Consider the following 70,573-nt stretch of genomic DNA (forward strand, 5'->3'; position numbering starts at 1 on the left):
TTAATATAATTTATCAAATTTTATTGAAAGGATTAAACAATCTACTTACTATAATTACTATTACTAATCTAATTATTAATTAGATACATAACCTACGTACTCTAATTTATCAACTTGATATAATTGATCAAATATAATTAAATAGATTAAATAATCTACTTACTCTAATTACTGTTACTAATCTAAGTATTAATTACCTACATAATCTAAGTACTTACTATAACTGATCTCGCACTGCTGCTCCTCCTCTCCTGAGCTCTTTGCCTAAGCTTTGATGCTTACCTCTGCTGCTTCTTGCCTCTGCTCCTGGCCTGAAGCTCTGTTGCTCGTCTCTGCTCCTCCTTGTCTCTGTTGCTCCTCCTCACTCTCACTTTATAGCGGGTAACACGCGACGCAATTAGCATAAAATCCAGCACCACCTAAACCGACCGCGCTGAAAGCACCAATAACATCAAAGTGACCCACCAACGTGACGTGACGCGATAACGAGACGACACAGTACGACCGTAAGGTAATCCCGACCATATTCGACACACCAGGTGCCGAATATGACATTATAGACCATTTTCGTCACCTCGTGTGTCGAAAATGATGGAGACATGCCGAAAATGGTGGAACCAACCTATAGTTGGCACCTTATGTACCGAAAAACGGTTTTTGATAAATAAAATACCAAATATGTATGCCAGAATTCTAAATACGATGACATATTATCTATTTTTATAAATATGATCATGCATGTTATCTACTTTTGAATTTTTACCCTATCACGGCAGACAGATTGAGGACGACATCACTACTGCTTCAACCCAATTTGCACTTCATTTGTATGCCTGGCGAGCTGTTCATGCATGCCTTGTCGGATCTGATAAAGCTCAGCTACGACACCCAATAAGCGAAACAAATTAATCAGTCAAATTACATACAGGACAACCTACCCACACGCCAACAGCAAGTGCATCATTTACCTGCACTTCTCGAGAGAGAGAAAAATCTTACCCACGTCTGCGTATCTGCCACTTTGGGATTTGCATTCAGATCACTCGAGCTAACCAAATCAAGCATCAAATTCTCAACAGCAACCAAAAACATCATCCAGACCGGCTTTCATCTCCAAACCTTACGCTGTTCCATATGTCCAGTAGACAAACTTAAGGTGGGGATCATTGGAACCAAATGATGAAGCATGCCAACAAAAGCAGAGGAGAAATCGTTTTCCTCAACGAGGCAACCGGTGAAGCTTCGGAATACTGGAATCTATGTGATTGCTCTCTGCAGAGAAAAATCAACACAGAGTGATAAGTAAGAACTAAGAAAAAGTATACATCTGTACAACTTGATCTTGTGCTGCAAAATTTACAACATGTACAAAGTCACAGGAAGCTCACTTTTGTAGGCTTGATAGTGCACCACAGAAGATTGCATTATCAGGAACGGAAGTCGTGTTGCTGCTGTCCTCTGGGTTAACAACACTGATGTACACTTCTTGCCCCAGGTACCAGCTATCAAGATTCTGCACACGCAGATTCCATATGCCTGCATTGTCCAGAAACACAAGAACAGCCGTCCAAGCTCCAGGGAATACCTGCAATCATGTTGATAAATTCCTGATGAAAGGCATGTCAAGTAGTCAAATTAAAGGCTGTACCACATTGTAATGATGGCTCAACAAGTGGATTGTACCAAAAAAAATTAGAAAGTATTTCTCGACTGCAGCCGTACTTTATATCCAAACGTAAGTTTAGATTTGTCCCAAAAGGAGAATTTAAGTCATGATAGAACAATCATGCAGCTGCCTGAAATCAATGTAATGATTTACTACGAGCATTTGCAGTCTACCAGTATCTGTGAACTTATGAGGTTTCCTATGGCATGGAAATTGCTAAAACAAAGGAATTGGTTAGCTATCATTTGGCCTTAACCTTATTTGAAATAGGAAAGCATGTACCACTGCATTTACTCTAACCACTACGGGATATATACTTTCTTCAGTCAGACGCACAAAAAAATTAATATTCTCACAGATTAGCTGCTATCTGACATTCCCATGAATCTCCGAACAAATATTGGAGCAACTACAAACAGTTGACCTGTGGTAAGTTGTTCAATATGCACCTAATACTTAAGCAGGTTTACTGATCACTAACGTTGATAAGAGCATTAGCACTATTTTTGGCCAAATTACTGAATTCAAAACTAGCATTAGCATATCCTCCATGATTTCCCTCAAGTTTCTCTACTTTGTACCAATCATACTGTAACAGTATTTCTCAGCTGTGGGCAGACCATACAGAACCAGATGAGGACATGTGGCAATTAAGCTAGACAACCATAAAGACATCGGGACATCCATTTTCAGCACCTGGATTGTGGAGCGTGCAACACCATCCCATTTGTTATATGTGCCGCGACTGTTCTCAGTCCACAATCCATAGTCCATCCTGACAACAAACAACCATAAGTAAACAGCATAAATCTAAATAACAAAGATGGACAGTGCGGCGTGAGATTTACCCAACAACAAAGAATGCATAGCCATCCAAGTGGTAGCTCTGTAGAGTTGTGGCGTTGTTTTGGAATATAATCTCGATGAAGCCTTTATAGGTGCCATTTATAATGGATGTGTCGACTTTTGGTAATCTATTCATCGGATGATTAGGAAAATCCAATTTGTACACTCCCGGGACATTAAATAATTGTGCAAGAAGCAAGGGAGTCGATGGAGCAATGTAAGAAATTCCATTCAGAGTCGAACTCAGTTTCCCATTTATGAACTCAGGTGGTCTACTCTGCAACAGATACACCTCTGTCACGGTAATGTCACCATAATGGAATGAACCCTGTGGATTGGGACGGGCACCACTAGCTGTAACATTCCATCTGTAACAGAACAACAATTGGAGTATGCATTGTGTGAACAATCCCATATGCAGAGTCAGGAATAGGAATGATGCAAAATCTGTCGGGGTACCTGATAGATCTTGCTTGATTTATGGAGAATGCCGTGTCATACTGATCATTTGGGGGATCTGGCAGAGGGCCAAAGGCTGGACCCTGGGAGTTGGAATAATGGAGAATGGCAACCCCAGTCAACTTATCCACCACGGTGGCATCAACAAAGCGAGCACTTGCGACCACGTAGTAGTCAGTGCTAGCATTCTGATCCATAGTGACCAAGAATGAGTAGGACTGGCCAACATGGATATCCATGTTGGTGTAGTTCTGCTGCGAGGTGTAGGAGCCTTCAGTCTCCACAAGAAGCAGGTTGTGGTTTTGGATCCTGAAATTTAAGCTTGTCGATACACCAACATTGTGTACCCGAAGCCTGTAAGTCTTCCCTGAAATGGCAAGACGGTACTACTGATTCCATCCTGTCTCCATGCAGGCTAGCAAATTAAAATTCAAATTTCAAATGCCAAAGCAAACCTGGCTCGACATTGATCCTCTCGTAGGTGATCCCTGGCGGAACAACGGTTTCATTGTAGCGGTATGGCCCCAATCCGTTGATGACGACGCCGTCGGGTGGCCCGAGAGGGGTGCCGCCGTCGAGTGCCCTCCTGAGCTCCTTGTGTCCCCGGTTATACCAGTCGCCGATGAAGAGTGTGATGTCACCGTCGGGGAACGGGAATGGGATCGGGATGACGTCGCGGTTGTTTATGGCGATGGCGCCGTACCCTCCCGCGGCGCGGTGCAGGGGCGTGGAGGGGAAGTAGAAGAAGCTGCCGACCTGGTCCTTGACCTGGAACTGGTAAGTCCAGTTCCATCCGGCGGGGATGGCGCAGTTGGTGCCGAGCACGCCGTCCTGCCACGCGCTCTTGCGCTGCTGCACGCCGTTCCAGGTGAGCAGCAGCGGCTCGTCCAGCGCGTTGCGGACGTTCACCACCACGTTCCAGTTGGTCGTCACGTTCAGCACCGGGCCCGGGAACTGCCCATTGATGCCAATCACCTGCAGCCATTACCGTTGCTTCAGTCAGTGTCGCTATCACTGTTGCGAGGGGAAGGGGGAGAGGAGGGAGCACGAACCTTCTGCTTGACGCCGAGGGGCTGGGCGGAGAAGTAGGAGACCTCCCAGTCGTAGTACGCGTAGGGGTCCCCCGCCCGCGCCGCCGCAACCAATAGGAGAAGCAAGGACAGCAGCAGCAGCGCCGGACGCGGCGGCATTGGCGACCGGCGCTCCGTCGATCTCGTCCTCGGATTTCGAATCGCAGTCAGCCGGAGCCAGGCCGATCGAATCGATTCGATTTGAAGCGGAACCCAATGCAAGCAAGGCCCAGCGAAGCCTCCGCACTAGTGAAGTGGAGGATCAGGGAGAGCGAGTGGCAAGCAGAGCCAGAGCAGAGGGAAGTGAAGGGAAGCGGAGCTGACAGGCGAAAGTGGAGAGGACAGAGGAGGGGAGGCGGCGGAAAAGAAGCCGACAGGTCGGCCTCCTTTGCCCGCACCCCGCCCCCGCTCCACACCACTCTGGAAAGAACGGCTTCTTACTTGGGCTCGGCCAAACTGATTAGGGGCCGGCCCACTTGTTGAAGCCCATTCAAGCGAAATTTTTATTTTTTATTTCGAAAATTAAAAAATATAAATCTAGACGTCTGTTTGGAAAATTTTAAAAAAAAACTATTGTCGCCCATTAAAAAATAAAAAAATCTATATGAGTTACGTAAAGACAAAAAGATACTAAACCTCAATTAAAAAATTATATCTTCTAGCAAGATATTCACCGAGCAAAGAAATCCTAAGGAAGCTATTCAGGAATAGCTCAAACGGTTTTTCCGTGGGGAAGGGCAACAGGTGACAGCAACGTCGCTTCCAATGAATGGCACCTTAGAAAATAAAGATGTCGTCGGACGGGTTAAAAAATTAGAAAAATAATACGTTTTATTGCGCTTAAAGTTCAAAACACTATCAAAATAGACATGAAATATTCTAAAATAAGATATGTTATAGAGGATTCTATAATCAATTGCTCCAACAAAATTCAACTCAAACAATTACTTTTATAATGAAAAAAAAAGATAAATTTTATTGTACACAAGCAAACGGTGTTCAATGAATTTTTTTTCTCAATGTACATATCATATTTTTATCTGAAATTTTTTTGAGAGCAAGATCATAGTGCTCTCTACAACGTATATTTTTTTCAGAATTTTTTTTACTATTTCGATAGTGTTTTAAATTTTGAGAGCAATAGAACATAATGGTTTTTTATTTATTTTTTTTACTTGTCACCCGTTGGAAGGGCAATTTCTTTATTTTTTAAAGGTGTCACCCTTATAATAGCAATAATAACATATTTTACAATTTATTCAAATGTACATCTAGTTTTGTAATTTTTTAATTTTCAAAATATATTTAAAAAAAACTGACGTCAGCATGTAATCGGACTCGGAAGGAAGTGACTCTCATATGGTTTCGGATGGATTTTCTATTTTCAGGTTAAATTTTATAGACGTGTTAATTTAATAACAATATATGTCTATGTATTTTAAATGTATTTTTATAGAAACCGTCTATGTACCTCTGTCCCCTCCCCCCCCCCCCCCCAAGCACCCATTTTACTCCCTGAAGGATCGAGAGAGTGGTCTAGGAGTGAATATACGTTGTTTCAAAAAAACAAATCAGAAATGCGGAAGCAGGTCAAATATTCCGATCTTGAATCAGATGTTCTGACTAAGACCGGAAGTTCTGGTTCAAATGACCGGAAGTTCTGGTTCAAATGACCGGAAGTTCTGGTTCAAATGATGGGAACTTTCGATTTACTGAAAATAAACCTAACTAGATCTATACGCAATGATGAGATATGCAACTACTCAATTTAAAGTAGGGCTAGCAATCACGAAGCATAAAGCAAGATAACAATCGAATTACTCGAAATAACATAAGAGGTTAGAAATAACCAATGGAGGGGAGACTCAACGAATTTGTTTCCCAAAGTTCAGATCCTTGAGGGGATCCTACGTCTCCGTTGAGGGACACAAAGTCAGGTCTCTTTCAACCATTTACCTCATGAGGTTGCATCAAGCACTCCTCGACTCCACTTGGTATTCCTTCCCTTTCGAAGACGAAATCTGGTCTTCACAAACTTCTAACAGCGCACCACAATCGACTGGGGCTCGTGAGTGACTCTTAGTCATCTAGAAGACCTCAATCTCCAAGAGTAATGAATGCACATGAAGCAAGGCTTGGAGATGGACTCAAGTGCTCAAAGATCGACTCAATTTTACTTTCACTCGATCTCTCACTCAAATCCCTTTCACAAGGTGAATCACAAAGCTAGGGACATGAGAGGTGCTCTTTGGGGCTCTGGAGATGTTTTTCTTGTGCAAGGAACCACCAGCCCGAAATGAGAGAGTGAGGGGGGTATAAATAGGGAATCCCCAAAAACTAGGCGTTATGCTCAAATTCGGCCCACATTGGAACTTCCGATATCCCTTATTGGAACTTCCGATGTGTACAAAATACCAGAATATCGGAACTTCCCATTCAACCAATCGAAACTTTCGATTCAATACGTAGCACTAACCGAGAAACCTAGGTTTGAGAAAATTGAACAGTCCGACCACATCAGAATTTCCGATTCAATAAATAAAAACCTGAGAGCCTCAGATTCCTAAAATTCAGACATTCAGACCAGATCGAAACTTCCAATCTACCAATCAGAACTCCGGATCTACCAATCGGAACTTCCAATTCGACCAGAGAAGAGAACCCGAGAGCTCTAAATTCCTAAAAATCAGACATTCCGACTCAATCGGAACTTTTGATCTACCAATCAGAACTTCTGATATGACAGAGTCTTTTTAGCTCGGTGTTAGTGTTGTAACTTGTGTATCTCACCTAGCTACGAGATATGAGCACTTTGAGCACTGAGTCATGACTAAGAAACATCGCGATACATCCCTCTTGATAGTATGGCGTTTTCCTAAACCCAATTATAAATAAAAGAGTACATCACAGAATATTCACGTGTCGTCTTCTTTCTTCATTTTTTAGGGTTGCCAATGTCATTACCTTTACATTATTGGGACTTTCACCTGTTCACATGCTCAATTGAATGCATTAGTCTCTTAATCACTTGTCGTCAATCATCAAAATCCACAGCGGGGACCTAGATGCACTTTCACTCCCTCGATAACATCTGGACATATCACAATCATAGAATATTATGAAATGTACATAGGCAATATAACACGGACATACCACAATCATAGATCACTAAAATAGAACTCATTATCAAATGTAAAAAATACAATTACATCACATAGAGTTCAAGAATGTACATCACATAGTTCAAACCCAGACAATACATAGCACATGCAGGACAATGGGACTCCCCTTTCTTATTTATGTAACACTGTACTTTACGACTAAGCATAAAACAGTTAAAAATTCAAATTTTTGATAGAGTTTCCTCTAAAAGTGAAATTTTTGGTAGAGTTTCCTCTAAAAGTGCGATATAAATAACAATACAATCGATAATCACAGGCAAGATATATAGGATATAAACGACATATAAAATTCTCATGATGCAACTAAAATATACATCTTACTATAGCATATACAAGTTTACTTCTTCAAACAAAACTTATTACAACACCGACAAGTATCAAAAACATTGTTTTAAAGACGAATTGGGTTATTAACATTGTGTCGAGGTAGTGCATGCAGCTACTAGTTCCATGCCCAAAATGCACATCAATAGCCTAAGCGTACCTGAAAAGGAGTTAATAGGGGTGAGATAAGCTCAGCAAGTAACAACTATAAATATAAACATATCTCACCTGGTGAAAGAGTATTTTAGAAACAACCATTTTTCGCACCACGAAAAGCCAAAACATATGAATTTTAAGAGAACAATCTTGATTCACTCGTCAACAGAACAACAACAACAACAATCTCCAATACGGTCTCCCATATATCATGGCACTAAACCTTCCAGGATTCTGTATTTTTCAAATATTATATAAATGTATGAATGATATGATGCAACTCCATTTGAGAGTTTTGCACTTGACGATGCCAACCTCTCATGCAACTCCATGTACCGGTATGAGTCACACACAATGGCAGTGACCAGCCTTTATCATCATATGAAGTGCATAAATGCAAATGTATGCATGTGAATTGACGTCAATTCTTATATTTTTCTTTTGATGACTTATGATAAAAATACACTATAACTGATTCATGATGCCAACGACATAATCCAAATCTAAAAGAATGGCATGGATTTAATTCATCAAATGCAACATCATCCATGATTTGAATGAATTAGAAAATGTCATATACTTCAATTTTATTTGCAAAAGAAGTAAGACATGAATATAAACACAGCACTAAATTTCACCCCCATGTTACTTGCCTCTTACTAAAGGCGATGAAGAAACCTTGCTTAGGTATGCTCGGAAGTACTACCACCTGCACAAGTATAATTTTAACACCAAAACATATCAATAACGTATATAGTACAAGAACGCTCTTCCTACGCCCAAAAACATTGCATATACGTCGTTAATTCAAAATATGCCGAATAGAAATACTCGTAAAGAATAAACCAATGTGACATCTCCACTTCAAGGTCCAAACTAGATTTCTCTTACTGATTAGTCCTTGTTTAATTTAAAAGAAAAGATGAATTACTTCAGATGTCACATCTTCATCTCAACAACAGCTATTGTAAATGAATTCGATTATCAATCACATGTCTGACGAGAATTGATTTGATTCATTTCAACCACAAATGTCTAGGGATTACTTAGGAATCACCTTTGAAGGATTGATGATGAATCCGACGAAGTCAGAAAATTTCCAACCTTTCCCCTATTTCTTCCCTTTCTCCTTCTCTTCTGTTCTTCTTCTCACTTGCTTCCACTCAAGTCATCCTTCACGGCTGCACAACAGCAGCACCACCACCACCAACCATAGCAGCTTGTTCCTCTCCCTTCGTCTACATGCTCCCTAGGCAGTAGAGGCTCAGTAGGTTGGCGGGGAGTCGAGTCGGCTCGAGATTGAGGGCTTGCCACGGGTCACAAGGTGTCCGAAACTGAGATATGAGGGCAGAGATTGAGGGCTTGCCACGGGTCACAATGATCGGGTTGAGGGCCAATTCATCCACGGTCTTTATCCTCTCTTTTTTAATCAACGGTCTAGGTTTATTGGGCTTGCCACGGGTCACAAGGTGTCTGAAATTGACATTTATATAGCAAAATGGGTACGTCTCAACGAGATCTACACAACTGCGGTCTCCAATCATTTATATGAGCAATGGATTTAAAAGTTAATTATTTGGCCAACTCTCTCTTTTTGTCTCTTTTTCTTTGAATATTTGGTATTAAAATGTATTACTTGATCAGCTAAGAAAAGGGCAAGCCGTCATCGGATTTCACATAGTTTTTTAGTTGAAAGTTGAGTTGTTGGAAGTTTGAAATTCTGTCGGTAGAGAAAAAAATATAAGTAATGAGTATGTGTAAATCGAGATTGAAATAGCAACGATGACTTATCAACCTTTGAATCTTGATCCCTCATATCTGTGATGATTTTCATGTAGCGGGTAACGTAAAAGCCACATGTGTTGCTCGGTGGTTGCTGGTAGCACTGGAAAGCAAAGAAGGGATGATGTAGTTTGGTTGATCCTTTCATCTATGCATCAACCTTTCTGACCGACATATCTCTTGAAAACTCCACGTGCATGCAACAATAATATAAATTAAATTTCTTGAATTGAAAAGAATCTCAAATGAACTAAGTATAGTTAGAAATAACTCACATGTTGATAACTTTTTGCAATCTAGAATAGTCACGTATTTGCATCTTTATGGAATCAATATACCACACTTTATTGATTTTAGGAATTATGACCACTAAACCCAATGACAACCCAGGTTATAGGGAAAAATGAAGTAGCCTTGGTGCTGAAATGTGACAATTCATTTGCAAGGAAGTTAATGGTAAATTATTCATCTGATTCAATGCTTTTTAGGGTGAGAATAGCAGGAGGTCGATGTTTTGCCACTACACACAATCAACAGGGTGTCATAGTTTGAATCATTCTTATGGCACTCTTTGTGCCAATGAAGCAATTTGGTCTTTTTTTGTTGGCAAACAAACGCTTCAAATGAGGAATTACAAGAAGATACTATATCACATTTGCAAGAGGTCCTTTGTTCCTACGGCTATCACCCCCATCATTCTGGCACTTGTATCGAGGGGTTCCACAAACCTTACACTCATGCAAGTCTACATACTCTCCATGATAAATAATATAGTATTGCTTGCAAGCATGAATTCTTTCCACTTTCAATCTCAAAGGATAAATTATCTTCTTTGCCTCATACGTGGATGTGGACATCAGATTCCTGTTGGAAAGCAATACTACTAACAAACGTAATAATATTGTGAAACTCTTATCAAACCAGCAATTGCTTACCTTCAATTTCAAAAGGAGTACCACATACAACAACGTGTATTGCTCCTCACAACCCAGATATAATGGTTCCTTGGACTACCACATAAATTCTTAAAATCTAGCTAACTCTCTATCATTATATTCATCATTCCCCATGGCATTATAGACCATCTGCTCCAAATTATAAAGAATATCATCAACTCAGTCCATAAAGTCATCAACAATATCTTCAATGTCCCTGCTAGGAATAACTTGATGCACATCACACTCAGGAACACCTTCTTCATGCATATCATCATCAAGGTCATTCACATCTTCTTCTTCATACTTGATCCAACATGTATAGTTTTATGTGAATCCTTGCATAATCAAGTGTGCGTGTATATTATGTGCCTTTGAAAAAAATTCTCATTTTTGCAGTCAATCTATGGACAAGTCATAAATTTCTTATTCTTGTTTAGCATATCTGTCTCGGCAGCACGCATGAATCCAAATATGTCATTCAGAAACTCATCACAAACATGATTATCTAGGTACATTCCCAAAATATAACAGTTATTGAATACTCAATCTAGAGAATTATTTTAAATGCAAAATTTTGAAGCAATGATTCTGACCTATAAAAAGGCAACCAATTGAAGAATTATCAAATTTGCATAATTCTCTTTCTAAACTAAACAGATCTGTGAAAAACGAGGGCCAAGAAAAATCCTAATTACACAATCGCTAGATACATATATAAAAAATCTTGAACAGAAGCTCAAAAATTCAAATCATATTTCACACCAAACAACATATTATAATGTGCAATGTCCCAGAGAAAACAAAGTAGCCTTGTCTAACCTAATTAATTACCGTCGTAATATACCAATTTAGAGCTAAAGAATATAGATATTAACCTCTTGGGATTCCATCCGATGCTGCAGAGTAAGCTCCAAAGAAATCGCCCCACAGATAAAGCTCGAACCCACTATCTGAAGACTCACGCGCACTTATGTCTGAAAAACTCATGCCAAAGAGCACTATCTTAAGAACAATAATTAAGGGTCACATACTATTATTAGAATGAATCATCTATATATTATCATTCCTAAAGACAGTCTTTACGTACAAACGATTTGTCATTGTCATTTGTCTGTGTCTATCAGAGAGACACAAATGGATTTTAGAAGAAATCGTCGGTGTCAATATTACAGAAGGGTTTTCCTAAAAACCATTTGTGTCTATCAGAGACATAGAAGGATTTATAAAAATCTTGACATACCTAGATAGCGATCATATTATAGACACATGTGTCGTCTTAGCAAACGACTATGAGTATTTTATCAGTAACAGGTCCTCAGAAATCATCTATAATTCTGTGATAGTGAGGTTGTGGCCATTCTCCACCACCTAGCGTTGCGCCCGTAGGTGGCGCAGAAGGCGGCCGCGCAAGTCCATTGGAGGTGCTCCACCGAGGGGGAGCTTGGCCTCGGCTGCATTGAGTTTTGCCTACGTGTCGTGTTCTTGGACTCCTTCGAGGAGGAGTCCGAGCCGGAGTCAGAGGACAAGGGAACAGGGAGCGATCTGGAGTTCAATAAGGCATCCTGGGAGCGTGGCGGACCAGACGGCGGTCACTGGCCGTACGAGCACGACCAAGTCATCGTAGGCGACAACGGCGATGGCGCTGCTGGTGGAGTCCAGTTGTCAGCGCGCCCATACAACGGCGCCGTCGCATGGGAGGGAGGGTCGAGCGATGGAATGTTTTTTCTGTTAGGTTTCGAGGTGCGCTTTGACGGCCCTGACCTCGCCAACCAGCACGACCTGACGTAGCGGGATGTGCACCGGCTCGTGCGCCTCATGCTGAACTCGGGGACGTGGAGGGCGACGACACGTACCAGCGGGCGCTGTCTGGTGATGCACCCTTGTCTCGGGTCTCGCGCACCCAGCCATACTCCCAATCCCACTGGACCCACCCACCTGCTTGTGCCTTAGCCGCTGCTCCATTCGTTCGTCACCGTTCGTCGCTGTTCGTTCGTCCATCCGTCTGTTTGTTGTCGTCCATCGCCCCTACCTGTCCGTTCGTCACCATTTGTCGTCTGTCCATTCAGCCTCCGCTCGCCGAAGGAGACCACGACGACAGGGGGCGCATCAGGGATGGATAAAGTGACCTCGTCGGCCACGAGGAGTGCCAAGGCGGAGCCGAGGCTGTGCCTGACGACTAGATTGTTGAGCTCCTCGCCCCTGTACTCCTCCATGAGGCGCTGGACCTCGTCCATCACCTCAGTTGAGAGGCTCTTTGTCTTCTCCCCTTCTGTCTTGTACAGGATCAAGAACCTCAACGCCACCTTGGGCTTCCGCACCCCTGTCTGGGCCGTTGCTGCTCTCGCCGTCGAGGGGCACCAGCGAGGTGCAAAGGTTCTCGGCCCACCCGAGGCAGGTGGCCGTGCCGCGCAACACAATGGCGATGTCTCGGTGGCCCATGCAGGTGACCTCCCGCTCGGACTCGCATACGGCCTCCTTCTGCTGGGAGCTCGGCCTCCGTTCCCGCTGAGTGTTGCTCTGTTTGCTCGTGAAGAGGAAAGTGGAGTTGGGAGGCAACCAACCACACCAACGGATGCTTAGCCGTCCCTTCCCTGTGTATATATATGTAAACATTGTTCATCAATTATAATAATGATTCCACTCTCTAATTCTCTACTCAATCTATTGTCCCTCTACATTTTCTATCGTAATACGTTATCAGCACCTTTGTTCTCCACTGAGGAACAACAGCAGAAAAAGGCCAATTGGGCACACAGGAAGCACCAACAGAGAGGCACGAAGGCCTCTCCTAGATCACGGTAAGGATGGATTCATCATTTTCGACTACCAGAGATGTTCTTCACTGCTTGATGGCCATGGAGGCAGCAATCCTCCATCACATCTCGCCTCATGGCCGCACCCAAAGCAGTGGTCGTACACGTGCTCGTCGATGCACCCGTGCACATGGTTGTCGCCATTTTGGCCGCAACCGCGGACCTTCAAGGGCTCCACCTGCTCCCGCAGACACTCCTGCATCCGTCCTTGTCGTCGGACCACTGCCCATAATGGCAGTGCGCAGAGGCATTGTACCATACTTCAATGGCCCGATGACGATGGTGTCCTCCTCAGAGGAGGAGGATCTGGAGGAGCGCATATGGATGTACTCCCTTGAGTACACCATGCTTACCCCTCCACGGGACGACGCCACGCGCTCCACTCCAGTGCACGCCATCCAGCCTTCATCAACACCCACAGGTGCCTTCACTGAGACGGCGGGACCGGCTCCGGAGCCCTCCAATGCGACGATCGCCAGCTACAACTGGATCTTCCAGGTTTGCCACTGCAGGAGCCTTCCTGAAGCAATGGCGAACTGCAGTCTCGCTTCTCCTTCCTGAGACATCGACCTCAACATGTTGGTCGGGTCATCCTTCCTTGCACTGGCCTTCATTGACTCCATCTTTGTGGTCAAGGAGGCTCTCTCTGATGAGTCTTCAACCTCATCCTCCATGGACGTCGCGTTGTCGACCTTAGCCAGAGGCACGATGGCAACGCGACGCGGCTCCCTGACCTCGACTGTAGGGTCCACCATGGCTTCCCCTACTACCGTGGCCCGCCGCATCCTCCAACGATTTGCCATAGCGGTGGCCAATCATCGTCTGGGCCTCCGCCCAGGGTCGTGGGCCCCTACTGCCTCCGGCCTCCCCTCCGATAGTGCCTAAGTAAGCCCGGGTGCACGCGTGTTCTTGGAGAAGGGGTTTCATGGCTCCTTTCATGCGCGCGAAAGAGAGGGGAAGGGGGCAGCGCACCCCTTCACTGGCGTCGTCACCGGCACTAGCGCCTTGTCTTGTTGGATCCGGTGGTCCGACCTCCGACCTCGCCAGCTTGCTGGCTCCCCAATAGTGGCCAGACACATAACAAGGTGGCTTGGCCTCCACCTCAGTCGACTCAGCTCTGACCCATCATCGACGGCTTGGCTCCGACCAGTCAACAGAGGTGGCGACAGATTCAATGAGGGCGGCTGGCAGCTGGTTAGGGTTGCAACCCTAACCGTTGGTCTCTCTCTACTTTATATGCAGCATGGGGGGAGGAGCCCATCTGGGCCTTGGGCCAAAAGGCTTAACAGGTTAGAGCCCAAGTTTTCTCATCCCACAGACCGAGAACTCCAGTGGACTGGCAATTATTCAATAAACCCCTTCAGTTTCTGCATATTTATAGCTAAGTATGATATTTACTATTTACAATACTGTAAAATTATGTTATAGCCCCTATATTTAACTATAATTATGTTCAATATTGTTTTATATTGTAAATATATGTTTTAAATCCTGTTTTATCTAGAAATTTGTTATGTCCCATGTGTTTGCCCTTGTGCATTCCCTATGACATACTATTATGTTTACAACTTTGTTTTTGCAATTGAAATTCTATTTCTTGCAAAAATACTTATTAATGTAAATTAGTGATTACCTCTTCCACTTGATATAACATAATGTTCCAAAACTTCTGCATATTGGACATACACTAGGTAGTACTCTAATACCACTGTGGGATCTACACTATGTCAAATACATAGTGACTATCCTTAAAGTGTGTACCCAATATCAAATTTGGAACCATGGTCTACACATTTTCAGGTGATTACTTTAATTCATATCTCATATTGATCATACACAAGGTAGTACCTATGTACTACTACAGGATCTACACTATGTTTTTCACATAGTGACAATCCTCGACATGTGTACCCAATTTGAGTATAAATTAAAGAAGGTCTACACCAATTTTTGGTGATTACCTTCAAAGTATTAACACAATATTTGCATAACACAAGGTAGTGGAATTCAAGGCATCTACTATATAGTTACAGATTATGCCCCCACCACTGAAAGGTCTGCACCATTTCGGTGACTACCCTCAATGTGTTACCAACATAATTTGAGGTCTACACTATGTAATTCAAGTCTCAACTTAACTTTACAATTTTTGTATTATTACAACATTACCATGATTCTTTAATTTACCCTAAATGTAAATTCATTCAATCATTGGTCAATTTGTATGACAAAATGTCCAACATCGAGTTCGACAGACTCGAGTTAGATGGCAAAAACTATCTAACATGGGTCATGGATATAAAGATAAGTCTATCATCCCGCAGACTCATAACGGGGATTAATCCTGCTCAAGAGGGAGATCCGCCACTTCAGGATCAAATCAAGTATGGGGCTTTATACTACATAAGGCATCATCTTTATCTAGATTTAAAATCTGAATACTTGATAGATGAAAATCCACATGATCTATGGAACTTGCTCAAAGAGCAATATGAACAGTAAAAGACAGTCATACTGCCTAAAGCACAATTCGAGTGGTCCAACATTCGCCTCCAAGACTTTAAGTCTATTGGAGAATATAACCATGTTGTTCACAAGATCTGCTCTAGGTTGTTATTTTGTGACAAAGCTCCCTCAAATACGGAGAAAATTGAGAAAACTTTATCTACAATGCTTCCTGCCCATAGGGTATTGCAACAATAATACCTAGGAACTACCGGTACTATTCTGAATTAATTCACACTTTACTTCAGGTCGAAAAGCACGATAAACTTCTTTTGGAGAACCATCACCAGCGCCCTATAGGCACTGCCCCCTTACCTAAAGTTAACTATAATATCCAGAATACCAAGAAGTTCGATGGCAACAAACGCCACCTAAAGAACTTCAAAGGCAAGAAAAATGGCAACAAAAAGCAGAAATTCCATAGAAACAACAAGGGGAAGGAAATTTTCAAGAACAACAAATACAAATCTGATATTTGTCGTAAATGTGGCTGTTACAGCCACACAACTAAGAAATGCCGCACCCAAAACACTTGGTTGATCTCTACCTTAAGTTCGTCGAACAAAGCCGACCAACTCAAGGAGAAAAATATGAAACTTATTTCAATCTTCAATCTGACACCACTAGGATGCAAGTTATTCCCAAAGTGTTCATTCAGAACCGAACAACGATATCACTCTACAGCAGCAAGAGGACCTTGAGAGCACAGACAACATGCTCGTGGAATTTGCTTCTAATGACTTATTTAGAGACCTCAATTAAGCTCCCAATTAATTAGATATTGTTATATCTATGTCCTACATAGTGTTGTAATAGGTTGTTGTCATCTTATACTATATTGTATAATCTGATAATGTATCAGTATATTGATACTCAATAAAGTTATATGTATGCTATATATCTATGAAGAATTTCACTTTAAATTCTTTATTTCTATATATAGATGTCTACGGGGGATAATCTGATAGAAGAGGAAATGTGCTTAGTAGATAGTTGTACCACTAACTCTATACAAAGGGAGACTAAATATTTCTAAATTCTTAAAAAGAGTGAGGGAAATGTTTTGCCAATCGCAGGATGCGATGCTATGATTGTTGGCTCTGGCCGTGCCATAATCACTCTCCCTGTGGGTACTTAAATTACAATCGACGATGCACTATTGTATCCCGATTCAACACGTACCCTACTAAATTATAGAGATATCCGTCAAAATAGTTTCCATATCGAAACCCATGATGACAACAAAGAGGAATATCTTCTCATTACCAAAAATAACATATATGCGAAACAAATATTAGAGAAAATTCCCTCTTTATCTTCAAGATTGTACTATACATACATCAAACACATATCACATGTTGCATATAAGGTAATTTTTCAAAATATTGATACATTCCAAATATGGCATAATCACCTTGGTCATCTCGGTGTCAAGATGATGCAAAAAATTATCAGCAATTAAATTGGTCATGGCATGAATATTGCCAGATTCCCACAATCTTCGAATTTTGTGTGCACTGTATGTGCCATAGGGAAATCGATTTTAAGACCCTCTTATCTTAAAATCCGAACTAAACCACTCAGATTCCTTGAACATATTCAAGGCGATATATGTGGTCCTATCTAACCATTAACTGGATCATTTAGGTACTTTATGGCTTTCATTGACACAACTACACAATGGTCACATGTGTGCCTTTTGTCCACATGAAACCATACTTTTGCCAAAATAATTGCTCAAATTATTAAATTACGAGCACATTATCCAACATAGGATGCAATCCTTTCGAATGGACAATACGGCTGAATTCACCTCACGTGCCTTCAATGATTTTTGTTTGGCCCTAGGAATTCAAGTCTAGCACTCAATATCATGCGTCCATACTCAAAATGGTTTGGCCGAATCTGTCATCAAGAGAGTCAAGCTCATTGCAAAACCATTATTACATAATTGCAACCTACCAACTTCATGTTGGGGTCATGCAGTATTACACGCTGCTGACTTAATTCAATTGTGACCAACTGCATATCGCACAGCTTCCCCGCTGCGGTTAGTACGTGAAAATCCTCCTAGCATTTCCCATCTGTGAAAGTTTGGTTGCCTTGTATACGTATCAATATCACCACTGCAGCGTATATCAATGGGCTCACATAGGAAATTGGGGGTCTACGTGGGGTATAACTCTACGTCAATTATAACATACCCTTGAGCCCCTCACAGTAGACCTATACACAACCCGGTACGCTGACTACATATTTGATGAGTATTTCCCGGCATTAGGGGAGATTTCAAGTACTAGAAAGAATACCAGGAAATCAATTAGAATGCCATAGACATTTCCTCCTCAGATTCACGTACTCAGGAATATGAACTTCAAGTTCAGATAATCATAAATTTTTAACATATTACAAATAACCTGTCAGATGCATTTACTGACAATAAATGTGTCACTAAATCCTATATTCCTACTAGGAATATGTTGAAAAGGTGTGGACGTACCAAACAAAATCACTCAACTCCCAAATCAAAATAAGAAGGGGAGAAGTACGGTCACAAAAGATAAAGCTTATTGCAAGCTACCGCGGAAACAGAGAAATTCCTCCTCCAAAACAGTAAATGCAAATCAACATCAAGTTGAACAACGCCCAAAGCCTATGGATACTATACATCCAGTGAATGTTTAACATCCACATCCCAACTCAACTGTGCACACAAATACTGATGCTAGGACATTGGAACACCCAGACTCAATCATAATGGGAAATCACAATAAGTCAGAAAGGGTAGATAAAATTTCCATCAATTATACTGATTCTAGAGAATCCTTTGACAAAAAGACTACAATTGTCGACACATACTTCTCCTCAAAGATTGCAAATGACCTTCTCAAAGATCCAGATCCCAAGACCATGGCAGAATGCCGCAAGCGCTCGGAATGGACACAATAGAAGGATGCAATCCAGGTAGAATTGTGCTCGCTCTCCAAAATAGAGGTATTCATATAAGTAATACCTACTCCTCGTAACATTTTCCCTATGGGATACAAGTGGGTTTTTCGTCCACAAACGAAATGAAAACAACAAGGTGATGAGATATAGAACGAGGCTTGTATCATAAGGGTTCACGCAAAGACCCATCATTGATTTCAATGAGACTTATTCTCTAGTAATGAATAGAATCACGTTCCGATATCTAATTTCATTGGCAGTTCAAAATCATCTATCTATGTAGTTGATGGATGTAGTGACCGCATACCTATATGGGTCACTTGATTCGAACATATATATGAAAGTCTCCGAAGGATTAGACATTCCGAATTCAAACACAAACAGCAATATGTATTATGTAAAGCTTAAAAAGTCACTATATGGCTTAAAGCAGTCGGGAAAATATGGTACAACCGACTAAAAGAGTTCCTTTTACAAAAAGGGTACTCCAACAATGATAATTTCCCATGTGTCTTCATAAAGAAGTCCTCAACAGGATTTTGTATTATCTTTTTCTACGTTGATGATCTGAATATTGTCGGAAAAATGGAAGATATAAAGGAAGCACGCAATCATCTAAAGACAGAATTTGAAATGAAGGATTTGTGTAAAACTAAATTTTGCTTGGTATACAACTCAAGCGTCTTCCTTCAGGAATTCTAGTACACCAAGCCGCATATACCTAGAAAGTATTGGAGAAATTCAATATGAACAAATCATATCCATCCAAGACTCCCATGGTTATTCGATCTCTTGATATGGAGAAATATCCATTTAGATCATGGGAGGAAGGAGAAGAGATACTGGGACCCGAGGTTCCTTATCTCAATGTCATTGTAATGCTTATGTATCTTGCAAATTGCACCAGACCTAATATCGCATTTGCAGTGAACTTACTAGCTAGGCATAGCGCTGCTCCAACTAAACGTCATTGGGCGGGAGTCAAGAATATCTTTTGATATCTCTAAAGAACCATAGTCTCGGTCCTTTCTTTCGAAGAAAACAAGATATGAATATGATTGGATACACTGACGCTGGATATTTATCAGATCCCCACAATATCAGATCACAGATAGACTTCATGTTCTTACACGGTAGAACAGCCATAGGGACCGATTCACTCTACATAGATTGACTGAACGAGATAGTTACCTTTCAGAAAATTCGAACGAAAGATATAGGTCTATCTATGCTTCATTCTTCTAAAGGTGGGAGAAAGTGGGCAAGACTACTTCCACGACTACATTTTCGCTTAAGGGGGAAAGGACAAAGATAGAGGGAAAGAGACTAAGGGAAAGGCGGTAATGATTCCTCTGGCATTACGACCTTTACCACAACGGTGCCGTCCATGGATCAATTTATTTCTTTTCATGGAAGTCTTCAAAACAAACTCTAGTGGCTACATCCACAAATCATTCTGAAACAATTGAATTATATGAAGCATCACGTGAATGCGTATGACTTCGCAGAATGATAAACCACATACAACTATCATGTGGTATTAGTTTCATTGAATCACCAATAATTATCTATAAAGATAATTCTGCATGCATTGCTCAAATGTAAACAGATTATATAAAAAACAATATAACCAAATATATTGCTTCTAAAATATTCTATCCTCATGAATTACAAAATAATGGGGAAATAGAAATCTTGCAAATTAAATCATGTGATAATCTCGCTGATTTATTCACTAAGTCCTTACCAACTTCTACGTTCCAAAAATATGTTCATAAAATTGGTATGCGATGACTACGAGATTTGCAAGATTCAGTGGGAGTTGATCCCTGAATAATAACATGTTTATATTATATTACACTCTTTTTCTTTATGAGTTTTTCCTATAAGATTTCTCATATAAGGTTTTCAATAAGACAATATCTACTTTATTCCTCCTATCTTTTTAAGTGGTTTTCAGAGGTTTTAATACGATCCAAATATCATAATTATTGCTCTAAGCTCACCAATGAGTTTTTCCCTTTTAGGTTTCTCATATGAGCTTACAATGAGGCAATATTTTATATATGTCATATCATTTTCTCCTTATATTTTCTCATTGAATTTTGAAAGAGTTTTAATAGTATATCAACATATCAAACATATTTTTTCTCCTCATATTTTTCCTACAGAGTTTTTAGAGAAGTTCTAATAAGATATTTACAACTATAATAATTGATCAAAGGGAGTGTTATGAACCAACATCCAGGATGCAACACATGTGATCAATTAATAATCTAACAGCCATTAGCAGTTATTGAATAGAAGGACACCCGTTGGGAAGCAACCAACCACACCAACAGATGTTTAGCCATCCCTTCCCTATGTATATATATGTAAGCACTGTTCATGAATTATAATAATGACTTCACTCTCTGATTCTCTACTCGATCTATTGTCTCTCCACATTTTCTATCGTAATACCTCCAACTCGGATGCGCACCGGATGGTAGTGCGCGGGCCACGGAAGAAGCAGCCACATCTTTAATTCTTGTTCATCTGAAAAAACTTTAATTCTTGTTTCTTTTTGTTTTCATAGATGTAGGTTACGTTGTTTAATAGCTATTTTTTTTAACCAGATTTTAGGGTTTGATCAATCTTGTACAAACCATATTCAAGTTCAATAATGCATCAGAAGCGTGCACTGCACTTGTGGTGAAAAAATAACATATTTCCTAGATTTCAGCTGACTAAAATCTCAAAAACTTACAGCTGACGTTGATAGTTGGCAGGACAGGGGTTCAAGAAGGGGGCTTCAAGATTCGCCGATGTCGTTCCCCAGGTTTAGAGGACGCCTAGGACAGTCAATCAGACCAACAATGGTGGTGGACACAGGACAACGGGTGCACTACTAGTCGCGGGAAGCAGAAGAACACCAGATGGAAAGGGTTAGGGCAGGGACGATGGAAATGCCAAGTTAGTGTGGCAATAGGCGGTAGATATGGAGCTGACGTTGATTGTTTGTGGGTTAGGTGTTCGAGGAGGGGTCTTCGGAACTTGCCGGTGTCATTTCCTAGGCTTAGAGGATGCTTAGGACAGTCAACTAGACCGATGGTGGTGACGGACACAAGATAGCACAGCAACATAATCACTACTGGTCACAGAAAACAAAAGAACACTCGATGGAAATGGTTAGAGCAAGGACGACAGAAATGCCTAGTGTGGCAACATGTAGTACGTGGAACCAGCAGTAGAGAGGAGATAGGCAGGGTGTGGTTCAAAGTCGCAGAGAAGAGCAAGTGGGAGGACGAAGACGTGCGCAGAAGAAGACACGTGCAGAAGGAAGAAGCAGCATAGTAATTGCTAGAAATGGTTGTCTGTAATTTAGTGACTGTTCAATCACCTGAAAAATAATTATGCGCTTGACATCTAACTCAACTCTCTGAGTTGGTCACTCCATCGAAGGAAGAAGCAGAACAGGTGAAGCAAAACAACATTGTATCTCTATCACATCAGCTGTGTTGAAACTACCCATATTTCATATGCTATGCATAACAAGAAAATGTTCCAGTCCAACAGGCAAGATATACAAATTATGCAAGACAAGGACAAGCGAGTATTTCTGGGGGAAAATTTTGGAACCAGGAAACTAGCAGTTTAAATACTGTAATCTAATACTAAAACAACAATACAATTCACACCAGCTTCCGTGAAGAAAAAAAATCCCACATCCAAGCACCTATAGCAGCTCATCAACTGATCAATTTGGAGACACTGATCCTTTAAGTCTGGATCACTTGATAAGAGCCTCCATAGCTTCAAAGAAGAGAGGAACCATCTCCCTGTTTGGAGTTTTGACTGCACACTTTACACCAGGAACACTAACCGCGGCAGTAAGCTCTATAAGGAAGGGAATTCCGCGGGGAATCTTTGCAGAGAGATACAGAACATCCATGTTTGCATTTCTTCGCTTGGCTATAAAGAACACATTCGATGCTGCAAGGTGTTCAACAATAGCATCTATGCTGTTGATGACAGAGCTGGGGTATTCTTTTGTAAACTCATTGTCATCAGGTAAAGATTTCCAGGCCTGCAAACAGACAAAATCGCTTCAAACTTCAGATAAAGGAACCGAAAATGGGCAAGTTGAGTGACTTGAATCAAGTCAATCAGCTACTACTGAGAATAACATGCTACCACACCCCTTCACTGAACCCCCGCCCCCAAAGGAGATTTTAGCTTTTTTACCTCAAGAAAACTTGTTCGCTCCATTTTTCCATCTTCACCGAAGAAGACATGCAGTGAAAACTTGTCATTGAAGTACCACACTGGCTGCTGATTATTTTTAACGGCAACCTGAAGTAGAGAGTTTGGTGCACCCGGGGAGACATTCTGGAACATAACCATAGGTAGAAGTGTCCTGGCTGAGGCCCCCGGTTGCAGCGGAGGAACCTTATTCACAGAAAGAAATCAAGCTCAGTCCATGAAACTTAGACCTAAAGCGTTTTTTGTGTTATTTACAGAAGATACTCATTGTGGCACCTGAAGTGGTTCACCAGCTGCAAGACCAAAGGTGTTCTTGTTAAACTGAATCATAAATCCATCTAAGACTCCCTGGGTGCCATTCTCAAAAGATATATCATAATATATCTGGCCATCACGGCGCGCTAGTTGTGCGCTAATCTGCAGTCCTTGGCCGTTGGTTGAAGGCAGTAAGACAGGTAGTGGAGGGCTGAAAAAGAAACGAACATAGAAATCAATATGGTCAAATACCTGTTCAAGTCAAATAAAATGAATAAGTACCGAAGCAGAGCTTGGATAAAAAAACCATAAAAAGCTTTACTAACCCTGTAGGTGCTGTAGGTTCATCGACAGGAACAATCGCATTATCCATACCCATCAAATCACCTAGAAGGTCTGGCATTGGAGCAGGAGCTGATGGGGATGCAGCTACCGGCTGCTTCACTGGTACATGAGAAGAAGTGCCAGCACTAGAGGAAGGGGATGCCCCATCAACTCCCTGAGATGGTGACTCTGAATACCCTGTTTCAGCTGTATCAGCAAACTCCTCATCATCAGCTCTAGGAGCAGCCTTGACACGGCTGACAAATGATTCTGGAGGCTTGTGATAAACTGATGAAAGGGTAGAAATGTTTGCTAGCAGCTCATCAAGTAGTGATGAGTCAAGCAGGTTGGAGTCATCGCTGATCACAGGTTTCTCCGCCAGAACAACATCTTTTGCAGCCTGCAGAAAGCCAAATATATTTCAGTGGTTAGGTGGATATCTAACCGAACTATGGATAAAAAAGCGCAAACATGGAATACCTCAGGATCAGTAGAAAGGAGTCGCCAGTATATGTAAGCTCGATCCCGCAAATCCGGATTGTCCGTTTCAACTGTTGCGTTATTGAGAACAGCCTACACAAAACAGTTATGCAAATTAAGCACTGAACTGTGATATTTATAAGACATTGAACAGGATTGTTCATCACAATATTAAGGGACTAAATCATTTAGAAGCAAAGCATTCATTCTTGTCGGACGAAGCATCTACTCATTTTCATATAAGACTATTCCAACAATCAATGTTGCAGCAAAGATCAACATTATTCTCAGTGCTCTCAAGACTTTGATACATCACCCATGAAAACCCACGATACCAAGTAAGTAAATATTCGAAGACACCTTAAACCAAGTATAAGGCTGTCATGTACTCAACAATCTTTAAAAATATCGCATACACGAATAAACACATAAGCAGCTGAAAATAGCAACCTGTATCATCTGTTGCGGCCCCTCAGTTGGCTTCTTAAGAAACAATTTAACAGTAGCCGTTAGCAGCTGCAGTTGAACTAACGCCGGTTCTTCTGGGAATGTTTCCAAGAAGCTCTCGAGAAGTTCATCAGCGTTGTCAATTCTTTCAGCATATTCTCCAATTATCCAAATCATTGATGCCTACAAAAAGTAAGTCACGTAAGTGCACAAAAACAAGTTTCCTTTAAAGATACATTCAGTTAAAGATGTTCATCGACTAAGACCTTAGCCTCTGGCTCATCTAAAGTGTCCAGACTTTCACAAAGCGTCGCGATGATAGACTCATACCTGTAAATATTCGTCAAGAAAATAGTTAATTATACACAACATTTATTCGGTAAAACAAAAAGGGAGTTCTAATAGTTTGATAGTTCCAAAATATAGAAATCAATCAATGCAGAAGTACTCACGTGTTAGGGTAGCGTCTGAAGATGTCCTTGATAACAATTATAGCTTCCTGCACAACATAATTAACTTTTATCTTTATCAGCTCAAGCAAAACGCTGATGCACCTTTCAGCAGCTCTCTCCAATTTAATTGCACATCTTCCAATAGCACGAACAGCTTTCCGCACAAAGTCAACATCAACCTCTGTTGCATACTCTTTGAACTCCAATAGTACCTAGAACAAAATATGTCAGCGTCTGAAGGGGAAATTGCAGAGAAGAAATCACCTAGTACCAACAGCACTCTAATAAGAGAAATATATTCAATAAATTTAACAATCGCAGATAATTTTGTCGATTTCTGAACTTCTGTTATGTATGAGGCCAGAAAACAATAAAAGGAAACTGTAGCTGAAAATAATCTGACTTCAATCAACATGAGCTAGAAGCAACAACAACATACAAGGGAAAAGATGATTCTGTACCTGATCTATGTTTCGATCTGAGGAAAGCTTTATCATAATCTCCAACTTTTCCATCTTAACATATATAGGGTCGTTGTACTTGCAAAAGAAGACCTAGAGCCAAACATACTATTGAGTTAAAGAAAAACACTGTGACATGATTGATGAATAAGAACAGCTCAAAAATGTCACCTTAATTTCATGAGCAAGTATTGTAGGCCTCTTTTGAACAATCAAATTAATGTTCCTCAAGGCTACATACTGAATCTCAGGCTCTGCAGACAAAAGAGTAACAAGAGGGGGCGCCATTTTCTTACAGAGATTCCGGACTACATCCGTGCTAGTAATGAGCTCCATTTGTAGAAGGATTATCTAATAAAAAAATAAAAAGATAGCATCAACAAAAGCTCCCATCTAGTACAGAACAGCAAAACCAATAGGCTAGGCACTTTACCAAAAGAGCCAGCAAAACTATTTTTGGAAATGAAAACAAACAAGAAATGATGCTTTGGAGTTTGGTTAGTAGCTAAATGACACCATCAACTCGTCTAATGATGGTGTAGCAGTAGTCCTATTCACTTAAAAAGTCAAGAAACATTAAAATCAATTCAGGGCTAGAATTCATTGGTTCCTACGGTTTACCATGATATAAATTCAAGATGAAAGAAGAAACAAGTCTTCCATCCCTGCTACCATGCAGTGAAGACTGGAAAGTACCTCTATACGGGCCTTACTGATCAGTAGTCATAGTGAACTACAGTTACTGCATAAGAACATCTACAGCATTCCAGTACATGCAAATCAGGCAATAATGTACCTTGACAGCAGAAAGAACAACAGCACAATTTGCATGTTGGAGACGGGGTGTAACTCGTTCCACTATATTTTCTGCTTCCCTGGCATCTGCTGCTTTGTACCTTGACAAAGAATCCAGAATGAAGACTTGGCCCCACCTGCAAATTTATCAAAATATTAAAGCGCCTGCTTTAGTAAACTACCAAGAAATTCAAAACCCGGTGTAGCGAGAAGTGCAACATACTCCGTGCATTCATTCAAAGCTGTCAGAAGCTTCGACAGTGTATGACTGTTAATCTCAAAGATTGGCCGAACGCTACTGTCTTGAATCTCCGCCAGAGCAGCAACAGCATTTGCAACGACCATAGGATTATTGTCAGATATTAAGTCCTTAAGAGCCTCTAGAAATCCTCTGTCCTCCACTAGCTCAGCATTTATATCATAAAGCTTAGCGACACAAATAGCTGCAGTTTTCCGCACATACGGATCATCATCCTGTGAGAACAATTTAAGGCCCACATATATGGTTATTTAGATGGAAGATGGTCAGCTTAATTTAACAATGTTATAGAAGCAAGAAGAAAGACCTTGAGGCATCTTTGAAGTGGATCACAGAGATACTCTGTGATTTTGTCGACACGGATACAACCCATTGTCCTAACAGCTAAAGCACGAATCAATGGATTTGGGTCTTGTGAATCCTGCAGAAGTTTCAAGTCATCAATAATCTGATTAGATGATATTTCTAGGTTTTATTTTTAATCATACAGTAATCTTCTTTTCTTGCACAAATGTTTATTGCAAGTATGGTTATACTTTCTTACCTTAACAAATGTGTTCACGGCAAGTATGGCAAGATCAGGTTGACTTTTAGCATAGTTGATGAGATATAAATATACTAGCTTCTTCAGCTCCAAGTTCTCAGTCTGCATGCAGTTCACGACATCAGTAAACAATGATGAGACATCTTTTCCAACAGTCATAGCAGCGATCACTTTCTTGACAGCATCCTTTCTCTTGTCCTGCAAGCAATGTTTCGAATAGAAGCTCGGACATCAGAAATTGCAGAAATAAAGCTTAATTACTGAAAATCCAAACGCCAAAGTAAACAAGAAACTTAAATGGCATGAAACGGCATAGAATCCTAAATTTGTAACATTAATTTCAATATCACCTAACTAGCGGTACTTCATCCGATTAAAAGCGTGCATGGTCAAACTACCATGCTAAACTCACATTAAACCAAGGGTACATAAATTACAACCATTACGGAAGCATAACATTTATGATTTATCTTGCACCGCCTGATTTTTTTATTGAGGAATGCACTGCCTGATTTGTGACACAGCAGCATGTGCTCTGTGCTTATGTCCTGCATATATTTTCTCTTTCTTTTAGCCGTAAACGTCATTTACGGCATATGTGCAAAACGTATCAGAAAAAAACTATAAACAACTTTTTGCATCACCAATGGGTATAAAGGGCATTTTAAATTCACTAAACACAAAAGGAAAATGGTGAAGCATGTATTTGCTTGGAACATGGAAAAGTGGAGAGATCAACCAAGCACGCCTTACTGTATCACTATTTGACACACACACAATCAAACATAAAGTGAAAACATTTACTAAGCAACAAGAACATTCACAGTTTAAAACGTAAAAATATATTGGACGCAATCAGAACATGCGAAGGAGTTTGCTGATGATTTGTATGTAGGGAGAACAAAGAATGTGTCTGGACATGGTAGGGGTAAAGCACTGCACTGAACCCATGCGCATACATTTCGCAACTTCTACACTAATCGAATGCAGTTAATGATCAACAGATTAACCTCCCGCTAATTCATCTAGGCATACAATGAACCATCAGATGGTTCATACCAGTTCCTACTTAGTCCTTACAGTCAAAGCTTCAGATGGATCAGAGTTGAATTCATTCATATCGTTCCAACTGAAACCCAATCCCGTCCAAACAGGCCTAACACTGCTAGAGTAGCCCAGCTCCGCACCAAATTCTGCAAATTCTAGCTCATTCATCCCGAACATAACCCCGAAATGAGCACTTCCGGCGCAAAATCCCATCCCACGAACACGAGCAAACCCCACAAGAAAAGAAATCCGGACCCGCAGATCTAGAAGCGGCCGCGCCCGGAGCCCCACCGCACCCGCGCCCAGATCTGGATCCGCACGCAGGAGCAATTCAGCAGGCCCGGCGAGTCACAGAACGAGAACAAGGTAGGAGAGGGACAGCGAGGATGGGGACCTTGTACTGGGAGTTGAGCTCCTCCTTGAGCTCGGGGATCTCCCCCTTCTTGGTGGTGGAGAAGTACTTGGAGTCGTGCCCGCTCATCTCGTCCGCCCCGCCGAGCCTACCCTGCCGACGACGCTCGTCGCCTGCTCCGGCCGCGCCGGTGGTCGCGGTGTGGGGGGCGTGATCTCGCTCGCGGTGGCGGTGGGTGGGGGGAGGACGAAGGCTGGAAAGGGAGGCTTGGGGATTTGACGACGAGACGACGGTGGAGATCTGATCGGCTGCTGCGCTAAAATCATTTCGTGTTTTTCGACTTTTACTAACTCCACCGAACGGAATTTCCGCACTAAATTCCTAAGAATCCGTTTACAATACAAGAAATTCATCCATTTTCTCGTGTGATTTTGAAAAGAGTCCGACGTTCGTTTCTGAAGGCTTATCGAGTTTACATGGAATTTCGTTGTAGTATTAGCGTAAATTATTAAGTTTTGTATTTATAATTTTCAAAGTATAAAATGCCCACGAGTAAAAGTAGGTAATAAAAAACTTTGATAGAAAGAAAATACGCCATAAAGTAGCAATCAACCAAAAATGTGTGTGTGGGGTGAGTGAGGGTAAGGAAGCGCAAATTTTCGAACTCATTTGGCGTATCTTCCGCTCTTCTTCATACATAAACACTCCGAGTAACTAAGTTATGTATCTAAAAAGAGAGGTTATATATTTCACGTAGGTACATACAATCATGTTTCGCCTATCCCGCCATCCTCGGCTTAGCCCATCAATAGCCTAACTCCTAACAGGCTATGCCTCAATCATCCCTTGGCATAACCGCCGCAAACGCTATTGAGCACCTACATCAATTACAAAGTAAAAATAAATAAATTGATCTAGTTGTAGAAAAAAATATCCAACTTAAGCGGAAAAAAAAATCTAGATGCAGATACTAAATTAACTGCATTGAGATTTACTCGTCATCATCCTCCTCGTCGGTGATAGCCACACTGTCACCTCCACTCCCCAATCACGATGGAGAACAGGGAACATAGAGTTGGCGACAACATGCGACAAGGGGATGGAGGAGCACTAGAGAGAGAGGGAGCAGGAAAAGGGTCACATGGAGAATGAAGGTGATGACAGCGGTGGTGGTGCAAAATCAGTTGAAGCGGCAAGAGAACCAACAAAAGCCTCTCGACGTGAGTAGGAAAGAGATTGGCAGAGAGTTGGCTGGTGTCACTTATGCGACATACATAATCCCTGCCCAAAGAGGCCCTCAAAACTAACTCTAGTCATTATAAAAAAAGTAAAATCACACAACCAAGAGCATAATAAGGTTTTTCAAAAAAGTTGGACCGGGTCGAGATATCAATCAAACAAATGGTTTGATTGGGCTGTCTAGAGCTCGAAATCCAATGGTTGGGCCGGCGTTTTTGACACCTTGAGGCTTCTGTTTCCTGGGTTGCCATCATTTATTCTCTGGCCCACAATCTCGAGCGTGGTCCGATGGGCCTGCTTTCTCCCCTCCCGGTTCATCCATCAAATTGTTCGGTTGTTTCAGTCTCGGCACGGCACTTTCGCGAGGGATTTTTTTAAAATAATATTATTTTATTGAAAAAATGTAAAACTAATACCTAAAATTCAATATTTGCAGTGACTGTCGGCACTTCGGGTCTTGTGTCCAGTAGATGTATTTAAAGAAAAATTTATAACTTTTTCATATGATATCATATTGATATAATATTTATATGAAAATAGTACCTATCGACGATATCTACAATTTTGTAATTAAATTTTTTTCCATTTTAATCTATTTAGCTGCCAAAAATGGTTATACATTTTAGGTCTGAATTTTCTAGCCATTTTTAGGTACCTAAACAGATTAAAATAGAAATTTTCAATTACAAAGTTGTAGATATCATCTATAGCTACAATTTTAATAAAAAAAAATCATCTCCATCTGAGATCATATAAAAAAATTATGAATTTTTTTAATATCATCTGCGGGATAAGGACCTGCCGACAGGCCCTAGGGCCTACTGACACATAGCATGTCGACACTCTGCATGTCGATAGGTACTTATTTCTGCAAATATCGGATTTATGGTATTATTTTTGCAATTTTTTAATAAAATAATATTATTTAAAAAAAAAACTCTTTGTTAGGGTCAGGTTGTTGTTTTTGCTTGCTTATTAATTACTACTTACTCCGTTGAGAAATAGTAGGCATATTTCTTTTGGGCTCAATCTTCGAAGTTAAATTTTGACTAAGATTTTATCACAAAATATATCATTTATAGCTATAAAATCTATATAGTGTGAAATCATTTTGAATTGTAAGCCTAGCTGTATAATTTTTATGCACTAGATATTCTTATAGTTTGATTAAATGTTAGACAAAGTAGACAAAGTTTGACTTTTACAAAAAGAAATATGTCTATTATTTCTGAACAAATAGAGTAGTACACACTGGATTAATCACATATAATCACTCAAAAAGGGAGCAGTTAGAATTAGACCCCGTTTGGTTGGGCTTCAATCCGGCTTCTCACCCCCAAAAGTTGGAAGTACAACCAAACGGGTCGCTTTTGAAAGTTGCTTCTCAAAAGTTAGGGTGTCCCAAAAGCCAAAATTGAAATGCAATGGAGAAGCAAGCCTAGGTGGGTTTTTTGGCTTCTACGGGTTGCGTTTACTAGAGTCGGCCTTAAGTTTTTTTAAATTACCCGTGATTACCATTATATAAAAACGCTAGTGTCGGTGTAATAGATAAGGGGTGCCCCACGAGGTGGGCACTACACCGCCAAATGTTAACCGACATTAGATATTTTTAAGACCACAACCTCATCGTGCGACCAGGGCGGGGCTTGTGCAACCAGCCCTCTGGTCGCAAATGGAAACCATGCGACCAGCCCTTACTAGTCGCAAGGCAAGTACTCACTTAACCAGTCATGTCACATTTAATGTTAACCACTCAAGCGCTTTTCCATATCCAGGAACTCCCTTTTGGCGAACAAGGTCGTGTGCAGTGACACGTCCTGCAGTATTTAATGTTGTGGGATGGCCTCACAAACGAGTGTGACGGTGTTTGGTGGATGGGACAGGGCGTGCAGGACGACCAGAGCAGGACATGCTTAACTATCCGTCGCTGTAATAGGCTAGTGGTAGTTGGTTTCGTCAGGTATAGGTCTGCCATAGAGTTTGGCATGATTTGTTTGTATGTACATCTTTTTCCCTAGTATATAAAAGGGGAGGACCCGGCTTATAAAGGGATGGAGAAAACACTGGAACAAGTTCACCCAGTCCTTAAAAAAATACACAAGACATAGGGCTATTATCCCACAGAAGGTCTAAACCTAGATAAATCCCTATGTTCTTGAGTTCGTTCAATACACACCCATAAGAAATGTAGATCAACGTGTTTGTCGTCTGGTATACCCCAGATTCATTATCAGGGATTGTTCCCTGATAGTTGACGCGCCAGGTAGGGGCGTATTTTTCATGTTTTTTCTTCATTTTTAGATACTATGGTTAGGATACCCATATCTTGATCCATAAGGGCCGCGGAGTTCCATTTCGAGGACCCTAACCATCGTGAGGTTTTTGTCATGGGGTACAACCCAGACGAGCTCGGTGTGCTCCAAATATGGGACCGAGCCGAAGTTCGAGGATTCCGAGACTGAACGTAAAATTTGCATGCAGACCCATGCAGACAGGGGCATCAGAGACACTCATGTCGCGGGAATCAGAGGTGAGCCACAGGCTGTAGGCCAAGAGGGAAACCAGCTCGGCGCCAAGCATGGAGGTGGTCCTATATTGCCCCTATATTGCCCCAGCAACTGCAGTAACGTGGAGGAGCGTCCGCCCGAGGTTGAGACCTTAGCGGTGGCGTCTTCAAGGCCATCGCACCACACGCGAAACACGAGCGCCGAGGCTCACCCCCTCACGATGTCTTACCATCGGCTCTCTCCCCGATTGCATGCAGCTGCCTATCGATGAGCGACTCCCCGTTACGGGACGAGGTGCAACGCTTTCTCAGCCTAGCTGGGGAGGTGCGCTGGCCAGACAAGTTCTGGCTAATCCTAGCCGAAAAATACGATAGCTCGACTAACCTAGAGAAGTTCCTACAGATCTACACCACCATGGTGCAGGCCACGGGAGGCGACGAGAAGGTCATGGTGGACTATTTTCCAACTGCCCTGGCCGGTTTAGCATGGTCCTGGCTTATGAACCTTCCCTGCAGGTCAGTTCACTCCTAGGAAGACTTGTGCGATCAATTTGTCGCCAACTTTCAGGGATCCTATGCTCGACTAGGGGTCGAGGATGACCTATATCAAGTCAGGCAGCGACATGGCGAGCCGCTACAAGACTACATCTTGTACTTCATCGAATGTCGGAATACCATTCCAAACATCACGGGTGAGTCCATGATCATAGAGTTCCAAAGGGGGGTTAGGGACCAAAAGATGGTCAAAAAGCTAGCTACCAAGGAAGTCTAGAGCACCACCGAGCTCTTCAAGCTTGAGGACAAGTGCGCGCAGCCGCTAAGGCCCAAGAGTGTCAGGTCAGCGCGAAGCCACAACCGACCTCTGACCAGCCCGCCTCTTCCAAGGGAGCAGGTCGGAAGGAGAAGAAGAAGAACAAGCTCAAGGCTGAACCACCCGACGTCATGGCGGTCGAGCAGGCTGACCAACCATGCCGACGCTTCGAGAGAAAGAACGAAAAGAAAGACAAATGCTACTACCGGATCCACCGTACCAATGCACATGACCTAACCGAATGCAAGGTCATGCGGGACATCTTCGACAATGATCTTGGGGTCGCAAACCCAAGCGCGACGACGACAGTGAGACGGGGCTAATCCCGACAAATCAGCTTTGGGTTTCCAGCAGGCCAAGTACATGGTCCATCATATCTTTGGGGGCGCCGCTACGTATTTCTCTAATAGGGAGTATAAGTCGGTGGTTCGCGAGGTATGCGCAACCATGTAGGGACTGAGTCCGTGTCTGAAGTGATCAGAGATACCTCTCACCTTCAGCCAGGCGGACCACCCTGCATGTGTCAAGCGCCCTGGAAGCTACCCCATCATGGTCGAACCCACAGTGCATAACATCCAAATGGGGCATTGTCGGAGGATTAACTCCTGTCGCAGGGATCCCGAGAGACCCCTTTTTAGATATTCGGCCGGGGGGATGATCCTGAATAAGTTCGTCGGAGAAATGAATGAGGGTAAATGCAACGACCGGTGGTGGGGGATGACCTAGTGCAAAAAGAAGTAAATGCACCGGAGTTTAGACAGGTTCGGGCCGCACGGGGGCGTAATACCCTACTCCTGTATGGATGCAATAACTGTCCCTGAGGGAGATCCCTCAAGGATGTAGCTGGTTACAAGAAATATGATCTAACTAAGAGCTTGAGGCCCCTCGTTCTTCGGCTGGAGCTATCCTCAAGCTTGCTCACAATGTCTCCGTCTGTTGGCTTGGTTCGTTGTGGGGTTGGTCTTCTTCGTGAGTCAACTCGTGTTTAGCCCAGAGCTCTCTCTTTTGCTTCTGTGTTGTCGGCTCTTTTAAGCACTTGCCGGCTACGCCATGCCCCGAACGGGAAGGAGGGGGGCACAAGTTCCAAGACGCCATCACTGGGAAAGGCGTCATCATTTCTCTAGGCGAAGTGACCGGAGGGCGGAAAAATGCCGCCCGCCCGGTCACCTGTCACTGTGGACGCCCTGGCAACGGGCACCATGGAGGGGGCCCACCGGGCAGCCGCAGAGCAACCCGGCGTGCCCGTCCTGTCTTGTTCCTCTGCCACAACAGGGTGGCAGACGGAACGCGATCCTCGCGATGAAACCGACGATACGGGACGGGACCCGTGCAATTAATAGCCCCACGCCCCTCTGCCAAAGCATGGCAGGGACTGACGCTGCGGCGGGAGCAGTTGGATGTGTCAGGCCACGCACGCTCATTAAATGCGGCTTCGGCCTCTGACTGGCGGACACCTCATCGGTGGGCCCCTCGGGGGCCTTTCTGGGTCATCGGGGAACCGAGTGCTCGGGGGTACTGTTCACCTCCCCGAGCACTCTCTCCCGAGCACTCTTGCCCGATCCTTCGGGGAACCGAACGATCGGGGGCCGCCACGTGCAGCCCCGAGCATTCTCTTCCGGGCACTCTTTGTGTGGAACCTCAGGGAACTGAGCGCTCGGGGGCTGCTGCTCGCAGCCCCGAGCACTCTCTCCCGGAACTTTAGCTCTTCTGGTCATCGGGGAACTAGGGTGCTCGGGGATGACCTGGTACCGACCCGAGCACTTTTCTTCCCGGTACTTAGACTCCGCGGATCATCGGGGAACTGGGGTGCTCGGGAACCAAAGACTGTGGCCCTGAGCACCTTCTCCCAGAACTCAAACTCTCCTTACCCCGCGGGAAAGACCTCACGGGATGGCGATACGTGGTTGATGGCTGGCCTGGCCTCGGGACTCAGGGACCCCCGGTTCCTGATACACCGACAGGCGTGTACTGGTTGAGGGAGGGAGCTCTGTCAACCTCCTCTTCGCTGACATGCTGGACACCCTGCAGATTCCGATGAGTGCGTTGAAACCATATCCTTCCTTCTTCGGGATCAACCCCGGCTCCTCAGCTAAGTCGTTAGGGCAGATCGAGCTATCCGTCACCTTCAGTTCGTCAAACAACTTTAGGACCGAGAAGATCCTTTTTGATGTGGCAAACTTCAGGACCGCTTACTACGTGATCCTAGGATGACCAGCAATAGCCTAGTTCATGGTCGTCACCCACTATGCATACTAGACGATCAAGATCCATGGTCCCAAAGGGGCCATCACTATTTTGGGCAATCCAAAGATGGCCCTATATTGTGACAAATGTAGCCTCAACATGGTCGAGCTGACTCCCGGGTCGCAGCCCAAGAACGCCGAGCCCAGTGGTTGCCCTGTGAAGGTTCACGTCATCACTAATCCCGACGATCGGCTCAAAGCAATATGCCTAGATGACGTTGACCCATCTAGGACAGCCTCGATAGGGGCCAACCTGGACCCTAAATAAGAACTCACGCTCATTACTTTCCTCGAGGCAAAGTTGGATGTCTTTTCTTGGAGTCTGTCTGATATGTCTGGGATCCCTAGGGATGTGATCGAGCATAAGTTATCAGTGTGACTTGGCGCACAACTAGTAAAGCAATAGGCGCATCAGTTCACATCTGACCAAAAGAAAGAACTTCATGAGGAGATCGACAAGCTTCTGAAAGCAGGCTTCATCTAAGGGTGTAGTACCTGGAGTGGCTGGCTAACCCAGTCATGGTTTGGAAACCCAATGGTAAGTAGATGATGTGCGTCGACTTTATTAACCTTAACAAAGCATGCCATAAGGATCTATTCCCTTTACCCCGGATCGACCAGCTTGTGGACTCGATTGCCGGTAGTGATCTGCTAAGTTTCTTGGATGCCCGTTCAGGATACCTTCAGATTAGTATGAATAGGGTAGATGAGGAGAAAACTACTTTTGTAATGCCCTTTGGGGTCTTTTGCTATTGCATTTTGGTTTGAAAAGCGCTAGTGCCACTTACTAGCAATTTATTCAGCTCATCCTTCAACCACATCTCAAAAGAAATGTCAAGGCGTATGTTGACGATGTGGTCATAAAAAGCAGGACCAAGGATGATCTGGTCGCTCAGAGTCCCATCAGGGAAGTCGCTCGGTTTCCTCATGTCTAGTCGGGGAATAGAAGCAAACCCGGATAAGATCAGAGCCATCGATCAGATGGAATCGTCAACCAGGTTAAAGGAGGTTCATAAACTAATTGGATGTATGATAGCCTTAAGCAGGTTCATCTCAAGGATGGCAGAGAAGGGGATGCCGCTCTTCAAGCTTCTCAAAAAGAGCGACCACTTCCTGTGGACGCCAGAAGAGGAGACAACATTCTAAGATCTCAAAAGGTACCACTCTTCTCCTCATGTACTAACTGCTCCTCGACCGGACGAGGAGTTCTTGTTCTATGTGGCAGCTACCCCACAGGTCACGAGCGCAGTAGTGGTCGTCGAGCGTGAAGGTCTTCAGCAAGTAGTGTACTATGTCAGTGAAGTCCTACACGACGCGAAGGCTCGATACCCACAGGCATAGAAGGTGCTTTATGCCATGCTGATGGCCTCTCGCAACCTCAAGCACTACTTACAAGCCTACAAAATCAAGGTAATTTCCTTGCTCCCAATTAGGGAAATCCTCCACAGTAGGGATGCAACAGGAAGAACAACAAAGTGAGCAATAGAGCTCAGGGAGTTTGATATTCAGTTTATCCTCCGGATGGCTATCAAGTCCCAGACGATGGTCGACTTTATGGCCGAGTGGCCATCCTTTTAGCCCGAGCAGGAACAACAACTGGAGACGGAAGAGCACTGGACCATGCACTTCGACAGGTCATTCACGCTGAAGGGAGCGAGGCCTGGAGTGGTCTTGACATCACCTACTGGCGATACTCTCAGGTACGTAGTTCAATTATGTTTTCATGCCACTAATAATGTTGCAGAATATGAGGGCCTCTTGTTAGGAATGAGAGCAGCCTCCGCACTTGGTATAAAATGCCTGCTATCGAAAGGTGACTCGCTACTAGTCGTAAACCAAGTGCAAAAGAAGTTTCAATGCTCTAACCTGACAATGGTGGCATACCTCGCTGAAGTGAGAAGGCTGGAATAACGCTTTATCGGTTTCGAGGTTAAGTATGTTCTGCGCAGGGACAACTTCCTTCCCGATGAGCTGACCCGTCTATCTTCTTCTCGCGCACCTGTCCCGGTCGAAGTCTTTGAAGAAAAACTCGCATGATCATTCATCGTGGTCTCGGGCCAAGGTGAAGGGGATGCTCCGCTTGGAAATAGAGCACCCGAGGTAACGCCTTTGGAGGCAACATCTCCTTTGGTGCAGTCCTCAGGCGACCATCATATGGTCGTCCAGCTTGATTCAGGTATGACCTGGATGGATTAGATCTTGGAATACCTTTAGAATCGAGTGATCCCTGACGATGATGCATCAGCAGAAAAGGTCACGCGACAAGTCTGCAGATACTCCCAAGTAGAGGAACGCCTCTACCGCAGGGGGAGTAACGACCTTTTATTAAAGTGCATCATTCAGGAAGAGGGGAGCGCGCTGCTCTCTAATATCCATGGAGGTATATATGGTAGCCATGCTTCATACGGCACTCTGGTTAGAAAAACATTCTGGCAAGGATTCTATTGGCGCACGGCCCTCCAGGATGCTTGCAAGCTGGTGAAACAGTGTGAGTCGTGTCAGTATCATGACCGACAAACCAACCTACTAGCCCAAGCACTGCAAACCATACCACTCTCTTGGCCTTTCGCTATTTGGGGGCTCGATATCATTGGACCATTCCCTAAGGCCCCTGACGGTTTTGAATTCATGTTTCTAGCAGTCAATAAATTCACTAAGTGGATCAAAATCGAGCTCATCAGGAAGATCATCGCCGCAACAGTGATCAAGTTCATATGAGGTCTGGTAGTGCGGTTTGGCAGCCCAAACCATATAATTACGGACGATGGGACTCAGCTCACCAGTAGTGCTTTTAGAGACTACTGCGAAAAGATTGGAACCAAAGTATGCTACGTGTTGGTGGCGCACCCCTAGAGCAATGGACAAGTCAAAAGGGAAAATAGGATGATACTGTAAGGGGTCAAAACCCATGTCTTTGATCGGCTAGAGTGCTATTCGAGACACTGGGTGGATAAACTCTCCACAGTACTCTGGTTGCTACGAATGCAGAGCCACCGCCGAAATTCCGTTCTTCCTGAGCTTTGGCACCAAATCAATGCTCCCCTCTAAGATCGCCCTACATTCTCCTTGAGTAAACAGATACTCGGATGACGATCAGGTCATTCGACGGGAGGATGACATAAAACCGATCAAATTGTTCTGTGATTGCGCTCTAATTCGAGCAGCTCGATACCAATAGTGCCTCTGGTGCTACCACGACCGTAAGGTGTAAGAGAGAACCCTGATCGTAGGCGACTCGTCCTAAGGAAAATCCGGAATAAGGCAGGTCGAAACAAGCTCTCCCATAAGTGGGAAGGGTCCTACACAGTGGTCGAAGTTACCTGACCTGATGTGGTCAAACTGGCCATGGAGGACGGCCGTGAATTGTATAATTCATAGAACATAAACCAGTTGTGTGGGTTCTATGTGTAAAGGTGCTTGAGCACGAGCCTGTTTTCCTTTGTTTTGCAGGATCTCCCGGACAAGAATGGACTGCCCTTGGCTTGTAAGTTTTTCCAATTCAAAAACTAAAAGCTCTGTTTCGTAGGATCTCCTGGACAAGAACAGACTCCCGTCAGCTTGTAAATTTTTCTGATTCAGAGATTAGACCACCTGGTTAGCATCTTTTCAGTCCACCAGACGGTCATGGGCTAGAACAGTTTAGGATTCCTTTTTATGCTGCTAGTTTATTTTGCTTGTTCACTCATACAGTGAGTACCAAATCGGTTGGGAAGGAATGAAAATTGTCGCTCGCTCAGTGTTAGGGTTAGGAGCAGCTAAGGGATAACGACCACGAGGCCACAAGTCCTAACTCGGGTCGAGTGCTGGTTACCACCGAAGTACTTGTCGTGCTAAGCGCTATCCTATGCACCATAAACCTAGCTAGCGAGTGGTACTGATAGCCTCGGTTCCCCCTAGAAATAATGAGCAATCAGAGCCTACTCATCACATGAACACAGGGAAGATTTATATAAATGCAGGTCCTTATATTACAAAATGACCACCTGGGTAATACCCGGGGGCTGGTTCTAATTATCTGTTTAGTATCCCCAGAATCCGAAAATGCTTGGCAACAGTTTGAACTGGACGGTACAAAGGAGGGAGCAAGCTGCGAAAAGAAATGTGTCACCAAGATCGTGGAACTCTTCCATAGTCTTCTGGGCATCAGCAAAGCCTTCAAAGATGGTTGGAACAAGGTTGAGGTCGGGGAAGTGCTCGCTAATGCAGGAAAGGGGGGCAAGGTAAACATCATAGACTCCGACCTCGAAAAGGTGGTCATCAACGGTTTTGCGAAGCCTCTGATAGAGTACACCCACCTCCTTGAAGGCTGCCAAGAGCCAATCAATATGACCAGTCACGGTGTCCCAAGGAGTGGGGCGAACTTGGATGATGGCGGACCGAAGTAGCAAGTCGAAGGGGGTGAACGTTTGACTAAGTCAAATGTAGAAATACGCCTATCGCTAGTCATTTTCCCTCATCATTTGCCCTAAGTCCATTTGCATCGCGAGCAGTTCCTCTCGATAAGCTGGTCGAAGAAACAGGTCGTAAAACATGCAGGGGTCAACTGGTTGGGTCTTATTCGACTAGCCTAAGACTACACATGATTTAGCATGTGGCAAGACTAGCGCACCTCGAAGATCACTCTGCAGGTTCTCTTGCTCGACCACGAAACTAAGTTCACACTCGGCCACCATTTCCTAACTGCGCTGGTCAAGGGAGTCATCGATGAGAGTGGTCGAGGGCTCGAAGCAAGCAGAAGGTATAGTCAATGATGAAGCACTAGAACTACAGCAACAACACAAGCCCATCAAAGAAAGAAAAACTTCATTCACGTATGGTTCAAGCCCAAGTTACAGTCTGATATTTACTCTTCGGTGGTCTCCACCCAGAAGAGACACCCTACATGCTCCACCGCCCCATTGGCACTCCACCTATAGCCTTGCCTCAGCTTCGGGACTGGCGGTCATGATCCCCTCCCGGATGACCTCGAGGTTGAAATTGGGGTCACGACGGCGGTGGCACTGGAGAACGTACCCCACCGTGGCTTTTGCCGCCTTCACCATGTCCTCCACTGCCCTTGCCGCCAGGATGCCCAGGAGTTAGGTGGACTTCTCTGTTAGGACACCGATGGTGTAGGCCTAGCCCTGTGCAGTTTCTTCCTTCAGCTTGGTGGCTTCCAACCCAACACTCCTTAGGGGCCCCCGCATTGCCATGAAGGCATCTCGAAGAAAATCGTGTCGTTTGCTCATCCTCCATCAGCTTCGAATGTCGAGCGACGAAACACAGCTTTCTCCTATTGAAGAGCAGCGTTCTCTTGCTGAAGCACGCACCTCGCCTCCTTTTCTTTGGCCACCAGCCTCTCTAGCTTAGCACACCTACGGTGTGCCACCTCCCTCTCAGCGATCAGTTTGCTGATGGAGGTGGGGAGGCTGGCGACTAGGGAGAGCAGGTCGGAGGCAGAATCGGGTAATACGATAGGCTCTACAGGCACGGGGTCATGACCAACACTTTTGGCGTCAAGGCTACTGCTGGCTTGTGGGCTAGAATCTCTAGCCAAGGCACCGGAGGAGGAGTTACGACCCGGGTAGAGGACCTGTGGTGACAGCAAATGGTGGAGTCAAGAAAGAACTTGAAGTATTTACGCCTAACTATAGAACTTACCGCGTGGTTGGAGTGGTGAGCACAACTCTCATCCTCGAGAATCCACTGAGTTGACCTGGCGAGGAGGTTATATCTGTCGTCGAGCCATGGGCAGTTGGTGTCCCATGGGCACATTTCGACGCTTTCACGGAAGCAGAATCATCTGTCGGTCTCTTCTCCCCTTGCATGGAGGCATGGCAAGCAGTGATCTGGTCAACCCCGGCTGGCTCAAGGCGAGAGGGGTCGCTCCCTTGCGAAACATCACCACTTGCAAGGTCTCCGCACAGGGCCAATAATCGACTGCGAGTAGTCTAGTCACCCCCATCTAGTTCAGGGCGAGGCTTCTCACTTCCCTACTGATTAGCACTGCCTGCAAGACCTCCGTCCGGGGTTGGTGTTCGACCTGAAGTAGCCTGGCCATCACCGTAACCAGATGAGTTGGAGGTGTGCCCATATGGGCTAGGATTAGGAGGGGCCATGCTCTGTTGGGCGTTCAGGGGGAGGTCGCAGTGAATTTCTCTCCTTGGGGCGGCCTGATCGGAGACCTCCAGGACCTCATCGATGATTGAGCGTAGGACATCGACTTTAGGGAGACCCTGCAATGGTGCCAACCGTGAAAATCTAAGTCACAAAAGGCTCAGGGGCGGGAATTTTGGAAATGCCAAACTTACCTTTTTGAGCCATGCTCTCTCTGATGGGGTGAGATCACATAGCGGAAGTGCGCCAACCGGAGGACCATCTTTCCTCGAGGCAGCTGATATCAGGCTTCGGACCTACGAGTCGATGGTATCATCATTAAGATCTGGAAAAATTAGGAGATGTGAGAAGTCGCACACTTATCTAAACAAGTGACACCAAAGAAATGGCAGCAGGGTTACCTGCGAAGCTCTTTCGGTTGACGTCGTTTAGCTTGGAGTACTGAAATGTTGGGTGTGCTCGCCTCTGCGGGGGACACAACTGGAGCTTGATGTAGTCACAGACGATGTCCAACCCCGTCAGCCCAGCCCCTCAGAGTTGGCCGACCCTCTTGGCTAGGTTCAGTAGCTCCGGGGTAGTCATGGGTGAACTCCCCCAGTTGTCCGTGACCTGCACCGGCGCGCTCGACACTCGAAGGTTGTCCAAGGAGTTGTCCACCGCAAGGTAAAATTACTCCTCACTCCAGCCCGATCGTGATGACTTGAGGCCCACCTCAATGTAGGAGTCCTCAGAGCCGTCGCGGAGGAGGAAGCTGCAGCTTCTTGTGGTCAGCCCGATCACCGATCGACAAGTGTAGAAGAACCAAAAGAGGTCGAGGCACGACTCGACCCCAACGAAGTTCTCACACAGATGAGCAAAAAATGCTCAGCATGAGAATGGAGTTGGGGTTAAGATGGAGGTGGCAAATGTCGTAGAAGGATATGATGGTGGTAAATAACTCGGAGAAGGGCGGCACGAGGCCGGCCAAGAAGAACGAGACAAACATGATAATCTCTCCCAAGCGGGGAGCATGCACGCTCTCCCCGAAGCGGTACCTCGAGGTCAGGCAACGGGTGAACAGGTTAGCTTGTGCATCTATCGCAACCTTGCCGGTCACACTTAGATCTAGGGAAGGCGGGCTCGTTGCCAATGCGTGCCATCAAACGACGATGGAAGATTTTGCGAGGGCAAGAATGGAGATGGAGGCAAAGGGCTCTGAGCGTGAAGTCTTAGAGGCTAAGGGAGGCAACGAAAGGATTTATTGGGAACCATAGACGCTCCAATTTAAAGGGACCTAACGATATCTCAATCGCCACTGGGTCCGGTCCGCTCAAAATTCGAAAGGCCACGTGTGGGGAACCAAAATTCCCTCGAGTCTGACAGCAATTAATGTTTCCCCCTCCCTCCCTCCCTCTCTCTCTCTCTCTCTCTCTCTCTCTCTCTCTCTCTCTCTCTCTCTCTCTCTCTCTCTCTCCGAACATCTAACCTCCCATCTGGATACGGTTCCTGAGTCAACCACAAAAGCGGGCTGAGTCAACGACTACTCCCCAGGGCGAACATGTGTTCACCTGGGATCCAAGTGACCCAACCACGACCACTAGTCGCACAACGACCATGGTCCACTACGGCAAATCACTCAGTTTGCCCCATCCACAATGGAGCTTGGGGGCTGCTGTCGGTGTAATAGATAAGGGGATGCCCCACAAAGTGGGCCCTACACCGCCAAATGTCAAATGACAATAGATATTTTCAAGACCACGACCTCATCGTGTGACCTGGGCGGAGCTTGTGCAACCAGCCTCTTGGTCGCAGATGGAAACCCTGCAACTAGCCTTTACTGCGACCAGCCCTTATTGGTCGCAGGGTAGATACTCACCTAACCTGTCCAGTCATATTTAATATCATCCACTCAAGTATTTTTCCTTCTCCAGGCACTCCCTTTTGGCGAGCAAGGTCGTGGGCAAGCGTGGTATGTAGTGACCAGTCCCGCATCATTTAATGTTGTGGGATGGCCTCGCATGTGAGCGTGACGGCATTTGATGGATAAGACAAGGCATGAAGGACGGCCAGAGCAGGACAAGCATGACTATTCGTCGCCATGATGAGTTAGGGGTAGTTGGCTTCATCAGGTATAGGTCTGTCACAGAGTTTGGCATGGTCTGTTTATATATACATCTTTTGCCCTGGTATATAAAGGGGGAGGACCCAGCTTGTAAAGAGACGGAGAACACTCTGGAACAAGTTCACCCACTCTATAAGAAAATACACAAAACGTAGAGCTATTATCCCATGAAATGCATGAACCTGGATAAATCCTTGTATTCTTAAGTTCATTCGATACACGCCCACAAGAAATATAGATCAATGCGCCCGTCATCCGGTATACCCTAGATTCATTGTCAAGGATTATCCCCAGACAGGTAACAACCGGTGTCGCTCATGACAGACTCTACGCTCTCACAACGAGGAACACCTCGCTGTGCTCTCACGACTAGGGTTTCCCTGCCACCTCCTTCGGTCAACTCCGCCCACTCCGGTCACCGCCGCCCGCTGCTGCTGCCATAGTCTCCGGTCTGCGCCACCCGCCGCCTACTCTGTTGGATGCCGCCAGCCACCCATCACTCGCCACCTGCCGCCCGTCGACGCCAATAGAGGTACGAGATGTCTGAGAGGTTCTTCTATACTCTCCCCAAGGCTAAATTGCACAGATCTGGAAGGCTGATTCGAATAGAGTTTCATCATAGCATGATTTTTATGTGAGATTGGAACTGAGTTCCTCTACATCAGCCATTGTGAGAACTGGATACAATATAAGACTGCATCATCATCTAACTTTTTTCTTTGGTGTCTCACAGGCTCTAGAGTAGCATGTTTGATTTGTGTATGTTTGCCTCAGCGGTTGTATGAACTATGTCTAACTAATCTATTTACAGTCTAGCTAATGTGAATGTTATTCCTGTTCAAAGTAGCATCTTTTTTCCATATTGCCAAGTTATAGCCGCAGTCCTATGACTCAACAATTATAGCGAAATTATTGCAATGAGCTCATATATTGCATAATCTGATGCTATGTCATGTCATTGCTTGTGCACACATACCATTCTAATATACTGTGATCTGCCTAGTATATAAGGTCAATGTGTGTTCAAATTTTGGATTGATTTTCAATTTAGCTATCGCACTGATAATATACCATGAAACAACTAGCTGGCTGTCAATTTCCTGTTTTTTTTTTCCTTTGTGATATGATTTAGGTGTATCAAGAAAAGTATCCTTCCTTTCAATCTTCAAAGGGACCAATACACTTTGCTTGTTCATATCTGCAAAATAAATCGGCCACTGTATACATCAATCAATATAGTTTATGTTCTATCAATATCCTGCATAGTAGCAATGTGAAGGACAGAAGAGTAAAGACATTTTCCATCGTAAAATTAAAAGTAAAGTAAAGCACATGCCCTTTTGATCCATATATTTGTAATTATGCTTAAATACATTGGAAACTTATCTAGAAGTTTCTTGTCTTTACCAGTGCTTTGACACACTTCTTTGCATTGCAGGTATTTGGTGGTTCATCATGATCACCTTCTATTGACATGGGTCAGCACATGCCAAACTGAATGGAGCAGCACAGACCATAGAGTTCTTCATAGTCTGCTTCCGATTTTTGTAGATTAAGTCATGTTTTTTTGGTAAGTTTATGCTTTCAGCCCAAACAAAAAGTTCCAAACAGACAATATCCTCATGTCTTGCTGATTCTCTGGAAAGTTTTCTAGGACCTGATGATGAATGTGAATGATTTAGTGATTGCCAATGTTGTTTGATCAGCAATCTTGGTTGTAAAACTGAAACAAGTGTACTCTCTTCTAGTTGGAACAATATATGCCATGACATGGATCCTTGATAGCCTTTGATCAGATCAGATTAGCCTTTGATCAGATCATATTAGCCTTTGACCAGATCAGATTAGATTTTCTAAATTATCCAGTGAAGTATCTATATTATATTTTCTAAAACAGTTGAGCTCTATTGCCGTTTGCAAATCTGATCGAGTCATGCATTCAATTTTATTTGTAGCAATATTGCTGAATTAGAAAATCATGTGCATATATATGACTCTCCTTAAGGGCCCTATTACTGGTTTCATGTATTCATGTTTTAATTTGAATCCATGTTATATGTTGATAATAACTAGGGAACTGCATATGTGTTGCCACATATCAGCATTGGTTAGGTATATATCATCTTTCTGAGGCTAAGGGAATAAATTTGTGAGAATTGAGAAGGTTAGAATTTTCTCATGGTTCACGACTATGGTTTTTTACAACTTACCTAAATTAATCTCACTTGTGACTAACAAATAGTATGCCACATGCCTACAGTTTGGAAAAAAAAATACTATCAATGCTAAAAAAAACTACTAAAAATTACTATTTGAAAATGAAAATGAATATATATACATCTTATATATTAGTATTCTCCACAAATATTAATAACATTCACTAAAACAGTTTACAGAAATAAATACATTCACTCTGTATAGCCAGAAACATTACAAACATAGTACATTCTATTCAACTTAAAAGCAGCTTCTCCAAAACCATCAACTAAAAGTAGCTTCTCAAGATCATCAGCAAGTAGCAACTTTTAAAAAAACCTCGTGCTAACCAAACATGGCCTTGATCCTCCGGCTTTGCTTTTTCAGTTCTTGTCTGCCTTGGAAAAGATAGCGAGTGGCAGACTGGCAGATACGAAATTGTACAGGCAAAATTTGTTCAAACATCGTTAGCCATGTGGCCCCAACATCTGACTATATTCCAGAGATGAAGAAGGCACTGAAATCAAAGCCAACCTAAACATCGATCCAGGTTTTGATATACGTAGTCTTGGAGGAAACCAGAAACAACCACCTGACTGGTAACAAATAGGAAATTTTACTACTACCGGTGAGGTTAAGATCTCAAGGGATCGGAGAGTTAAAATTTCCCAGCTTAGCTCAAAGTCAACTAAGAGTTTGGCATTGGATCTTGGAGCCAGACCAGCTTAATTTACCAGCTTAAGAGATCAAATCGATAGATCCACTTCAGCTCACTGCAACCACTGTACTGCTGCCGGATTACAACTGGACAGAGCAGGTCTGCACACATGTTCGGAGGATGTTTGTATGCGGTTTCATATGGCCACATTACAAGTTGATGCATATGCAGGCCTCTTGGCAATTTGGCATGTGCAGAGCACAGTGAGCTGCTTGCATGCTACGGGCAGAGAGAGATAAGGGGCATTTGCTTGCTCTGTGGTGCATGTGTGGGTTGGAGCCTTGTTTCTGGGCTGGATCCATCTGGTTAAAGTTAGTGTCTAGGAAACAATTAGTACTGCTCCGCGTTTAGGATATTGACACGATCTCTAATGTATGCCTATGATGGTTGCTTTTTTTAAGCATTTGTTATCGAAAGTTATTGAAAGCATAATTATTTGAAGTAATTTCCATGACAATCTATTAATATTATTTTCATGTGACAAATCTTAATATGTGTATATTAGTGGCCATAGTTTATAAAGTTTGATTGTATGCATCCCTAAACAACATCTATTTGATAATGAATGAAGTATTACTACTATTTATCAGTAGTTATTACCACAATGTTCCAGTAACTCATCTGATCTTGCAAGCACTATGGCTAGCTTTGGAGAAATTGCAAACCAGGGTTGCTTACTTGATGCCACTTTTTGGCAACCACTACTACGTGGCTTTATGAAATATGCAGCCCTCTAATGATCCATATCCATCAATTGTGCCGGCAATTAGTAACAGTTCTACTGCGTATTTTAGAAGAAAAAAAAAAGCAGCAATAAGTAACACGAGATCAGCAGGACAACACCTAACACTGTTCAACTTGTGCAAAGCCACTGTTCTTCTCATCTTCCAATCTCAGATCCTGCGTTGCATGCATAATCCAAGATCTGTGGTTGAGCCAATGGTAGATCTTGAGCTAGGTGCAGACCCTGTCTCTTTTCTCTTCTTTTTAATTTTTTTTTCTGGCGCAACTGTCACTTTCTTAAAGCATTTTAGGTTCTTATAATAATGTTCAGTTAGACCAGCGCGTGTGAAAGGAGGCTGGGCTCTGAATCTCTGATCCATCCATTTCCCTCTCCCTCCGGTCTCCTTCCCAGTGGAGGCGCATGGCCTGGGCCTGCCACATGTTTGATGGCATTATTGCCTTGCCTGCCCTGCCTGCCTACTCATGTCTTGCACCTTGGCGGATTGGATCTAACTTTGTGGTGTCCTGGAAAACAGGTCAAATAGGTACTGTTCTTTGACATCAATGGAGCAAATGTCCTTTTAGGGTTCTCCATATATTCCGGCTCACAAAAGGCCATCTCCACTTTTCATGTGGCCACGGCTACGAATAAATGGGCCCTAAGAACTCCCCGTCTTCACGACGTAGGCTCCCTTTCGAGAAAAAAAACATAGGAATTTTTGTAGGATTCCAATCATAAAGAAAAATTTCTTATATGCCCATTTGGGAACAAAGGAATAGATTTTGTAAAATCCCTGTGGATTTCTACGGGGTGCATAAATCCATAAGAATTTTAGAGGAAATCTAACATAAGGTTGGATCTTATGAAAAATTTTCTTGGTGTCTATCTCTCACTTTAAATTCCTAGGCTTTTCCTATGTCGCATCCAAACGTTTTATTGGAAACTTTTCTGCATTCTGAATTCATATAAGATTATAAGTGACAAACAACTCCAATCATTCATTTTGATAATCCTTCGTACTAAAAAGGCCCTTAGGTTACGTGGGATAACTAATTGCAACCAAGCAAAGCAAGTGATGTATGTCTTGTGACCCATGTGTTGGGGAAGACAATACAAAGCTTAGATGGCTCCCGATCCGATGTCAGAATAAAAGACTAGAGCAAGAATTAGGGGAACCAGAGGCTTGTCACAAGCCGAGTTTCAAAACCAAACCAAGCTGCCCGCTGCCGTGACGAAAAAGGGGTTTACAGTATATAGTTCCTCAAATTTCTCATTCTAATGGAGCTGTTTTGTTCGACTCAACCCAACACTATGGAGTATGAACTGTTGAGAGACATGTGTATGCGAGGGAAGCTATAGCACTCTGTTCAGAAAAATACTCGTGAGTCCCATCCATATTATACATCTTGTGATCTAATATCTGAACTGAAGAGTAGAGAAAGTAGACTTGTGTCATCGTAGGAGAGATAATCTTTCTTAGGATTGAATTTTATAGAATTTACTTACAGGATGGTTGTCCGAATGCAGGTGCTGCTCATTGGCTTTTGATCGGATCTCCATGCAGCGCCGCTGCGCCCACACTGACTTCGGTCACGCCTGCATTCGTCAGATCTGAAGGGTTCTTTGTAAATGTGCCATTCGTATATAAATTGGAGAGAGAGAGAGAGAGAGAGAGAGAGTTTTCTCTTCTCATGTGGGGTTGTCTCTCAGACCATATGGCCAGCATGACCCGCTGGTTTCCCACTGGAGTTTGTTCTGCTCTTCTCTCAGATGGCGAGCATGAGCATGTCTATATGAGCCTCCTCTCTGCGCCACCAGCTTCACGAGGAGCTGAGATTGAGGGGATCGTCATTCTCTGAATCGCTCCACGGAGTCCCCTACCACTCCCCCAACACGGTACTCATGCTGACACTTCAATTTCAGCTTCTTGTATTCTGGAAAGAAATGCCACTTAATTCTTCCACTGTACTCTCATTTCAGAAGCAGCGGTTTTCGATGCCGTACAAGTCTCAGAAGTAGTACTCTGTTCTTGCACTGACAGGGCAACGACGATCCAGAATCCAGTGCAACGCTCCTATTTTGGTCTAAGAAAAGAATTTCCGTCTCGATTTCTTCATTTGCGCAGACACGGACAAGTCGCTTGTGTTTCCGCGAAGTGCTGTCCTGCTGATTTTCCTGCCAACATTTCCGCAGATCTTGCGATTGAGACGTATGAACCACCGGTTGTAGAATGTTTTTTATCACATATCTGGCGATGCTGATTTTTTATGTTTCTTGCTTCAGATACTCACTCGGTAGAGCGTGAAGTGTAATCAGTTGATCACTCTCGCACGGCGAGATGGAAAAGGAGAAGAGGAGGAGCTGGTTCGAGCGCATCAAGCGGCTCTTCACCTCCGAGCCCAAGCAGAAACCCAAGCCAGACAAGGTTTGGTCACGCTTCTTGTCATGTTTCTTGTTAGCCTCTGCAATTGAGAAAGAAGCTTATTGATCGATATCCATGACGATGGCGGAGAAATCTTGCGCAGAAGAAGGCGAAAAGCAAGAGGTGGCTGCCGGGCAAGCTCCGGACCCAGCGGTCTTTTGCCCTGCCGGCTCCGGCGCCGGCCGACCAGATCGGGCAGGCGGAGGACGAGCAGAGCAAGCACGCCATGGCAGTCGCCCTCGCCACCGCGGCGGCCGCGCACGCGGCTGCCGAGGTTGTCCGCCTCACCTGCCAGCCAGCTTTGGCGGCGGTGACGGCGTGTCAGCCGTCCAGCGAAGAACAGGCCGCCGTGGCCATCCAATCGGCTTACCGTGGGTACCTGGTACGTGGCCATAGCATCGGCGTCTCTGCTCGTACGATTCATGGGTCTTGAACCGGCTTGGAACACGGGAAATTTACAACGATGCTATAAAAATCCCATAGGAAATTGTGCGTCCCCTCTTGAATCTCGTAAATTTCGCGCAGGCTCGGAGGGCGTTGCGCGCGCTCAAGGGGCTGGTGCGGCTGCAGGCAATGATCCGCGGGCAGGCGGTGCGGCGGCAGACGGCGGCCACCCTGCGCGGGCTCGAGTCCCTCGTGAAGATCCAGGCCCGGCACCGCTCCAGGGCCGACCCCAACGACCCGCCGCCGGACGACGACGCCCTGGTGATGCTGAGGCGAGGCCGGGAGCTCTACGCCGCCGCGGTGCACGTAAGTCGCTGTGCTACCGCGCGCCGGTAAAGCTTTTTTTCAGGCGCTTTCCGTTTCGTTGGCCGTTGGAGGCGGCCGGAGAACGTGCGAATGGTTCATGGCCGGCCGGGTGCGTGGCCATGGGCCCGCGTGTCGTGTCGACGTGCCTCGCCTCTCGCACATGCCGGCATTCGTCTCGTCCCGGGGGCCTCACCTACCTATCGCGCACTCGCGTCGAGATCGGTTGCGTTTGGGCTGGCAGTGCATGTGGCGTTGGTGGATGGCCAGCAGTAGGCCCGTCGGAGATGGGTCGCGGCTTGCGTGGTCTGTTTCGATGCTTCCGTAGTCGGTAGTTCCTTCCGTGCTTCGGATTTGCTCTGAGATTCGTGCAGAACAGGAATGGGGCAAAGGTTCTCTGACAGGTTTTTCTGATCTTGATCTGCCCGAATCTCAAAGCAGATCTGACAGTGCAGATCCACGCTGCGTGCTACTGCGGTACGCTTGCTAGTTGCTGCTGAGCTTGTCTCTGTACTGTGTGTGGTCCATGGGGTTGTTAGGTGCGGTCGTGTTGATTGGTAAGGAAGAGGACGCACACATTTGCATGCAGAGAGTGAAAGGCAACATGGTCATGGCATATCTCGGTCGCCGTGCCGGTCACTGCACCGGTGAATGCTTCTTTGGTATGTGACTAACCGGCGGACTGGTCTCTGAGGCAAAGCGTTTCTGTTCTGTGCGCTTGCAGGAGCAGGAGCAGGAGAGCAAGGGGTGGGACAGCAGCACCTTCTCAAAGGAAGAGATGCGCGCCATGATGAGGAGCAGGGAGGAGGCCGCTTTGAAGCGCGTGCGCGCCCTCCAGTATGCCTCGCTGCAAAATGTACGCACACACTGCCATGGCATTGCTGGTCCTACACACTGCACTGCACGCGAACGTTCTGTCAATGACTGTGCCTGACAGTCTCACACGCAGGAGAATGTTCGCGCGTGGAACATTCATTCATTCCCGTGTGCCTGATCCAAACATGACTGCTTCGAGAGTCGATTTGTGTGGGTGCTACCGTGCTGATGCTGCTGTGCCGGTGTATGTTGTCGTCAGGAGAAGATTGGAACCACCAGAAGGCAGCCGATTCCCAGAGACGAGATGGAGACGCTCAACCAGCGGTGGAGCTGGCTGGAGGAGTGGGTCGGCTCCCAGCCGTTCGACAAGGATGTCCCCGTGGCGCACCAGTCCCCATTCAGGGACGCCGCCGCCGCCAAGAACCAGCAGCCGGCTCGCGCCAGGGTCGCCGACCCGCTCGCCTGCCTCGGTGCGCAGCACCACGCCGACGACGACCGGCTCGGCTGCTCGGCCCGGAGGTCCTTCGTCCGGCCCAGGCGGACGCCCGCGAGGGGGGACTACTGCTACTACGACGACGCGGCCGCGTGCTCGCCGGCGGCGTTCCCGGGGTACATGGCATCCACGGCGTCCGCCATGGCCAAGTTCCGGTCCATGAGCACGCCGAAGGAGCGCTTCTCGGGTGCATCGGACGCCTACTCGGAGCACTGCTTCCAGTTCCCCGGCCGCATGCTGTCGCCGATCCCCTCCATGTCGCCCATCCCGTCCATCGCCAGCGACATCGGCTTCACGAGGTCCACCAGGCCGCCCATCGCGCAGCGGTCGCCGAGGGTGGTGAAGGGCCCCATGACGCCGGCAAGGTCGCGGTCCCGGAGGTCGCCGAGCCACCATAGCTTTGGCTCCGAAGCGGCGCTGCACCAGCTGCAGATGGAGCACTACACTCCAGTTCGGTGAACAAAAAAGTGCTCGTAATGCTGCAACGAAGCATGCATCGAACAGATCGACCGGTGGTTCATTTGTGAGCAAATTTCAAGTTCATGATGCTCCCATTGTTTTGTTTGTTCACCTTTCTTACCAGAAGGGCTCAAATATTAGTAATTATGCGATGAAGATGAACAATGAAATATGGATCTGCAAACTTTGGTAACAAGTGCCAAATGTGCCAAGATGATGGAAGAACTCAAGTATCAAGTTATATGAATCATGACACACTCATGGGTGCAACCATACCTCCTATTCCGAAGATGTTCCTCGATGACTAATATCCCAAACTGATTTTAAATGAACACAACCACATTGACACGCAGATTGCAAACATGGTTCGGAGATGCAAAATCATTTTGCATTCAGAAACAATACAGTCCATCCCAGATTTGTTTTACACATGGAGTATCTGAGCAGTAAACTACTTGCGCACCCAATCGCAGAGTGGAGCAAACCTCAAAATATCATTCGCGTGCGATTCTACATCACGGTGGCTACAAGTTGCTGATCCAACAATGCAGTGATCCGGTAAGAAAAAATGGAGTGATCTAGTCAAAGGAAAAAAAACAATGCAGTGATGATACGACTATTGATCCAACAATGTTGACAGGAAAAATGTCTATATATTCCCTTAATCAATACAAGGTGTGGAACTCACATGAAAGAACTTCTGCAAAGCAGGCAGTGTAGATCAGATCACCACTTGATCATGTAGAATTCTAGCATCTCTTCTTCCAATGGATGAGTCACTCCCGCTATGATCAGGCAGTGAAGGGGTGGTCCAAAATCAACATCTAGTAGCTTCACCATAGGGCCAGCAATGATCTTCTGATCATCACTTCCAAGGCGCGCCAATCCAATGCATAGTGAATCCCTGCCATGTACTGGAAGCAAATGATCTTTAAATTTCATCTCACAGAAAGACTAAATGGTCAAGAAATGGAGCACTCAGAGCACTGAAGGAGAAACTACCAATATTCGTATAGCAAGAATCAAGATACTCTTTTTCCTAAAAAAAGCTGAAACAAGATGCTGTTCCGACTTTGATAGGCATATCAGCTACTGTTTGACAAATAAATGACTTTTCAAAGAAAGCCAGGTACAGAAAAGAAGTTCAGAGATTCTACCAGATCCCCCATGCGCTTCCTCCACCTCCAAAAGCTGACTTATTGCAGTGTTTACGGTCATGAATCTTGGTGGTTCATAAACTTTCTTTCCTCTGCAAGTGAATACCCAAAGTAAATAAAAAAGCAAAAGATGGGTCTATCACATATCCAGCAGCAATATAGACAACAGCTAGTGAGAGCTGCTTGCATCACAGTGAACACTGAACAAGTGTTGAGAGAAAAAGAATGAAGGGACCAAACATTTTCAGTGCCAAACTAATTCTCAGAGGATGCAGTTCTGCACTGCGAGGTAACGAGAATCAGAATTCAGAGACAGCAAAGTATGCTAAATTACCTGCATAAAGACTCCCATGTCGACTCCTTTACACGAATATCTACATTGAACAATACATTAAATCAGCTAATTTGATAATGATAACACCAAACCAAGCCCTCTAGCAGTAACAGGAAAAAGTTCGTACAAGAATAAAGACAATTTGCGGTTTCCAAGCTTTTGTTTAGTTCATATCATTTAAAATAGAGGGGTGAAACAAACATGAAGAGAAATATCTTGTCCTTCAAATATCATTTAATGAATATATTAATTTTGTGGCAGTCTAATAATTTGATCATTGATTGTATCGCTTACAAGAATCAAGATCTAATGACTAATCAGTATATCATGTACAGAGATTTAACTATAAGACGTGTTACGCATGGCCAGAAATTAATCATCGCTTGCCTATTTTATTGATAACACCAAATCCAGAAAATGTTACAAAAGTCAATCAAGAATCACGAACCAAGTAGGCAAGTGTGTGCAGCCCAAGCCGGCGATTGTTCTGAATCTTGTCATAGAAACTATCTGGTCTCCATGTCTCCGTGAAGAACGGTATGGAGATAGTCTCGCCATTGCGGTAAAGTTGCAGCCCACAAACTCCAATTGCATTCATGATGGATGCATTATGGATCACCTTCACATCTACTCCCATGTTCTTGGCACGAACAACCAAATCAGTATGTGTAGTTGCCCTGAAAATCTCATCAACATTAAATACAGAGGAACCAAAAGTCAAATAACAATTTCTGAAACTATAAACAAGCTCACTACAGTGTCTGAATATCACACTTGGACTCCATGACTCTAATAAGACTTCCACGCATGCATAATGGCATACATATGTATGCACATAAGCAGAAAAAGAAGTAGACACATGCATGTCTACTTCTTTCACTCAAACAAAAGGCGGACTTAAAAATGTGCACATATACTAATAATGCATAAAGATGGAGTATGTCATGACGAACATATATTAATCCTCGAGGACATGACACGATGAACGGTATGTAAGACCCAAGGACATGTATTGAATCATGGCCTATGGCACGTGTGGGAGAATGCAAAATTATGCCTCATTCCAGGTGTCAACCAAAGCACAAACAAACAAATTCAGAAGGATCATGTGCCCACAGGTCCGCCCAAACAAGAAGATGCGTACATAACACCACAGAAGCATCCGCATACGAACAACAAGACAAGTGTGTGCTCTGCCATGGTTACCCACATGTTCATGGCCACGAGCTAAAAAAAAAGGCGACTCAAACACCGGAAAGAAGCAAAATATTCATTACCCGAACGGGTCGCCGACGACGAGGAAGGCGACATCGGCGTCGGCAGCCTCGCGCAGCACCTGGTCGGCGCGCTCCTCCACCATCTCCCGGTCGGCGACCGTGATCTCCTTCCCGTACAGCTTCTCCTGCGCGAGAAAGCGACAAGGGTTGTGAGGGGCAGCTCCGGCCCAGCCACGCCGGCATTGCTCGAACAGGTGGCGCGCGGACAAGAGAAGAGAACGCACGAGGTTCGGGAGCGCAGAGGGGTCGAGGCCGAGGGACAGGAGGGAGGTGCAGGCCTCCATGTAAATCTTGGCGCAGATGCGGATGGCATCGAGCCCCCGCACCGTGATGGCGCGCTCGTCACCGAGGCCGAGCCCGACGATGTACAGCATCGCGGCGGCGGGTGGCACTGGCACCGGTGGCGAGGAGCGGACTGGCGGCTGGAGGGGGCCAGGTTTCAAGGCGTTGGGCCGAAGGAATCGGGAGGAGAAGCGAAGAGAATCGGAACCGAGGCAAGCGAGGGATTCGGGACTGGTTCCGCCGGCTGCGGGATTTGCTTTCCTCGGTTGTCTTCCCTCGTGGTCGCGGAGTTGGCGGCTGGCGTGTTTGAGCGGAGGTCGAGGCCCGCTAGTATACATTTTTTTTGAGTTTTTTGAGTTTTTTATTTTTTTATTAAAAATTTAAATAAATAGATTCTATTTAAATAAATAGATTCTCCGCAGGAGAATTTGCAAAACTAGACGCCTGTAGCTCTCTTAGTGGGCTGTAGCTCTCTGAGAGGGCGGTTAGGGCCCTAACCGCCCTCTCAGAGGGTGACAGGCCTAACCGCCCCCTCAGAGGGCGATAAGAGAGCCAAACACTTCACATCGTACTCCCTTTTACTGGATTTAACAACCTTGAATTGCCTACGAAGAGACAACGATCAGAATTTCACTGTATCAATAACAACCTCTTTTGTAGAGTACATAACACCCTGTGACACCTCGTTTTCATGGTACTGTCACGGTGTCCGATCAGCCTCGCTAACTACCAACTTAAAAAATTCATGATCCCTCCACTCTGCAGGAACTGGAGCATTACCCTCCTCGTCAGACGAATCCCTATCGGTAAGGCCTTCCTCCAACTCTTCATCCTCCAAATCCATATCTTCAATGATGCTAGGGATGTGCTCCCCTTCATTAGCTACACCCATCGGTTGCACCTCTAGAATATCACCAACTTCCTCCCTGGACCCGATATTAGCCGCCTATGATTCATCTTCCACTGCCTCACTTGGTGCTGCTACTGCTTCCGCAGAGTTCACCTCATTTTGCTCTTTTAAGTACGCCTCAGCTAACAAAACAAGCGGTATACCACGTTCACAACATTTATCTATATACTGCCTCCAAGTTGATATGGCTTCGATGGGAACAAGCTCACCAAAGTATTCATAACTAGCACGGCTGAGGACAACTTTCAACTTCAGCTCATGTTGCTGCGGATCTAGTTGGAAAAACCGCATGAGCCATTTGCATACACCCACAATGGTCCTCTCATTAGCTTTACTAAGCCCCTTCATGACATGACGAAATTCAGACAGATCTACACCGTTAGGACCATACCTAATTTCACCCTCACCATAATATATCTGAAAAATTAATTTATCTGTCATCCTTAAAAACACCCGCAAACATAACCAATATTAAGACAATAAACTATATTTCTAATTATCGAATAAAATTATTTCTAAATACTATCCTAGGTTCGCAAATTATCATATACTGCTACCTCCTACGTCCACAGGTACAACCCAATATAGTAAAAATAATATACTAAAAATAATATTCTACATTGCACTGCTATCGTACAATTTTTTAAATGAATTTGACAATTTTCTAAACCCTAGGTCATAAATGTCTAAAACCTATGTCATATACTACTACTGCACTAATTAACAATAATAAAAAAGAAAAAAAGATTTACCCGAAATTATTCTTCAAATCCGCGGCTCAAATACAGCAAGGCTTCGCCGACCTCTCTTCCTCCCCTCTCCTCTCCTCTCTTCTCCTTCCTCTTCTCAACTTTTTCTTTTTTCGGATTATAATGAAATTTTGGCCTATTTTTTGGTCTTTTTATAGGAGAGGGCGGCCGGACGGGCAGCGGAGCACGACGGGCGGAGAGGCCCCTTACCGCCCCCTCAGGGGGTGGGGGGTGGTAAGGGAGCCGGCTCGGATGGGCAGGCCGTACCCGCCCTTTGAGGGGGTGGTTAGGCCTACCACCCTCTCAGAGGCGGTTAGGGTCTTTAACCGCCCTCTCAGAGCGCTGCAACGCCTAGTTTTACAAATTCTCAGAGGGCCTAGTCAGCAATCGCATGTTTTGGTAGCCCAAAAAGAGGATCCAACGGCCCACGCCATCCCCTCCATGTATAAATAATGCTAAATAAGCCCTAGCCGACCATACCTTATTGGGAGAATTTCTTCAATACCACTGAAAAAAATTCAGTTTCCCTATATAGCACTAAATTTTTTGAAGTTCCCTCTGTGTCACTGGTTTTATCTTCGTTTCCTTCGTTGCCGCTCAGTCCAGGACTGCCATCAAAAACACTAGGCGCGGGGTTCTATTTATAGGCATAGTGAAATCATGTTTTTTTAAAAAATTAGTGTTCTTCTGTTTATCAAAAAATTATAGAACTTTTTATACGTATTTCATAATCCGTGTGCAACCTATTTTAATAGGATTAAAAAAATTGTGTAAAATTTAAACTAAAATCTCAAAAAAAAATTATAACTTCTAACAATTGTTAGGGCCTCAAATATAATCAAAATTTGAAAAAATTCACTAATATTCTTCTTATATAATAGAATAATTTCTAAAATTATTTTTAGTCCTAGGTGAAAAAATGAGTTTATTTATAATGCTCCATTTGTATGTATTTTTATCATAATGCATATAAATGAAGTATTACAAATTAACTCACTTTTCATGAGACTAATACCTATTCATAAACTCATTAAACTTTATTAGTCTCTGAATTGCTTATCATCAATTAACCAAAACCCACATAGGAGGCTTGGATGCACATTCAATCTTTCCTTTTTTGGTGATTGATGACAACACGATTAAAATTTACAACAGATAATTGAATTAAAGATTTTGAATTCTATGATATATTGTGAGCTTCCTTAAATATGTGCATTGAATGAAATTTGATTTTGACACCAAATACACATATTTAAAAGAATTTTTTTAATAATAAGTGAGTGTATAAGATGATCCGTGATGCGTATGATATGATATATCACACAATAATAAATAAAAACAGCATACATCATAACATCACATGGCTTAGCATCACAAAAGCATGACACTAACACAGATAAGTTAAAAAAATCAACGGCTAGCACACCACATAGTTCAATACACCATTACAATAAATAGTCTTACATATCCAACGTCGGAAGAGAATATGTCACGCCCAGTTTTTCAAAAGAATAACTAGGTGTATTCCACATATATACCATGATCAGTTTCATCATACATGTGGTGACATTATCAGTGATATACAGTTTTATATCGAACACAAATAACTTTATTAAAATAAATATCAGTTTATAACACAGCGACGGAAGAACAGAAGAGAACTCCTACGAATCTTCTGAGCATACCATAGGTAATCGACTGGGGGCAACACGACCTAGAACTCTCCATCTCTAATCAACAGTCTTCAGCTTCCTTGACCTTCTTGTAGTCTTCTCTAACTGAGCAACATTTATTATTAGAAATAGCAAGTGTGAGTACATAATATACTCTGTAAGTGTAGAAAAGCATGACATGAGGCTTAAGTCAAGAAAAGTTTAAACATTATTTTATTGCACTAAGCAACTGTCGGTGTATCAGAAACCGGGGGTCCCTGAGTCCCGAGGCCAAGCCCGCCGTCCGCCACGTGGCACCATCCTGCGAGGTCCCTCCTGCAGGGTGAGGAAAGTCCAAGTTCCGAGAGAAGGTGCTCGGGGCCACAGTCTTTGGTTTCCGAGCACCCCAGTTCCCTGATGATCCGCGGAGTCTAAGTACCGGGATGAAAAGTGCTCGGGCCGGTGCCAGGTCATCCCCGAGCACCCTAGTTTCCCGATGACCAGAAGAACTAAAGTGCTCGGGAGAGAGTGCTCGAGGTTGCACGTGGCAGCCCCCGAGCACTCGGTTCCCCGAAGGTTCGTGCCAGAGTGCTCGGGAGAGAGTGCTCGGGGAGGTAAACAGTACCCCCGAGCACTCGGTGCCCCGACAACCCAGTAAGGCTCTCGAGGGGCCCACCGATGAGGTGTCCGTCAGTCAGAGGCCGAAGCCGCATTTAATGAGTGTGCGTGGTCTGACACATCCAACTGCTCCCGCCGAAGTGTCAGTCCCTACCATGCTTTGGCAGGGGGGCGTGGGGCTATTAATTGCACGGGTCCCGTCCCGTATCATCCGGTGTGTCTCGGGATAACGTTGCCGGGATCAAGGCGTTCCGCCTGCCACCCTGCCGTGGCAGAAGAACAAGACAGGGTGGGCACGCCGGATGCCTCTGTGGCTGCCCGGTGGGCCCTCTCAACGGCGCCCGCCGCTGGGGCGTCCACAGCGGCGGGCGATCGGGCGACGCGCCGCGTTTTTCCACCGCCCCTGTCACTTCGCCCAGAGGGAATGATGACGCCTTTCTCAGTCGTGGCGTCTCGGAACTTGTGCCTCCTCTTTCCCGTTCGGGGTATGTCGTGGCCGGCGAGTGCATAAAAGGATGGATATGCAGAGAAAAGGAGAGAGATCGAAGATAGACCGAACCAGAGACGCGACCAAGACATCGAAACATTGGAGGAGAGAACAAGCCCAGGCACTAGACCGTGCCACACTTAGAAAAAGAACACGACAAGCAAGCCTGAGCAGAGTTAGAACAAGGAGCCTCAAGCTCTTAGTTAGACGATATATTCTTGTAACCAGACATTTTCCTTGAGGGATCCCCCCCGGGCACAAAACCCTACCGTGTGTCTACTTTTTCCTAGAACGACAGAACGGTCCGTAGAAAGGTGTAACGTACGGGCGGTAATGTCCGATTGAAGTCTTTCATGGTGGTCGTGGTGTTCGGTCCGCTTTTAAGGGCTCCAAGCACTACCGAGTCCCTGGGTTCCCTGGGTAATCCTACCGCTCGAGCCACTCGAGTAGTCCGGAGCCTGGGCCTCAGGGGCGGGCTGTCGGTGCTCGGTTCGGTCCGTCTTAAGCCCGGGCACAACCGAACCATGGGGACTCTTGGTCGCATTCCCGCCCGTGCGTGTCTCCGGTCTACTGACTGAGTAGTCGCAAGGTGAAAAAGTGTTCACCGGTCATGGCGTGTTCCGTGCTGGATCGTTCCATCTCCCGAGTAAGGAAGTTCGTGTCCTTGTCTTTTGACTTAGTCGATGCGGAGACGCGAGGGCTCGGGGGCTGAACACGCCAAGAAAGACGATCGGGATGACTTTGTTCTGGGGGACAGAAAGATCGGAGAAGGTCCGACTGAGTACTCCCCGGGGCTTCAAGGCAAAACAAAAGAAGAAACGCTAAGTACTCAAGAACACTGGAGTTGCAAGCCCAAAGAAAAGCTGCCATTATATTCACAAGGAAAATACAAGCATTTCTGAGGGATCACTCCCATATTAAAATCCAGCCAAGACAAAAATAAAAGAAGAGGAAACTACTACAAAAGCCTAATCGACGGCAGAGTCGGCATCGGAGTCGTCTGTGCCATCCCCGGGGGCTGGCGGCGGTGGCATTTCCCGCCTGAAGTCGGCCGCCACCTCAGCAGTGGTACTCCGAACCGCCTCCCGGGCGGCCTCTCCCTCGGCTTCGACCACTCCTTCCCGCGCCGGCTCCAGTGGGAAGTTCGGGTCTCTGCTCTGATAGCAGGCCAGAACGTGCTCGGCCACCACGTGGGCCAAGCCACGTCCTTCCCGGGCGGCGAGTTCCTGGACGGCCCAGGGCAGCACCTCGAGGCGCTCGCAGACTTATTGAAGCCCTAGGACTTGTCGTGCGGGGCTGTCACTCTTCTCGTCCGCAACGAGTCGCCCAAGGCCGGTCCTCTCCACGGCCCGCCGCATTCGCCGGAGTATGTCCTCCAGCATTTGCTGCAGGTTGACCCGCGAGACAAAGGCAGTCTTAAGCTTCTCCTTCGCGGCCCGCAGCTGCGCCTCGAGTCCCTGGCCCCCGGCAGGGCCAGAAGAATCGGCGCCGGTTGCGGGGCCGGCGGCTTGCTTCGTCTGCACCACCAGTTCGGACAGAGCCCGCTCGTGGGCGGTCAGCTCCGCCTCATGTTTAGCGTTCTCCTCCTCCCTGGTGGCGACGGCCGCTACCGCCGCAGCAGCCTCCCCCTCTCGGCGCGTCAGCTCCCCCTCCCGGCGGGTCAGCACGTCCTCCTAGTGGGCCAGCGAGTCCTCCCAGGCGCCCAGATCCGCCGCCGTGATCTCATTGTCGACCTCCCGGAGGGAGATGTCCTCCCACCGGCGGATAGCTTCTTCAACCTTCCGGAGGTCTTCTTCCCAGCGTTGGAGGCTGGTGCGCGTCTAATCGGCCTCGCCCTCTCGGCGGGTCAGTTCAGCCCGGAGCTCCTCCGCCTCCTTCTCGCGGACCGCGATCGCTTCCTCCCTCTCCTGCGCCTGCCCCGCCCTGGCAAGGGCCTCGGCAGCCTGCTGCCGCGACGCCTCAACAAGGCGGGCGGCGTCTTCTAGCTCCCGTACGGCTTCGGCGTGGGCGGCCTTCAAAATCTCCCTTTCCCGTGCGACCTCCGCGCGGGTATCTTTCAGAAGTTTCTGCTCCCGCGCAGCCGCCGCGCGAGCCTCTTCCCGGGCGTTCACAAGCTGCGCCCTCTCCAAGTCCAGCCTGGCGCGCTCTGCTTCGAGCTGCCCCTCCTTCGCGTCCACCGCCGCGCCCAGCCGCCCGACCGCCACCTGGACGCCCTCGATCGTGGCCAGGAAGTGGTCGGCGGGCCGGCCAGGCGCCGGTGGAGCGCCGGTCTCCCTGCGATTCGCCTCCGCGGGGTTCGAAGTCCCCAAGGGTCGCCACATGACCATCCGCCCTGGGCTCTGCGTGCCCGGGGTAGGTTCCACCGGCGCCGTAGGTTCGGGCGACGACTCCGTCCTCCCCTCGGCCGCCGCATCCGCCGGCCCCGGCAAGGCCGCTGCTCCCGCCACCATCCGCCCCGGGCTCTGCGTGCCCGAGGTAGGCTCCACCAGCGCCGTAGGTTCGGGCGACGGCTTCGTCCTCCCCTCGGCCGCCGCATCCGTCGGCCCCGGCAAGGCCGCTGCTTCCGCCATCGTCCGCCCCGGGCTCTCCATGCCCGGGGTAGGTTCCACCGGCGCCGATTGTTCGGGCGACGGTCGCGTCCCTGCCTCGGCCGCCGCTTCCACCATCATCGTCTCGGCCACCGTATCCGCTGGCCCTCCCGCCATCGCCTCGTCTGCCTGCCTCGGCTCCGCCGGCTGGCTTGGCTCGGGCGCTGGCGTCGGCGCCGGCGCTCCTTCGACCACAGCGGCGCCCGTGGGCGGCCTGCGGGAGGTGGTCAAAGGTTAAAATTAAAGCTTAGTTCGGGCAAAGAGCGCCCAAGAAAGAGCAAAGAATGAAACTTACTCGGTCGTCGTCCCCCGGTACTGCCATTTGGCCGCCGGGAGCCTGAAGTCAGGGTCCGGCGGTGCCGGCTCGGAATCCTCCCGTCGCCTCTTCCGCCGGGGGCTCGGCGGGGCCGCCGCGCGGTTCCCAGGCGCCGGGTCAGGCCCCATCCTCACAAGACGCGGTTCCAGCACCGGGAACGCTGCCGCTGCTGATGGCGACGGCGGGGAATCCGGCACTGAGATGTAGACTCGGGGGCGCTTCCCCCGATCCCCCGACGCCGCCGCTACTACGCTGTCGGCGGTGCCCTCTCCTTCGGCGCGGCGGCTGCTGCCCGCAGCCGCCCCGCCACCAGCCCGCGCCGGGCTGGACATGGCCTCCTCGCTGGCCAACTCATCCAACCTAGGGAGCTCGGGGGCCTCGGGGCTCCGGCTCCTCGGCCAGTCCACGAGCCCTTGGGCATCAAACTCCGGCAGCTTCGCCAGGATCGCCGCGCGCTCGGGGTTGGCGCAGAGCGCCATTTCCGGCCACGGGAGCTCCGCCCGGCTCATGTCCTCCACGCCGGTCACCACTCGGGTCATGCCCTTCAGCTCCGCTGGGCCCAGGTCCCAGCTTGCGCCGATTTGAGTTCGGGCGATGTCTTCAGGCCCGGTGTAGAACCAGCATGGCGGGGCCGCTCCCGCAGGGGCGCCAGGCGGCGGCGCAAGAAGTCCGCCACCACCATTACCGAGGTCAGCCCGGAGTCGCGCAGGAATCTTATGCGCTTGAGCACCGGCTCCAACCTCGCGTCCTCCGGCGGCGACGCCTCCCACGTCGACTTCTGGGGCTCCGCCGCCACTTCCGGTAGGATAAGGAGATCATGGGGGTCAGCGTCGACGAAGAACCAGTCCCGTCACCACTCCTCCCATTTGCTGCGCAGCACCTGGGGGATGTACTGCTCCCCCAAGCCATCTCGCAGCCGAAGATTGCAGCACCCTGCGACATCCGCCGTGTTGTACCCCCTCTTCTTCCCGACCGACCGCAGGACGAAGAAATATCGGAGCAGCGTCACCGAAGGCACCACTCCCACGAACATCTTGCACAGGTGTGCGAACACCGCTAGCACCACGACGGAGTTAGGGCTCAGGTGCAGCAGCTGGATGCCGTAGGTGTCGAGGACCTGGAGGAAGAACGTCGAGAACGGCGGCACCAGCCCTGCCGCCACGAAGGACGTGAACAAGACGGTGCGCCCAGGAACAGTCATTGCCGGTGGAAAGTTCAGCGGAGTCACCACTGAGGCTCCCTCCTGCCCCTCGGGGACCAGCAGCTTCCTGATTTTGTCCGCCGCCTCCTCATTCTTCAGGCGAGACTCCGGCAGCACGCCGTTCGGAGTCCTGTCACGGTGGCCTCCTCCGGCTTTTGGCATCTCGGTGGGAGGGAAGGTTGTCCGGTGGTGGAGAAGAGGGAGGAGAAGCGCTCTGGTCGCCTAAAGGAGTTCTAAGGGCTCCGGAGCACGAAGGAACGAGAGCAAGATCGCAAGATAGCGCAAAGAGGGGGGCGGATCGATCCCCTCCCCTTTTTGTATCTCAAAAAATTCAAACGTCTCCTGCCCACGATGCATTCGGCGGGACGGTTTCCTTGGTCGACGCAACTGCCAGGCGAATCTCCCGCTGGTCGTGCGGCGTCAGCGGCTGCCAGGCGTATTTTCCTCGATCTGCGCGGCAGCCACGCGTGCTGCCCTCCCCGTTGTCATGCCCTTCGGGAATTAAGTGGACGCGCGTCCGCTCGTCTCCCCGTTGGGCCGTACCAGAGGCCCGGGTCTGAAGGGCCACCTCTTGAAAGCTTGCCATATGGTGTCTACAGCAGCCTCGGCCTTGTTCACGACGAAGGGCCCATCCGCAGTCTCCGTGCCGTCGCCCGCCAATGGGCCTGGGGGCTACTGTCGGTGTATCAGAAACTGGGGGTCCCTGAGTCCCGAGGCCAAGCCCGCCGTCCGCCACATGGCACCATCCCGCGAGGTCCCTCCTGCAGGGTGAGGAAAGTCCAAGTTCCGGGAGAAGGTGCTCAGGGCCACAGTCTTTGGTTTCCGAGCACCCCAGTTCCCCGATGATCCGCGGAGTCTAAGTACCGGGATGAAAAGTGCTCGGGCCGGTGCCAGGTCATCCCCGAGCACCCTAGTTCCCCGATGACCAGAAGAACTAAAGTGCTCGGGAGAGAGTGCTCGAGGTTGCACGTGGCAGCCCCCGAGCACTCGGTTCCCCGAAGGTTCGTGCGAGAGTGCTCGGGAGAGAGTGCTCGGGGAGGTAAACAGTACCCCCGAGCACTCGGTGCCCCGACGACCCAGTAAGGCTCCCGAGGGGCCCACCGATGAGGTGTCCGTCAGTCAAAGGCCGAAGCCGCATTTAATGAGTGTGCGTGGTCTGACACATCCAACTGCTCCCGCCGAAGTGTCAGTCCCTGCCATGCTTTGGCAGGGGGGCGTGGGGCTATTAATTGCACGGGTCTCGTCCCGTATCATCCTGTGTGTCTCGGGATAATGTTGCCGGGATCAAGGCGTTCCGCCTGCCACCCTGCCGTGGCAGAAGAACAAGACAGGGTGGGCGCGCCGGATGCCTCTGTGGCTGCCCGGTGGGCCCTCTCAACGGCGCCCGCCGCTGGGGCGTCCACAGCGGCGGGCGATCAGGCGACGTGCCGCGTTTTTCCACCGCCCCTGTCACTTCGCCCAGAGGGAATGATGACGTCTTTCTCAGTCGTGGCGTCTCGGAACTTGTGCCTCCTCTTTCTCGTTCGGGGTATGTCGTGGCCGGCGAGTGCATAAAAGGATGGATATGCAGAGAAAAGGAGAGAGATCGAAGATAGAACGAACCAGAGACGCGACCAAGACATCGAAACATTGGAGGAGAGAACAAGCCCAGGCACTAGACCGTGCCACACTTAGAAAAAGAACACGGCAAGCAAGCCTGAGCAGAGTTAGAACAAGGAGCCTCAAGCTCTTAGTTAGACGATATATTCTTGTAACCAGACATTTTCCTTAAGGGATCCCCCCCCCCGGGGAAAGTTATTGCATCCATACAGGAGTAGGGTATTACGCCCCCGTGCGGCCTGAACCTGTCTAAACCCCGGTGCATTTGCTTCCCTTTGCACTAGGTCGATCATCCCCCACCACCGGCTATTGCATTTATTTCCACTCCCATTTATTTCTTCGACGAACATATTCAGGATCATCCCCCCGGCTGAATTTCTAAAAAGGGGTCTCTCGGGATCCCTACGACAGGAGTTGATCCTCCGACAGCAACCTTAACCTATAACTCCAAGAATAGACAAGCTTACTAAATGTGAAGACACAACTTAAATAAGAGGAACAGCTCATCGAATTCCATCCGACTACCAAACTCACCAGATATTCTATCGGGTAACCACCACTCAACTACCAAAACCAACTATCTAAGATCCCAACTAATCAAGAAGAAGTCCAATTCACTCTTGACCGTGAGCATGACTGATCGATCAATTTTATACTCTGCAGAGTTTGCCCATCTTTCCCTACGGGTCATGATTTCATCACCCGTATTACCAGGTGATAGTCTTAATGTTGCTGTGCTGGCCAAGCACTTACACACTTCTTATGGTGTGTCGCTAGGAGATCACTACAAGGTCTTTACAAAGCTCCCGCCGACCCGCAAGCACCCACTGAGGTTTCACCACTAACAGTGATTTCATCACTGCAGAAGCCCACACTTGTGCCACTCAACCGTTCAATGGTGCTCACAGAATCAGAGAGGTGGCTAATTAATTGGTTAGGTCGTACCCATATAAGCCCCATGGATGATTGCGGTTTAACTTAGTTACATGTTCAAGAACTGGTCCTTAGGATCCCACACAAGAACATACATATTTCCACTGTGCAGTACAACACATGCGTCTTCTTGCACCATCCTCAAACCAATCATCCTGTTAGGATCCTTATACCATGTTGCTACAAAATTCCTGTTCCCGGTTCATGCTGCAATAGACATTATTCATGTTTAAATTATAACCCAAACATGACAACGACTAGCATATCTACCCTTAACCCAAGGACTCATCAACGGCGATAAGAAAGATGATACAAATACTAGTAAACCCTAATAATAGTATTCCAATTTAGGCAAGCATGCATGAAGGATAAACAATTAACTTAAAATCCTAGAGTAGGTGCAAGATGTTCAAGGACATTTGTCTGGATGCTGCTCATGATCTTCGTAAACTCGGATTTGGCATATCTTGAAGTCTTGACTTTGTAGCTCATCGAATATCTAGAAACGTCATATTCTGCTCACAAGATCTATCGACAAAAAAGAAAGCACAAAACAACTAAGAAACAATACACCAAACAGAGACAACATATCATAAAAACTCTATGGTTGGATAGGTCACGAGATTAGATGAACCAAAGAGTGTTGCTTGGATTTGAGTGAAATTCGCTGAACAAGATTTGAAAAGATTAATTCTATTTGAATTATAAGGGTTGGAACAAAATTAAGTATAGAAGGCAGGGGTTAACGTGTAAACATCCTAAATAGGAAAGTAAAGATAGAAATAAAGGATCTCTGGAGGGGTTATTTGGGATTCTCACCAAGAGAGAGAGATCAGAGAGTAGAGCAAAGGAGTTTGGCATAGAGGAGTCGGTCGGCGGTGGGCTCTCGGCGTCGCCGGTGGGGGAAAGGCTCGGGGTTGACGGACATGGCGCAGACGGGGTCACTGCACAGCTACGAACTCATGGAGGGCTCAGTTTGACCGGTGGTACAGAAGGACACGCATACCGGCGAGCTGAAGGCGGCGAGGTGCACGATTTGATGGAGATGGCGGCATCGATCACTGGTGTTGATGTTGAGCAGCAATGGTGTTTTAACAAATCAAAGAGAGCATCGGTGCAGAACACGGGAAGTCAAGCTCGATTGTATGGTTGGTCTTGGTAGAGAAGTTTCGAAGTTGTGGCAAAACAAAGATGAACGCTCTCGGGTTTGGTGGTGGCCACGCACAGATACATCGAAGAATACGTGTGAGTTCCCGGAGATTAGTTGTGATATTCAAGAAATAGTTTGAACAGAAATATTCATATTTTCTGGAACAAGATTCTAGTGATGGTTTGGATAGGGCTTCACCTGAGAAGGAGATCGATTGGTTAGAACTTTGGCGAGATTGTGCAATGACGTTGGAAGTTGGGATCGTGTTCCTAGTGGCGTCATTGCAGATCCGAGCGAACCCTCATGTTGCCACATAGAAGATGTGATGTAACACACTGTGATGCAGTCGGTGCATCTAAATGGCTCCTGGGTTGACGGGAACGCCAACTAAACCCGCAGTTCACGTGCAAAACTTATCTAGAAAGGAGCAACAACAACGCCGATCGTGATCCTAGCAACTTCAAGGCTCAAATAGCAGATCTAATTGGTACGGGCATGGGGAACATCTAGGTGCACTTGCCGGTCAAAGGGCATGGCGATCCGACCTCTGATCGACCGAGGAACATCGATGCCATTTGCCATGGTGTGCTTATCCACGACGGCAAAGGCCGTGGCGGTGCGACGATGGATCTGTTGGAATGGGGATTTGGCTAGGGATCACATGGGATGACAACAAAGGGGAAATGAGGAGGGAAGGGGTTAGTCCTCACCTTGCTGCGATGATCGAGGAGGTGGCCGTCGAGGTGCCGAACGACAGCATTGGCGGCAACCGCGACATTGGAGGTCCGGCTCATGTTCCCATTGCATCCCTGCCAATCCGAGCGAGCCCTCCTATAGTCGCATAGAAGAGACGATGGGATAAACCGTGACGTGGGTGGCGTGGTTGGATTTTTGCTGAATCATCAGGAGCGTCGATGGATTCTTCGGTTCACGCCCTGGACACGAGCAGACGTAGAGCAACGCAGACATCGGTGTAGATCTCGGCTTCATTTGTCCTCCTTTGAATAAATTGTATTAGGACATGGTGGGGGACAACCTGGGGCACATATTGCAAAAGATCAAGGTATATGGCTAGATGGATCGCCAAGAAAGCGGATGCCAACCAAAGGGTTACACAACTAGGCACGACTGGCGGCGAGAATGGCAAGCCATGGCAGCAGCCTGGCGGCATAGCGGAGTGGTGTGCGACTTGCAGCTGCCTAGAGGACACCTTTATAGGTATAGGGAGGGAGAGGGACAACCATGAGAGGAGGTGAAAGGACGGTGATGGTGGAAGACGAAATGAACGGGTGCAGGAAGATGAAATGAACAGGTGCAGGAAGACGAAACGGATAGCTCAGGTTCAAGGATGATAACTTCACTGTCTGAACATCAAATTGAACGTTTTTGGACTCTATCTTGATTTCCAAAAATGCATCACAAGATAAACTATTTGAACTCCGACTTATCTACGCAGCACTAATTTCGGAGGACATAACTCCTAGCTCTATTAACTCCTAGCTCTATTATCCAATGAGTACTTTCATAGGTGCAAATCAAAACTCTCAACGAGACCTACAACTTTGGTATTGTCAAGATTTGCATTTGAGGCTGTATTGAACTCTGAAACTGCATGAGAAGATGAGGTTGGGCGATGAGGAGTAACTGGCGGTCGGAGTAATGGCCATTAGAAACAATTAGAGCATCAGTTTTGATCTTGGATTGCGGGGAATAAAGAGAGAATTGATGAGGGGGATCGAGCGAGGACAAAAACATGTTAAATATTGGCAAATAAATGGCACATGCACATTGAATTCGTCAGTTTTGGGAGCTCCAATAAGCAATCATGGAGTCAGGAAGGTGAATAGCATTGATCACGTCCTCCTCTCAATCTAGAGATGGAAGAAGGGACATGGTAGCTTGGGCCATATTTGTTAAGGGAAGGAAGTAGGGAGAAACAAAGATAGAGAACTTCGGAGCTTTGGAGAAAGGGTGAGAAGATATAAAATGGAAGAAATTGATATAGGGATTTTGGATAATATTGAAAAAATAGAAGAAATTGATATAGGGATCTCTTTGCAGTCTTTCCGCCTTCTCTTTTGTCGGAAGGGAGCGCTTAGGGTGCAGGCTGCACGCTGCCAGTACCCCTCTGTAATTTATAAATCTTTTGTTTCCCCCCTCATTTATTCCTTCTAATGAAAAATCGGTAGAGCTCATGCCGTGTGTTCGGAAAAAAAATAGCATTTTGATGTAACCCATACATTTCAGTTGCCTTCTAATATCTCATCTACTCTGATTCCTCCTTTTCCTGTTAGAGCCTAACGTCAAAACCACCCCTTACATGTCAAAATCTACAAGCACATTCTATTTATCATATCCTAGGCACACCAGAGCAGCCTGATCAATGAAGCTTTGTGTGATGAACACGACATTCTTGTGATTCACATATCTAGGATAATGAGAGAGGGGCCCTGGTCAGCCAGTCAGCTGCCCACGGTTCATGCATTCTGCATGCACTTGAATTCAGAGTCACCTTTCACAATCTAGGAGTGAACCATTCCGTTCTGATTCTGGGTGGAATTGCCACAATCTGAGCATTATTCTTAGCAAGAATTATTGCAGCAGGAACATCCTTAGTCCTCACTTCTTCGCAGTTTTGCCATCCCCCTCACAAGCCACACCGATTGCACTCTTGTCGTCGTCGCCAACAAGCTTTGTTGCAATGAACCCGGTGCTCTCCACTTCTACTTTCAAGCTTTCTTGCCCAAAACATCTGGAACAGCCTCTTGTCGAATCATTTCGGTGCACACCACCTCATATACACTTACGTAGGCCAAACTTCTTCAATCCATCAAAACAGGAAACAAGTTTATCATGTTACCCTTCTTTGCCAACACTTGTGGCTTGGAGCATCGATTAGGGTCGCCTGCAGGTTCTGTGTCTCCAAGTGACTGTTTTTTCAATGGAGTAGCATAAAAGGCTTGAAAGACCAGGAAATCAAGGGATGCTGAAAATGTTGAATCTCTGCATATCATGAAGATCAAAGAACAGGATTTTCTTAAGTTTGGTTTCAGTACATAACGATGGATTACAGTGGAAACATGAAATGAAGTATGAAACCTGCACAGAAAAAAAACAGTTTCTATTTCTTCTTCCCAGCTTTGCCCTCCTTTCTTCTCACAACCTCATTGGCATAACGGATACCCTTTCCCTTGTATGGCTCAGGTGGTCTCCACTTCTTTATAGTAGCAGCAAACTGACCAATTTCACTCTTGTCGTAGCCACTGACAATGATCCTGGTGTTCTCTTCCACCTTAACCTTCAGGCCTTCCGGAACAGCCATCCGAACAGGGTGCGAGAATCCCAGGTTCATCACGAGATCGTTGCCTTCCACCGCTGCACGATACCCGACCCCCACT

The 70,573-nt window shown here is 46.1% G+C and overlaps 5 protein-coding genes across 7 annotated transcripts in view; 1 reads left to right on the forward strand and 4 right to left on the reverse strand.

Annotated features, from left to right (window-relative positions):
* Positions 1-797: 797 nt before the first annotated feature.
* On the reverse strand, positions 798-4,429 carry LOC133912529 (monocopper oxidase-like protein SKU5). Its single transcript, XM_062355315.1, has 7 exons — positions 4,024-4,429; positions 3,427-3,946; positions 2,972-3,338; positions 2,515-2,880; positions 2,363-2,441; positions 1,389-1,585; positions 798-1,272 (listed from the first exon to the last, which is right to left on the reverse strand). The coding sequence occupies exons 1-7, from the start codon at positions 4,159-4,161 to the stop codon at positions 1,164-1,166; spliced, it is 1,776 nt and encodes a 591-aa protein (XP_062211299.1). The 5' UTR covers positions 4,162-4,429; the 3' UTR covers positions 798-1,163.
* Positions 4,430-22,150: 17,721 nt separating this feature from the next.
* LOC133912530 (beta-adaptin-like protein C) lies at positions 22,151-28,672 on the reverse strand. The gene is made up of 15 exons (XM_062355316.1): positions 28,394-28,672; positions 26,953-27,150; positions 26,716-26,829; positions 26,373-26,623; positions 26,151-26,286; positions 25,526-25,705; positions 25,355-25,447; positions 24,894-25,105; positions 24,708-24,771; positions 24,445-24,624; positions 23,995-24,087; positions 23,517-23,914; positions 23,212-23,401; positions 22,918-23,121; positions 22,151-22,759 (listed from the first exon to the last, which is right to left on the reverse strand). The coding sequence occupies exons 1-15, from the start codon at positions 28,478-28,480 to the stop codon at positions 22,463-22,465; spliced, it is 2,697 nt and encodes an 898-aa protein (XP_062211300.1). The 5' UTR covers positions 28,481-28,672; the 3' UTR covers positions 22,151-22,462.
* Positions 28,673-48,643: 19,971 nt separating this feature from the next.
* LOC133912531 (protein IQ-DOMAIN 3-like) lies at positions 48,644-52,600 on the forward strand. 3 transcript variants are annotated; one of them, XM_062355320.1, is made up of 7 exons: positions 48,644-48,881; positions 48,966-49,194; positions 49,269-49,410; positions 49,511-49,789; positions 49,933-50,157; positions 50,885-51,010; positions 51,230-52,600. In XM_062355320.1, the coding sequence occupies exons 3-7, from the start codon at positions 49,324-49,326 to the stop codon at positions 51,920-51,922; spliced, it is 1,410 nt and encodes a 469-aa protein (XP_062211304.1). In that variant the 5' UTR covers positions 48,644-48,881; positions 48,966-49,194; positions 49,269-49,323; the 3' UTR covers positions 51,923-52,600. The 3 variants fall into 3 exon arrangements, with proteins under 3 accessions (XP_062211304.1, XP_062211303.1, XP_062211302.1); XM_062355319.1 differs by having other exon boundaries at positions 49,514-49,789; positions 50,879-51,010; XM_062355318.1 differs by having other exon boundaries at positions 50,879-51,010; positions 51,230-52,598.
* A 48-nt stretch (positions 52,601-52,648) lies between these two features.
* On the reverse strand, positions 52,649-55,064 carry LOC133910556 (probable diphthine methyl ester synthase). The gene is made up of 6 exons (XM_062352911.1): positions 54,915-55,064; positions 54,691-54,815; positions 53,858-54,090; positions 53,414-53,453; positions 53,080-53,171; positions 52,649-52,836 (listed from the first exon to the last, which is right to left on the reverse strand). The coding sequence occupies exons 1-6, from the start codon at positions 55,062-55,064 to the stop codon at positions 52,649-52,651; spliced, it is 828 nt and encodes a 275-aa protein (XP_062208895.1).
* Positions 55,065-70,159: 15,095 nt separating this feature from the next.
* Positions 70,160-70,573, reverse strand: part of LOC133912532 (large ribosomal subunit protein uL6c-like) — a 4,545-nt gene continuing 4,131 nt past the window's right edge. The window contains exon 3 of the mRNA XM_062355321.1: positions 70,160-70,573. This exon is cut by the window's right edge and continues 60 nt beyond it. Coding sequence (XP_062211305.1) covers positions 70,297-70,573 — 277 coding nt within the window. The 3' untranslated portion in view covers positions 70,160-70,296.

This window comes from Phragmites australis, chromosome 3 (genome assembly GCF_958298935.1).
Source record: "Phragmites australis chromosome 3, lpPhrAust1.1, whole genome shotgun sequence".
Taxonomy (NCBI): domain Eukaryota; kingdom Viridiplantae; phylum Streptophyta; class Magnoliopsida; order Poales; family Poaceae; genus Phragmites; species Phragmites australis.

What these genes read in the sequence shown, in the direction of transcription:
- LOC133912530 (XM_062355316.1), bottom strand. Translation starts at nt 28,480, where the DNA reads ATGAGCGGGCACGACTCCAAGTACTTCTCCACCACCAAGAAGGGGGAG. An exon ending in CACTTCAAAGATGCCTCAAG is followed by an intron (nt 26,624 to 26,715) that starts GTCTTTCTTCTT and finishes TTGTTCTCACAG; the next exon opens with GATGATGATCCGTATGTGCG. An exon ending in TACTTGCTCATGAAATTAAG is followed by an intron (nt 25,448 to 25,525) that starts GTGACATTTTTG and finishes GTTTGGCTCTAG; the next exon opens with GTCTTCTTTTGCAAGTACAA.
- LOC133912531 (XM_062355318.1), top strand. Translation starts at nt 49,324, where the DNA reads ATGGAAAAGGAGAAGAGGAGGAGCTGGTTCGAGCGCATCAAGCGGCTC. An exon ending in AGAAACCCAAGCCAGACAAG is followed by an intron (nt 49,411 to 49,510) that starts GTTTGGTCACGC and finishes AATCTTGCGCAG; the next exon opens with AAGAAGGCGAAAAGCAAGAG. An exon ending in CGGCTTACCGTGGGTACCTG is followed by an intron (nt 49,790 to 49,932) that starts GTACGTGGCCAT and finishes AATTTCGCGCAG; the next exon opens with GCTCGGAGGGCGTTGCGCGC.
- LOC133912529 (XM_062355315.1), bottom strand. Translation starts at nt 4,161, where the DNA reads ATGCCGCCGCGTCCGGCGCTGCTGCTGCTGTCCTTGCTTCTCCTATTG. An exon ending in CCCTCGGCGTCAAGCAGAAG is followed by an intron (nt 3,947 to 4,023) that starts GTTCGTGCTCCC and finishes TAATGGCTGCAG; the next exon opens with GTGATTGGCATCAATGGGCA. An exon ending in TATGCATTCTTTGTTGTTGG is followed by an intron (nt 2,442 to 2,514) that starts GTAAATCTCACG and finishes GTTTGTTGTCAG; the next exon opens with GATGGACTATGGATTGTGGA.
- LOC133910556 (XM_062352911.1), bottom strand. Translation starts at nt 55,064, where the DNA reads ATGCTGTACATCGTCGGGCTCGGCCTCGGTGACGAGCGCGCCATCACG. An exon ending in CCTCTGCGCTCCCGAACCTC is followed by an intron (nt 54,816 to 54,914) that starts GTGCGTTCTCTT and finishes TTTCTCGCGCAG; the next exon opens with GAGAAGCTGTACGGGAAGGA. An exon ending in ACATGGGAGTCTTTATGCAG is followed by an intron (nt 53,172 to 53,413) that starts GTAATTTAGCAT and finishes ATTCACTTGCAG; the next exon opens with AGGAAAGAAAGTTTATGAAC.